Here is a 60,948-nt window from a genome sequence, read left to right on the forward strand (position 1 = left end):
ACATAGACAAATATAAATTTATAAGTAGTAAAACTTGTACTTATATTTTATATAATTTTGTGCGTGTGCGTTGGAAAGGTAACCAGACAAACAAGTAGCTAATGTGCGGCGTAATTCAGAATGTGCGCAACAACATGTGAATTCATTTCTCTTCTTAAATGTTTTTATCTTCATGGCAACGCATGAAGCTCTCCTCACGGTATTCAGAGTCGTTCTTTTCCTGCTTCGTAAGCAGAAGCAGACATTTAAATATCCCCTCCCCTAAATGACTATGAATTGAGTAACCTGCATTGGTGTGGCCAGTTTTTTTAAATATATGTTTTTTCTAAGTCAGAACTGCATAGCACCGCATTTCATGAAATGTACAGCAAACACGTTGTGACTTGTGCATGTAAACACCGCCAGTGTCACCTTGGCACAGCTCCTCCTCCCTTGCTATTTCTTTCGTTTGCAGTCTTTTGGTTCCTGCCTCTTGCCTGGGAGTTATTTTAAATCCTGCTTTGATTTATGAGCACCATTTACATTCTATTACTAAGATTTATTTTTGGCACCTGAGAAATACAGCTACAGTAAGTGGAGGCCTGTGCTGGGTCTGTCCTGTGTTGAGACACACTTTTGTAACCTCTAGGGTTGACTATTGTAATTCCTTGTTTGCTGGTCTCCATGGTACCTCGTTGAATAAGCTGCAGCAACAATAATACTTACACACACCAAGTCCGTTTGCCATATTTCCACAGTTTTAAGGTCACTACATTGGGTCCTCATGAAGCATTGTAATGTTTTTTCAAAGCTTTTTGGGATACTTACTCATGAAGGACAGTATATAAATGAAATTGGTATGGTTTGGTAAAATATATAAATAAATTAGTTTGTTGTAAATTATTATAAAGCTGTATCTTGGTGTCCTTGTTGCTGCTGCCATATTCAAATGTAACTTATAGATACTGTAATCACGCCTCAACGCTTGACAAAGACAAGCGATTGTATGAGAATATAAAACCTTTTTTAATATCACTGTTGCAAAACAGAGCCGTAAGCAGTAAATCTTGTTCTAGATTTTTCTAAATATCATCCCACAACAGCTTGGTTTATTGTTACAAGTTATTGTGCATGCAGAAGCTGTTTGCTTTGCTTGAAAGGTTACAGAGGTTGATCCTATGACTGCTACTCAATTATACGTTGTCAGAGCTACTGGGGTTTTGATCAGAGCCCAAGGCAGTGTTCAGAGAGCAAACAGTGACTACTGCCAGCGTTAATAGAGAGGCTGGTCGAAGCTCATGAATAGCAGGGGATGCATGTCTCCAATTCATGGAAACAGTAACAGATTGAATAACTGTGGCCATATAGCTATAGAACAGAAATGGCCCAGGGTAGAGAAAAGAAAAGAAATCCTTGAACTTAAGTAAATTAAAGTAAAACACATTACAGCTTGCCTCTCTCATTTAAACTAACTGTAGCTATTGCCAAATGAAGACAAAGTTACGTAACAAACAGCACTACATTTTATAGGCTGACATAACACAAGTATGTTTTAAAGTCCAAATCCAGCAGCCCCTGAGTTTTGAAATAACGGCATGTTGTGTGTGCGTGTGTGCGCGCGTGTGCGTGTGTGTGTGCATGTGTGTGCGTGTGTGCGCGCGTGTGTGTGTGCTCTTGCTACATTGTTATAAAAACAGCATGAGCTTCTTCCGAAGCACGTCCGTGTGTTGTATTTATTATTGTAACCCGCATGACATAGATGGCAAGTTTTAAAGTTTGCTTTTTTAAAGATGAGCTCCCATACTTTTTGTTTTAATTAAAATAATTTTGAAATCCTCTCACTTCCAAGGATTCTTGTTACTGTCTTGAATGCTCTGTTCATGATGTCTATGCCATGAATAAAAGTTTGAGAGAAAAAAAAAATTTTACCACCCATTTTTCTTCTCTGACTTTGAGGTGACATATATATACACACACACACATACAGACAGTACACTAAAGTCTATGTGACAAATTGCCATCTAATTGCCATCTAAAGAACATTTGGACAAGAAAGAAGTAAATTGATGTTGACAACAAAGCCAGGCGGCACATTGAAAGATGTAAGGATGTAAACTGTGGCCTATTTCATAAATACTGTTGGAATCAGACATGTACTGTAGGGAGATCTCCCTTAGTGTCTGTGTGCTAGCCAAGAGATCATTTACCATGCTTTCACTATTTATGTGAGCTATGCGGGGGGAAGTGTCATGTTAAAGGGAAGGGTATTTTGGCATACTGCCAAGGGCTGGCTGAAATACCGTGTTGACATAAATGTAAAAATAAGTCTAGAGGATGACCAGCATTCTATAGCTATTATGAAAGGATTTGTGGGGCCAGATGACAATTTAAATGCTAGTAAGGTGCTTTGAGAGACAAGTATTTACAAAACTGTTTTTGGCAGTGTGTCTCTTAAATAAATTGTTTGGTTTTGTTGGGACCAGGCCTACAAAGTGTGGTACATTATTCTCGAGGAAATATGCGTTGCGTGGTTTTGCAGAATTGAAATCCATTTCTTTCTTTTTGCAATCAATATGGCCTGTTTTTGATGTTGTATAATGTTAAAGCATGTACAGTGCCCAATCCGTTCTGCAAAGGCTGTTGTCTGAAAGACATTTTCCATTAAGTTAAGGCTTGGTGCAGTTCTCAGAATTATCGACTTGGAGTTAGATGTCAGATGTCAGAGGTTAACAAGTGTTCCAACCTATGCAAATGTGTTACTGTTACCCTTACCAAAAATTCCCTACACAGCAGCTCACAACATCTACTGTAAACCACCCCTATAAGTTCTTATTTCTACATCACTGTGCTGCTGTAGTTCTCATCTGTTCCTTTCGGTATATGCAATGATAACCTTATCTAAGACCAGATAATACTGTAGTAAAAACATAGAGAATTGTAGTAAATCATTCTTTGCTGTCCTGTCTGTGTCTGATATCAACTTGACAAGCGACAGTTTAAAAACTCACGCAGTTGCTTTAATTAGAGATGTTTGTTTTGTTTTGTTTTTTACAGGAAAAAGGAATGCGAATCCCTCGACCACTGACAAGCGGACCGAGTGCCTTCATACCAGAAAAAGAGGTAATGGAGCTTTTTACATATAACTAATAAATAGTTATCCTCTTTGTCCATGAACGTGTTAGGAAGCATAGTACCAGTAAACTATGTTTCATTTCTACATTAAGGGAACGGTGATTACTGTCTTTCTGTTAGATGCAAGCACCAACACTATAGCACCATCAAGTGAGACAGTGTTTGGATTCAATAATCACAGCAGTTAACTATTTACTGCACGCCATTCTGTACCGCTTACTGTGTGTGACTGCTCAAGCTGCTGAATACGCCTGTTTGCAATTTGCCTGTCCGTGCACACTGCTGTATGCTAATCCCTGGTTCTTGTTCCATCGCTCTTTCTGCTTTAGATCCTGGAGGCGACTCCGGTGGACATGCACACCAACCTGCTGCTGCTCGTGGGGGACTACTCCTCGTCGGGCCAGCTGAACCACCTCACCCAGGTCATGGGGCTCCACCCCCAGTATCTGGAGTCCTTCCTTCGCTGCCAGTTCTACTTGCTGAGGATAGACGGGCCTCTGCCCCAGCACTACCGACACTATATAGCTATCATGGTGAGTGCAACATTACATTGTCCGTTTACTTACTGGCCCTCCAACAGGTATTGGGGCAAATAAATAAATACTAGGGTCTTTACAAATATGTCAACCACCTATTTGTTGGGGTAATCCCTGGATAATCAAGGACGATTACCTAGTGCTGTAGAATGCTTTGTAAAGTATTGTAAATTAAATGTTAAATGACCGTAAGATGTTATATTATGGATATCCCATCCCTTATGTTTGAAATTAGCAGCACTGAAAATGTGTTGTGAATTCAGGACCAGAGATCTTACTTTTGTTTCTAATGACCTGTAAATGTGAAATGGCTTTGGTGGCTTGATGAGTTGTTGTGCTTTTTTTCATTTTTTTTCTTCCAATCCCAGGCTGCAGCCAGGCACCAGTGTTCGTTCCTGGTGAACATGCATGTGCATGAGTTTCTACAGATCGGCATGTGTCTGGAGTGGCTCAACGGGCTGGATTTCGCTCCACAGAGGCTGAGAAACTTGAACGAGATCAACAAAATCCTTGCACATAGACCATGGTTAATCACTAAAGAGCACATACAGGTACGGAGGAATGCTTTGAGAGGCAGCAGATAATAATTGTGGCATAAACAACCTATTGTGAAACACACACACTCCAGAAACTGCTGCAGTCCAGCAGTGTTGATAAAGTACAGGTTTTCACATGTTGGTTAAAGCTGTTCTTCTAAATAAAGATAAGATTCGAAATCTGGAATGGCAGGATTTTTCTGTGTTTCAATCATTGGCTACTATTTAGGTAGTTTACTTCAAGAAAGACAAACACACCAGTCATGTTGCTGTTAGGGACCACTTAGTTGGTCAATGGATTCTTTATTTTTAAAAGTGGTTTCATGCTAGTTTTGTATTTTGTTTTTAAATTTAAATATACAAGGGGGAAAAAAAGTTCAGCACTCAGCAGTAAATATAGGCATAAACATATACCTTTGGTTTGTTTGCTCTGTTTCTTTTTACTATATAAAAATATGAGCAAACGGGGAAGCAATTTATAATACCAAATCAGTTTTTGACCTTGCTTGAATGGCAACTGACCTTTCAACTACTACTTTGCTGCTTCTAAATTATCAACAGGCATTTTGAACTTAGATATGATAGGACAGTTCTTAAGAAGCAGTGCATGTTAAATCCTCAGTTGTCAATTCTCAGTTTTTCAAATAGTGATAATAAAACATTGCTCTGTCTGATCTTCAGGGATGCTTATAGTTGTTGTGATTCACCCACCCTTTAGAAGCTGGTGAAGACTGGTGAAAACAGCTGGTCTCTGGCAGAGCTGGTCCACGCCGTGGTCTTGCTGGCACACTTCCACGCCTTGGCGAGCTTTGTCTTCGGCAGTGGTATCAACCCTGAGGTCGATGCAGACGCCTCCAACCGCTTCCAGGACGTGTCTGTGAACAACTTCTGTGTCTGTGACCTGGCCAATGACAACAACCTGGAGGACAGTCTCCTCCCCGGGGTGAGGGGTGGGATTCAGTCTCCATTGCATCACCAACATACTGCCTTCCACACGGTTTCCACGTCTGCTTGTTTATCTGAAGGAATTTTGTTTTAGGTAGATCCACCGTGAGCAATGTCTTGTTAGGGTTAGTTGGGGAATTTATAACATCTTGGCCAGATGTTTATTGTGAATTTAGCCAGGAATCCAACCCCTGCTTGTTTTCCGTGGGGTTTCGCTGAGCTGGACCTTGTTTTAATGTCCAATCCGAAGCTTAGCACAGTACAAAACTGGTTGGCCTTCGGGTCTGGAGGGCTTGACTGAGACACCAACTTTCTGTCACCTGCAATTGTGTTTTGAGGATTTTTTCTTCTTGAAACTCAAATGCCAGCGCTAATTGACCCTGCAAAACTTCTAGCACAAGGTGTTGCAATTGGACATTTTGTGATTCACTAGTTTTCATTCAGGATGCTTTACCTGACTTTACCTTGGGAATGTATTCTTTTTGTTAACTGCTTTTATAATATCTAAATGTGTATTTGTAGTATTTTTATTCATTTGCAATAATTTAGTCTTTATATATATATATATATATATATATATATATATATATATATATATATATATATATATATATATATATATATATATATATATTATTTTTAATTTTTTTTTTTTTTTTTTTCCAGCCAGACCGAACACAAATACAGATAAAAAGTTGCATGGAACAATACATGTAATGTATTACAATTTGAAAGACCAAATGGTTAGATATGCTTCAAATGAGATGTTTCTCAGATGATTCCCTTATAAAAGTTTAGCATAGTTATTTTGCATAATAATTGTTTGCATGATTATACTATGCAAAAGTTTTTGTTTGTTTGTTTTTACCTTGCTTACCTGTGCTTTTCCATTATTTCACTATGCTTAATTACACTTTAACACAGTATGTTTTTACTAGGTAAGGGCTGACCTGGTGAGCAAGCATATGAGGTATTTCTTCAAGGAGCTGCCTCACTCATGAGGTTAAATTGTGCTGTATTGTGTGTTTCAGATGATGGATTCTGTGAGTGAGCTGGAGGCGTTAATGGATAGGATGAAGAGACTCCAGGAGGAGGAAGAGGAGGCCTCGCAGGAGGAGATGGCCACACGATTCGAGAAGGAGAAGGAGGAGAGCCTCCTTGTCACCTCTGGAGGTACCGTTACATGCAAGACATTCACATAATCCTTTACTAAATATTAGGCCTACATTTGGGCTACAACCTCTGCGGCCTGCATGAATACTCTATTTTTGAATATATTGACAACTTAGTATTACAACTATGCCTTAAAATCAACCACAATCTTGCAGCCATCTGCGATACTGTATTAATAGAAAAAAAGCAAACTTAATACTATTTTGTCAGGTTGGACTTTTCATATGTCAAAAATTCTGTAACGGGTGTACAACAAACATATGATGTGTGATTTTAAATATTTATAATACTTTTCAATTGCATACATTTTTCAGCACCAGCATGGACACCCTTTTAAATCATCTGGTTCAGTCTAATTCTTTCTCTACCACTCGGATGCAGCAGTAGTTCGCATGTTTGTAGCTATAGAAACCTTATGTTTGTTGACAGGCTTCAAGAAACCTTGCATCATCATGTTTGCATACAGATATTACAGCTGTTAGAGTAAATGAAGCAACGCTCTGGTTTTTCTGGGAGCTTCATTTGATTTGTACTTCTCACATCACGACAATCCAGTCAGTAATTTTCAGCAACAGTATAATGGTACTCCCAGATATGGTAATCTTTTCTTATCGTGTGCTTTCCGTACACCAAGGCTTCACAAAGCTTATTGCAAAGTATAGTGAATGGAAATATCAGAACGCGGCATCACAGGCTGAGCAAACATTATAATACATCAACCATGAAAGTGTGTGTGGGTGTCAGTTATGAAGTATATCATAGGCAGTTTTATTTTTTGTGATCTGATTTTTCAGAAGGTTTTTTTTTTTTTTTTGTTGACTGATGGACCTCATGCTGTATAACACCACCATTTTTATAACAGAAAGGGAAAGTACAAATATAAATGAACTCGGATCTCAGGATCGGAAGTATGCCTCAAGTACAGCCTTGTTGCTGTGTAATCAAAGCAATTTGCACATCAATCTCCCAAGAGGCTGGGACTTGTGCTGTTTGAAGTATTCTCAGGATAAAGTACATCATGTACTACACGATGGATAAGGAAACATCCTTTACTGCGTGGCAATCAATTAAACCTAAATGGGAGATGTCTTGATAAAGACTGTACAATAAAACATTCATTTTAGGGAAGAACCTGAAAGTAAATGCTGGCGGTTTTAAAATAAGCTGCAAACAATGTGTATTGCTAAACCAGCCAGGCCTATCACTCTCTTTGGATCAGAAAGGCAGATGGGAGTGATTGTGTAACAGGCTTCAGTAGAAGTAATTTACTGCAGTGCTGGCTTATTCTAACCTTAGTGTCACTTATTGGCCAAATTCCAGGTGAATTACCAGTGTGGCCATATGATATCATAAAGTTTTTTTTTTTTTTTTTTTAAAGCAGATCCAGTACACACAAACACACTTATATACTGTGTGTGTGTGTGTGTGTGTGTGTGTGTGAGTAGTGTCGGTGGCAGACAGAAGTATTTGGGCAGTTAAAATTTCTAATTGTTCTATTGAAAAGTAGAAATTAAGCAGAGATTCAGCTTTTATAATAAAACAACAAATTATTACATAACATGCATAGAATGAAAAATAACACGCAAAAACTAATTTCAGACTTTTGACAAAAGTATTTGAGCACCCTTACATTAGTATTTTGTGTGCCCACCCTTCCTTTACAGCTTGCAGTCTTTATTTTAATTTTGAAACCAGTTCCTGGCATATTTCTGGGGATATTTTTGCCCATTCTCCAACTCATACAGCTTTGAGTTCGACAACTGACTTTGGTTTCCTTTTTGCAACAGCAGCCTTCAAGTCAATCCATAACAAATGAGATTCAAGTCTGGGGACTGAGATTGTCAATCCATAACTAATCTATTGTTCCTTTGTAGACTTGGCAGAATGCTTAGGGCCATTTTCCTGCTGGAATACAAACTTCTGTCCAATAAGCCTTCTAGCACTGGGTAGCAAATGAGAGTGTAAAATGTATTGATATTTTGCAGCATTCATTGATCCTTCTACAATACAAAGGTTGCCAGTGTCTGAGGAAGAAAAACAAGCCCATAACATCACACAACCTTCCTCATGTTTAACACTGGGCATGATGAACTTTTCTTCAAATTCTTCTCTCTTCCTCCAAACATATTGTTGCCTTCTTGGTGAAAAAAGTTATATTTTTTGGATTTGTCTGACCATAAAGTTTGGTTGAAGAAATCGTCAGGCTCAAATCGCTTGTATTGTTTTTAACAAAGGTTTGCATCTTGGTTTTCACCCACGGACATTCATCTTAAGGTAATGTTGAATTGTTCGCTCATGAATTTCTTGTCCATCTTCTCTCAATTCTCGTGTCAAATTTTTTGCAGTAATCCGAGGATTTTGCCGGGCTGCTCGAACGATTCTTCACCAGATTTTGCAGAAATCTTTCTTGGTCTTCCACACCTGGAGCTAGTAGTTCCTGTTCTCCTGTGTTTGTCAATTATAGCCACAGAGTGCTTTTCGGTAAACCGAGTGTTTCTGCTATTTTTCTGGTAGTTTCTCCTTTTTCGTTTAGTTGTATCACTGCCATTTTGAGTGTTGCTTTTTTTAATCACAAATTTCCAATTTATTTTTCAGCACTTGATTATGTATTTACTTATTCTGTAATTATCATCAGGTGTTGATTTGCAGTCATAATTTTCAATAATTAGCAACAAGTGGGTTTTATATGAAATATATTGACTGCCCAAAGTTTTTGCATGTTTTTTTTTTATTTTATGCATGTTATGTAATAATTTGTTGTTTTATTATAAAGCTGAATCTCTATTTTAATTTAGATCTTTCAATAGAACAATTAGAAATCACATTCTTTGTTTTTTTTAACTGCCCAGATACTTTTGTTTGCGACTGTGTGTGTGTTTATGAAAATAAATGCTATCTGCTTTTGTATTACAACCTGTGACTTTGATATGCACTAGTAATGTACTTGTTTTAATTCAGTGCAACTAGACCTCCCTTGGGATCAAAAGTTAAACCCCCCCCCGCCCTCTTTATTGAGTTCTGCCTGTTGTGGCAACACAATAAATATCGTGTGACTCCTCCTCGTTACCTGGAACGTCACTAGTATGGAAACTGTTAGGAGGTGAAATCCTAAGGAACTGGCTGGATTGGTCCTCCATTCTTCTCACCACTCTTGTATTGAACCCCTTGACCCCACAGCTTTTGAAGATGAAATTGTTCCAGTCTCCAACGTCTCCCGCTTTGTCAGTGACCCCGCTTTCGGGTACCAGGACTTTGCCAGACGAGGAGAAGACAACCTGCCGACATTCAGAGCTCAGGTAAATTTTTAAACATGTATTTATTTACTTATTTAACTTAAACATTTCACATTAACAGTATATGGTAATTTATTTTATCTGGAAAGTCTCTGTGACCAACCCCCACACGAATGCTGCGCTTGCACTGTGATTACCGCACTATGATAAACCTGATTTTTAACCCCCAAAATGGTTTCTGTTCCAGTTCCATTCCCTTGTTCCTCAGGTCCCCGCTCCCGTGCTCACCTGTCTGTACGTTCTGGTTTGTACAGGAGTTCTCGTGGAATGACCACGGCTTCTCTCTGGTGAACCGGCTGTATTCTGACATCGGCCACATGCTTGATGAAAAGTTCCGCACTGTCTCCAACCTAACCTACTACAACATGGCCACCCATGAGGACATTGACACCACCATGCTTCGGAGGGCGCTGTTTAATTATGTGCACTGCATGTTCGGAATTAAGTAAGTTCCTAGTTGTTTATATAAACAATAGTATCCTACACACAGTGGGTCTCCTAAATAATTTACTGCAGCGATCATTAAGTAACGGGGAAAAAACAATAGGGGGGACTCTAAAGGGAAAACCTATCTATGTATTTTTATTGTATTCAGTGATAGTAATTAAAAGGACACATGAATACTACAGTATTCTCTGGCTAAGAATACCTCTTTGGAAGCAAGCTAAGTGTTCTCATAGCCCAAGTGTTTTTTTAAGACAGAGTTGACCACTAGACACAATGCGAGTCAATACATAAATATTTATTTCTTGTCATGACGCACGTGCATCAACATATGAAATAATAAGAATAAGTAAGAGAAAAGCAATAGGCAAGTGTATGTTAATAAACTATAAAAATAAAGTAACAGACAAACTAACGTTAATAAACTGACTGTCAAACTAAATGAACACCGCACCCCTACACATGTTAAAAAATGCAGCAGCAGCTCTAGATTAATTATGAATACATGTACAGGAGCAGAATTCAAGACATGCACAAAAGTATTTAACAGAATGGTGAAGCAACTCACCAGAACGGGAAACACAAATTTCTTGGCGACTTCTACTATCTGATTCAGGTTTTTTTCAGGAGCTCGAACAATTTCCAACTTTTTGTAGCAAGAGAAATATCGGCACATTTAGCCATTTATTTACATGCCATTTTGTAGCGATGAGGTGCGCTCGTGGAAATCAGAATACAAAACGAGGCAGTGATATGACGACGGTTCTGGAAAGATTTCATAAACCAATCGGTGTGTATTGTATATTGTGTATTCTAGTACCAACCTCCTCAATAATATTTGTACAAAAAATGTTTTGGTGCCACTGTATTTACATGGTTGACTTTCAGGTATGATGACTATGATTATGGAGAAGTTAATCAACTGCTTGAGCGGAGCCTGAAGGTTTTCATAAAGACGGTCACTTGCTACCCTGAGAGAACGACCCGCCGTATGTACGACAGTTACTGGCGCCAGTTTAGGCACTCTGAGAAGGTGAGTCAGGTGTGCTGGCACAAAGTATGAAGATAAGGAAATAAAACAGATAATGGAACAGCTGTTGATAACCATACTGCTGTCCTTATTGAGCTGAAAAGCACTTGTTTTACAATAGCAGCATTACTGTAAAAACCTTTGTATAAGTCTATTTTCTAGGTATTTTTAGGGGGTCCTAAAAGGGGGGGGACGAATTATACACTGGTGTGACCTATAGGCTTTTTGTTGTCTCAAAAAGGGGGGGGGGCGGCGACGGCGACTTATACACCGGTTTTTACGGTATGTTGTCCTGCTATGTTTTCAATCGCGTTCAAAGATCCAGTACCCACAAATAAAAAACAAAAACTAGGGCTCGCAACTAACAGCATACATTTCACTTGCATGGACAGAAGTCTTTCCACAGGTCTTTTAGCATTGAGCCTTGCCCTATCGAGTATACGACATGAAGGAAAGTCATTGTTTGAATATTGTATCTGTCTTGTGCTTTTGAATTTCTTTTGAGCCTGAGGCCCTTTCAGTAAAGTAATGAGCTGGCACATCACAAACAACAATGTTTATATAGGAACTCCAATCCACAGCATATTACAGGATAGGGAGGAAAAAGGTATTCATATTACTGTGTTTATATTACACACATTCCTGGGATCTCAATAGGGTTTAGCTCCTGAACTCGGCAATACGCAGAGTTCAGGAAGCAGCATTTAATTTTATATTAAAAAGGTCTGGACAAAAACTTAGTAAATATGCCTGGAATTAAGCAGAAACTTAGTAAATATGCCTCTCCTAGCTGCATACATGTTATATTCCACGCTTCTGAACACACATTGGAATTAAGCAGAAACTTTGGTTGCTTTAAAAGTTATATTTTAGCAGATAGAACAGTACAAGGCTGAGCTGTGTATAATTGTGCAGTTTCCGAGTCCCATTGCCTCTGTTTCCTCACTAGGTTCATGTGAATCTGCTGCTGATGGAGGCACGCATGCAGGCGGAGCTCCTCTACGCCCTTCGCGCCATCACTCACTACATGACCTGAGGCAAGGCAGTCTCCTCCCCTCAAACAAATGACTCTTTATCCAACTTTATCGATTGTTAGCGCTGAAGGATCACAAGACAGTCCTGAAACCCCAGTGTCAAAACATTTTGCCATGTATCCCGTGGCAAGTTAAAAGTGCAATGTGTGTGTGTGTGTGTATGTGTGTGTGAGTTTCTTGACTTTTACTAAACAGAGTGCTGAGAGACAAGCACTAAATATGCTAAGAACTTGTATAATATTATTTTCTCATTTTATATATATATATATATATATATATATATATATATATATATATAGAAATATATTATATATGTATATATATATATTCTTTCAAAACCAGCATTTCCTGTTCATTGTATATTTAACACAAAGCAAAACCAGCATTTTTAAGGTAGAGTTTTTTTGTTTTATTTTATTATGTTGCTGTTCGCTCACTCTGAACGCAGTAATTATGTGAAGGCACAATATCATTTGATGGGGTTTTTTTTTGTATTTTTTTTTTTTTGGTAGCTGTTCATATTATAATGTGAAATTAATCAGCAAGTTAAATTTCAACTTAAGTATTATTTCTCAGGTTGTCTAACAGTTGTCTTGTTGACAATTTAACTCATTCTGCTCGGCTAGAATTCTTTCAGCTGTGAACCTCTGTGCCACCAACCTGCTTTGGTATTAAAAAAGTATTTAAGAAACTAGGTAATAAATGTAAATTAGCCTTCTAACATTTTTTAAGAAATCCAAGGCTTTTATAGAAGTATTAACAAAACAAAAAAGCCAACAGAGAAATGTCATGGAACACATGTTGGGTCTGCCAGTCTTTTTCAAAAAAGAGAATAGCAGGAGCCACGTGGTACATGTTGGACGTGGAAGTAGTGGTCTCTCTTACAGTATATGTGGAATGTTCAGGGGGCGGTGGGGGGGTGGGGGGTGGCGTAGTAAAAGTTGCCCTTGACAGATTAAAAAAAAAAAAAAAGAATTCTAATAGTTTCTTAGCCACTGTGGGTTGTATTGGATATCCCAAAACAGATAAAAGGTAGCCTGACAACAGGTTCCTAGCAATGTTGTCAAGGATTATTAAACCACAAGCCAGAACACAAATCAGGCTGCTGAACATACTACCCTGCGAAACAGCTGTGTTTTTTGGAGGGGGTTAAAAAGACAAGCTGTCTGTGTAAGTACGCTGTACATGGACATAGTGTATCCAAAGTTTTTAATGGCTTTGAGGTATTTAACCTGACACTAACGATAGCTTTTAAAACCAAGAATGAGAATGAACAGGTGTTTGGTGGAGCCGGTGCTTTGTACAATACACCGGCTGGAATTGAGTAGAACATAATCTAATAACAAAGTGTAATTGAACAAGATGCCCCTGATGTGAGAAACAGATTTTAGGGAACAGTACGAAGCGAAGCGTTGGGTCGGAAAGGATGTAGTGTGTAATTCAGTAATCAAGTTTCCCTTTCCCTTAATTCATTCTCCAAAATTGAAACTACCTAATATATATATATATATATATATATATATATATATATATATATATATATATATATATATATATATATATATATATATATATATATATATTTATTTATTTATTTATTTATGTTTATAGGGTTTTATTAAATTAATCCAGACAGTGTTGGATACTAATACTGCCATCACTGAAATCCTTCTAAAGATGACTCCTTTATGACAGCTAAGTGCAAGTAGGCTTCTTCAGCTTACAAATGTAGGTTGTGTTTTTTTTTGTTTTGTTTTGTTTTTTAATAGACGTGGGTATTAAGATCTGCCACTCTTCAGATCAATTGGATTGACCCCTTTTGTATTTTTAAAGGCTGGTGGTCACAAACCAATATATAGTTCTGACCTATGGATCATCTTCTCGCAATTTAAGTGTATCCTTTTAAAGATATATGTGCAAGTATATTGGTGCTATTGCTGTTTAAAACACCTGCTCTGTGCCCAGTTATCAATGACTTTTTTAATGTGTTTTTTTTTTTTTTTTTAAATGTATATTTCTGGACCTGGGTTTTACTTTTAAAAGCTGTTGGAATTTAAACTTGAAATGTCTCCTCTAGCTTGCTGGATACTAATGAATGTATGTATTTCTACTGAATCAAAAAGAAAAAAAAAGAAAAAAATTGTAACAATAACTTGTACTTGTTTTTACTTTTTTTTTTATGGTTTTGTAAAGGCCATGTTTGTAGATTTGCAATGGAAGCTTGTCATCATACATACTCTATATCTCTGGTGAATTGTATAGCCCCTTTTTAAATGATTGTGTCATTATTAATACAATAATCATTGACACTCTTTTGTAATTTGTGTATGGCAACGGTATAATCAAACTGTGACGTTATCTTTGTTTTTGTTGCTCTTGTGCTTTGTTACTGCACTAGTTACAGTAGAAAGAGATTGAGTGCTTCAGTTAATCTTGGATAGACAACTGCGTTTGTCTCCTATTTCAAACAGAAGAAACATATCGCAATTAGAATAAGCTATGTACTGATTTCACTTTGAGAAAGATAAGGGGTGTGTAAAGCAACAGCAGACAAATGCATTTGAGCTTTAGTTTTTGCTGTGATTGTCATTGTGTATTTAACTCCATTGTGAGCTACTGATGTTTGCTTCACCCTACATTTGAATTTCATTGAAGAGGATGCTGCTGTATTTACAGTATGATAGTCATGGACTCACCTACTTATATGCTTTTTTTTCTCATTTCTAAGGAAGTGGTGGGACATTAGTGAAAGATTATAGTGTAGACATACAGTGACTTAGCAATGCAATGCATACCACAATTATCTGGTCACTGCATACCACTATGCTATGTGTTGATGTAATTGAGATTGTTTTAATTGGGTGCTTTTGCTATCCAAGTCATGTGTGCTGCAATTTCAAATGAAGTGTTTTAAGCCTTAAGGTTCACTTGAGGTTTCTTCTTAAAATACATACACAAGCAAACCCGGATCCAACCTGTCAGTACATTTTAAACAGATTTCGTGAACCTCATTGCAAAAGTAATAATGTTATCATTATTTGTGGGGACCTTAAAGAGGTTAAAGCTGTCCAGAAAAAAAAGGTGGAATGTATTTTTAATAATAAAGAATGCATTTAAAACAGAAATTTGTGATACACCAGCAGCTTTTCTTTTTGTTATTGTCGTTTTTGTGTTTTTGTTTAAAAAATAAATAAATAAATAAATGATTTCTTAAAGTGAAGTGATATTTTCAAAATGTAAAGAAAAAAATGCTAAGAAAGGCTCATTTTTTTTTTTTTTTTTTTTTTTTTTTTGCTAGTTCTACTAGATATATTCAGCGAGCCTTTGTGTATGCTTGGGGATTTAATACTGGTTTCTAAATGAATGTATTGTCTGTGGGAGCATCACATACCTCTTCTATGAATATAGAACTACAACATATACAGCTATGGACAAAAGTTGCATATCACCTTATAGAAGTAACTAATTTTGCTTCAAAAATTTGAATGAAACTTGCTGAATAATGTTAAGTTAACATACTGACTTACATACAGATTTGTAGATTTCCATATATTTAATGAAAAACTGACAAATTGATAAATGTGACATTTTGAATTCTAACATGAAACACTGTGCTACTATTATGGCTTCCGGTAGACTTTTGCGATATCATTTTGTATGTCTTTACATGATGTTAAATAAAAGATCTAAATTATGTTCGTATAGTGTTGTGTTTTTTAAATAATGTCTCAATCCGAAAATTCTAGGTGATGCTAAACTTTTGCCCACAGCTGTATATAGCTCAGTTTTCATGCAAATTGACATTCTGTACAATTTATAGTTCAGTCATATGGTCTAGATTGAATACAAATTCTATCATTACTAAGGCCATAAAGATATGGCACGGTGTGGTGCTATATATTTAATCTGACTAACGAAAGAGGATAGTATAAAGATACAGGAACAAGAAGTACAAAAGGACAATCGCACTTCAGAGTAACTGCACTTTTCCATAACTGTGTTTTTTTTTCTGTTTAATGGTACAGAACAGTGGGGTTTGCTTGTAAAACTATGGATCACATTTCTGTTAGCAGGATTTTATTTACTGATTCTAGTAGAAACATAAGAAATTTCATTGTTTCAATAAAGCTGTTAAAACAACTCATTGGTGTATTTTTTTTTAATATATTGGCAGCATTTCTCAATAGCAGTTATAATGCCCATAGACCACACATTTAAACTGCTGCTGTAAGGCACCTTTATATATGTTTCTGTTCTCTAGGTCTCGTGTGTACAATTAGACCGTTGAATCTGACTTTACCCATAAAAAGTAATTGCTAACAGGTACTGTAGCAGCAATAATGTTTGCATATGTATTACAATAGAATAAGCAAAAAACCATAACATCTTCAGCACACGCAAACGAGGGGGGGGGGCAGTGGTGATGTTGCGTTAATGGTTATCACTCCTTTAACATGCCATGCATTATCTAAAAGCATAATAATAACACTAAATTAACTTATATGGACCCAATATCCGTGGGTATGTAACATGAGATACGTATTTAATAGAGGCCTGTTGCTGCCTGCTATTCTGGTTCCCAGTGGAGCACAGGGTAGTGGCTGGACTAGGGAATCGTTTTGGTCTCGTTGTCTCAGTGAATACACAGGCAGACTTGGCTACCCAGAGATAACAAGCTATGTGGTCACTGTGAGACGGATGCGCTTTCTCCTACACTGTGATAAATACACCCGAACAAAAGACATATTCTTTTAAAAAAAAAATAAAAAATCATTACTCCTCTCCCACATTTCCAACACATGACGGACCCAGAAAAACTGTCAGTCGTACTGGCTGCCCAGTATGTAACCGCCTGTCCATGATGGGGGATGATAGGAAATGTAGTTCTGAGAGGTCCATGCGGGTACATGTGAAGCCATCTTGAGGCAGGGAATGCAATTTAAAAATTAAGAAGGGGTCAAAATGTAAAAAAAAAAAAGAAAAAATTAAAACAATACACCTTATTTTAAATAGTTGTAGCAACACATGGGAACATGTAACACAATTAAATAAAAAGGTCCTTATATACCCTTTTAATGTTTCAATATTTAGTGTATTTGCCTTGTTTTATTGTATTTACTATTTGTATTTAAATATGTTTATTATTACTTTATAAATGCTTTGGCAATAATGACGATGTTAGTCATGACAATAAAGCACCTTTGAATTTGAATAAGCTAATAGACAAGGTGCCTGCTTAGGGCTTTCAGAGAACAGAGAGGGAAACAAAAATAAGACATGTTGAAGCCAAGTCTGTGCAAAGTGCAAACCAGCAACTCAGTAACACAAAAACATGTTTGTGCTTTCACAACAGAGAAATCGCCCCCTGGCCAGGCTCCAAAACTACTGATTTACTTCTCCTGAAATACCGATCGCTCTGATTTTGTGGGAATATATGTGGCTGTTTTGAATGGGTTACTATTGCTTTTAAGCTACCTTTTAAAAAGCTGAATAGCAATTATTCAGCCAGCAAAATTACTTTCCAAGTCAGAACACAGGGCTGTGACTTTATTGCACTGGAAAGATTAGCTCTCCATGCCCAAACCAAACCAAACTACAAAGCTAGCACTTGCAGACTTATTTATACACTAGGCAAGTCTAGAAAGCTCATGCTCTCGTTCTAACGGGAAAAAAAAAACCCAAACCAGAACTAGCTTTTAGCTGAAGGATAGTGACATTAGTACTGTAACTTGGTCAAATGTCTCTTCTGTTTTAAGCTTTTCATTTTAATTAAGCTTTTCATCTGGTAAATATGAAATGAAAACACTTTTTAATATACATTTCTGTCAAAAGTGCACATTTGAGATCTATCTAGCGAATGGCAGGGAATAACGTACTATTTCAGAATGATTGCAGTTAACACAATAATTCAGTGAATCCTACCTGTTGTGCACTTTCATTTGTTACACACGTCTCAGATGTCCAGGGATTGCAAACCTACATCTTATTTTAAAGCATGATGGCAGCTACTACCATTGCTGATGTGAAATGACCTAGGAAGTGAAAGGATAGCTTATTTCTTGTGAAAATGGCATTTGCAAATTGCAACTTCCTTTAAACATAAGTAAGAACAGATATCATGGTTTAAATGAAAATACCTGTTTCCTATAGCATGTGTTCATTGCAAAACTGAACATTTGAGACCAATGTAGCGAATGGAAGTACAAAATAGGTAAGATTTATGAAATTGTTGTGTTGGCTACAATTACTTTAAGCACCTTTTTAAAATATCCTGTGTAATTTAATACACTGTAGTGAAAGCAAACTAGAGCAGTGAAAAAATCAAGATTGTTGTTGAGAGTGAAAAAGAAGTTCACAAGACAAAGATCTTCACTGCACTTGGGAAGGGGTGGGGTGGGGGCAGGGTTATTACGAGTTATCTCTCAGCACACCACTGGTTTCCAGCAACACAAGCTGGGATTCATGGAAAGTCAAAAGGAAGGAACTCCAATCATCCATACAGTAGGTCGAGGAGAGGAAGGGAAGTTTCCTGGGGGGGGGGGGACGTTGTTTACTGTCTTTCTGCTGTAGCTTTGCAGAACTAGTACATTGCACTATGCTGCGTTAATCAGTTTATGCCAATATAGCTTATAATTCATAATGTGTTTTGACTGCTAGAATGTAAAAACAAAGTGCAACACTGTAAGAAAGCACTGCTATCAAACAGGTTTCTTTAACCAAGCTGTAATGCTTTAAAGTACAAAATACCTGTTTACAGTAACATGCTTGCAAAACTGGACATTTGAGACGTATATAATGAATGACAGGTACGATCTACAGAATTATTCTATGAGCTACAATAACAGGAGTTTAAAGTGCTTGTAGGTAACAACATAAATCTTACCTGGGCATTTTTGTTTCCCTCAGGTGCATGGAGCCTTGATAGCAATCCCATCTATCTATAACTTGTGATTTATAGTGAATAGAGCCCAGTATTTCATATAGAAGTTGGTTTTAAGACCATGCTTTCAAAATCTGAGCAGTTCTGCTTAGTTTTTAATCTTGGGATTTGGATCACACACACACACACACACACATAGGAAACACACATCTGATGAGCAGTAGCAAGGGTGGCAGGATGTTTAAGGAAGCATGTGGAAAACAAAACAATAAACCGCAGCTTCCAGGCACTAGTTTTAAATGAAGGCGCAGAAATAAGCCTCAGGGTTCAGTTTACACATTGGAGGTAGTGGGGGAAATTTCATAAGCAATGTTATTCACATGGAATTTATGGTTAACTTCTATTCTGTAATTGTGAAAAGGGGGATGCTGTACCTATTTGAACATAATGTTAACATTTGAGTTGGTATGACACTAGTTCAGTCATATAAACAGACCCTGTAGACTTCTTAGCTTGTGCTGCTTCACAGTGGTTTAGATGAGTACTGCACCAACTAATGTGTCTGAGAAAGTTGTTTTAAAGAGAGGGGTTTACCATTAAAACATATGGTGTCTGGAATCCTCACAAGTCACATGTTTTACTATGCAATGCAATTCAGACTGTAAAAAAAAAAAAAACAGTAAAATAACACCCAAAACACTAACAAACATGCTATAATGTAAAAAACCCAAACCAAAACAACAACAAAAAACACTGTTTATGTATAATGTCCAACTCCCTCTAATACATCCATGACTTATCTAAACATGATAGAAATAGGACTGCCATGTAACAGGCAAACTGGGGGTGGGATATCAGTGCTGCAATAGTTTTGGACCAGAAGAAATCAGCTTGCAGCTCTGAAAGAGTTGATGAGTGGTTCACAATGTAACCTTTCAGAGGAACACTACAAAATCCAAACTTACAGACCGAAATACAATTAATGGCAGAAACACAAAACAACCGAATTTAGTCCTGAAAAACACTTATTACCAATGAACGGCCTAATTTCGACTGTCGGCAAACACCTAACAAATAGAAAGCACAAAATGCCACTGTATTCGAGATATATGGAACACGTGCAATTGTGACCTTAACAGACAGAAAGCGCTACCCCATATACAACAGGATTTTGCTTCATTTTCTCGAACTGAATTTCCACAAACTCAGCCATCAAAAAAAAAAAAAACATTGAAGAATTTTGACCTGTGTGGCATGCCGTAGATGCTGCGCGCATTGCCGCTTGGGATAGCGTATGGTTCGTGAGGGTGAGTGAAAACAAATTGTTATTACGATCTACCGCAAAATATACATCATTCTTTTAAGCGAAATACTTGTAACATTTAATACAACTTTCTGTATTTTATGATAGGCATAGTGGGAATTGATGGTTTCGCTTTGCTTTCATTTCCCGTGAATATGTCGGCTTTATTGAACGTAAAAAGCCGCAATTCTTATTTATTAAATATTCGTTACGCTTACATGGAAGACACAATAATATGTATTTTAAATAACGCTGCAACATACATGTGTTTAAGTTATTACCATGTGAAGGGATTATTTGGGACAAACAAACCATCGCGTGTGCTTGATTTTGTTGTTGTAACTTAAATTCACCTTAGCGTACGTGTCATGAAAACGACTTCAGAATTAAATAAATATGTATATTTATACAAGTTAAACTATATAGTTCTACAAGTTAAACTGTAAGTTACCCACCCAGTAGCCAACAGTCTGTAGCCTTCGTTGTTATCGTTGTAAACCATCACAGAAGTGTTTCAATGTACCGAAAGCTTTACATTTGAAATTGTAGTGCTTAACCCACTTCCTCTATCTTCTAGTAAATAAAGATGACAACCGCCGCCAGACCCACATTTGAGCCTGCACGGGGAGGGAGAGGGAAAGGAGAGGGAGATTTAAGTGCTCTGTCTAAACAGTATTCAAGCAGAGATCTTCCATCACACACAAAAATCAAATACAGGTAGGTCTGATTACAGGAGGCCATCATACTGGAGTAAACCGAAAAGGCCACTCGCAGAATTCTACGTTAAAAGGTGCTTCATAACGTTTAAAAATACGTTTTACAGAAAGTGGTTATTATGTAATTCTGTTGTAAAACTGTGGGGTTTTGCTTGATAAATATTCCCAATAAACACAAGAAGACAAATAAAAATGCTGTAAAAAAACATTTCTAAATTATGTTGCCTTTATTATTTTATATGTATACAAATGTGTGTGTGTGTGTGTGTGTGTGTATATATATATATATATATATATATATATATATATATATATATATATATATAAAATGTGTTGCTGAAGTTCTAAGAATTAAGTTAATATTTTACAAGAAACAAAGTAGTATACTCATACATTACAGAATACATGTCAGCCATTTAAACAACTCTGATTTAATTTATACATTAAGGGCTGACTTGTTATTGTAATACACAACATTCACATTAATCTAGAAATGTAATCTAAAGCAGCACTGTCCTACTGCAGGGATGGAAATTACTTCTTGTAATAGCAGCTTGAGCCATTCCAGGTTTTACTTTTTAAGCTTGAAAAGTCTAAACATTGACTTGTTGGACCATTACAGAGAACAGGCTGTGCTGTTGATTTTCTCCCCTAGTAAGGAGGAGTAAGGTGGTAATCGCTGAATAATGATCACACACACACACATCTGTGTGTGTTTCTCAATGTTATTCCCATAGACAGCCCACTCAGGATGCCCCAGAGGAGATCCGCACTCGTGACTTCCGCCGTGAGCTGGAGGAGAGAGAGCGAGTTGCTGTGAGAGAGAAGACCAGAGACAGACCAGCCAGGGGTAAATTCAAGCTGCTTCAGCCATTCGTAGCAATACAGGAGTAAATGATCACTGTTCACAGTAGGTGCATTGAGCACGGTGAATGGGTGTAGTACACCATGCCAGTTCTCCTGATCTGAGTGATGCTCTTGTGATATTGCCTTGGTTCATATGCCTACTAGCCTAAATCCTAAGTTGAACCCGTTTTATATCGCCGTGCTTAATATCATACCCCGTTTATTATCACGATTTTTAAAAAACCACTCGCCGTACACCATAGGTTTTTTGAGAGATTACTTCTCTTAATATCATATCACAAACCGGCTTATTGTCACGTTTTGTGCAGCCTGTCAAATGCTGCATGGCCGGGCTTTACTAAGTAACCAGAGAATATAATTAATTTCTAACACAACTAACAACCAATAAGCATCTCGGCTGATAAACTGACATTTTGTGTAGCCTGTCAAATGCTGCGTGGGCGTTCTTAAAGGGATACAGAAACACCAACGTCACCAAATTTTAGTCGGTCATACAAATGCACTCAACAAAATCAGCCCACCAAGTGCAACGCCTTATTGACAGCCCTGATCAGTCGACAGTTCATGCCTTTTTTAGATAATGACACAAATTGTTTAGCTCCAGTTAATGATGCAAAACGTATTTGTCCTGTAGTAAACTATATGCATTTGTTTAAATGTAAAGAGCAACTAATTGTACATTACTAAACCACTGCTCTTTAGTTCACCGTTAGTTTTCTTTATTTTTTTCTCGTACTCGTAATGTGCTGTCATAGGCAAACATGAAACTCGGTTTATATCATGACCAGCTTTATATCACGCATTATGCCTGCATGACAATCGCGATATAAAGCAGGTTCATCTGTATCTCCATTTCTAAAGTGTTGTTTTGTAAAAGATCTCTGTCCTTTTCAATTAGTGTTTTGTTTTGTTTCAGAGCATACAACCTCTTCCTCCTCCTCCTCCTCTTCCAAGAGGCCCCGGTTAGACCAGATTCCAGCAGCCAACCTTGATGCAGACGATCCCCTCACAGATGTATGTCTCATTGGTTCTGATACTATTGACACCTTCAACTTTTTTTATCGAGATAGAGGTTGAAGTTGATACGCCCTGCAGGCGAACAGTATTATTGTTTTTTGCTTTTAGTGAACAATGGCTCTCATTCCTCTCCTCTGACTCAAAAACTCAACCCCCCCCTCTCTCTCTCTCTCTCATATCCCGCTTCTTTCTTTTAAACTGTCATCTCCACACACACACACACACCCACCAACCCAAGTCCCTCCCCCTTCCTCAGTCATTGGTCCAACACTCCCTATCTCTGACTGGTCATGTCAAACCTGCTCCCACCCCCTCAGGGATGCACTCGCACACAGACAGCTGTAAGTCACACAAGCACCAAAACCCACAGAGAACGCTAACAGATCTGAGCAAGAACAACACAGTTTACAAACACACATTATTTACAGAGTACTCCCACCCCCTTCCCCAGTCCATAATAAGGTCCATTCCTATATTGTCCCCAGCCTTTTGAAGCAACATTGCATTGTTTGCTGACTGACAGAGTACCAAGCATGCTTTAGCAACCGCACAGCATCTAAGAGAGACATTTTATTTACACTGAATTTTCGTGCTGATGCTCATCGCTTTTCTCTTTCCAGCCATGCTTGGTTGCTGTTGCAGTCAGTACTGTTTTTTCAAACTGTAAATAAACCCGACACTGCGTACAGGGATTAAATAGCCATGATACAGTACAGTGGTAATCACCCAGTAACGAGGTGCAAACAGCTGATCGATCTGTCAAGCATTTTTAACTACAGTAAAGTGCTGCCTTTTTTTACTGAAATCTATGTGAATGACAAGGTAAGAGGCGAAAACAGCTGATTTGTGGATTAATAAGAGCGATTACTACAGTATAAGCGGTGAGTTTGTTATTTAACTCTATGAATGGCACATAATGAAATCCAGCAGAGTTTGCCCAAAATATACGGATGCTTAACACGATATAAACGATGCCTTCGTTATTGAAATCAATGGGAATTGCAAACGCTATTTGTCCGATATAAACGGCTACCCGAAATAACCCTGTACAGTGTAAGTGGTGGTGACTGTATATTCCTTAAGTTCCTCAGTAATAATATTGTGTCTCTTTTAATACTAATTCATGTCGTTTGATGTGCTGATTTGTTTGGGTTTTGACATTTTTGTAGATTTGCTTGTTTCTCTGCCATGACATGGGTTTAAGATCCTACTTATGTGACATAAGCCATGTTTCTATGCCCTCCATCCCCCATCTTTTTTTCACTGTATGACCTGCTCTTGTGTCGGCATTCACAGGATGACGAGGATGAAAACTCTGATGAGGACAGTGATGACGACACCGCCGCCCTGCTGGCTGAACTCGACAAGATCAAGAAGGAGCGCGCCGAAGAGCATGAGCGCAAGGTAAGTCAGAGCACGTCAATAACTACAGGCTGTAACACTTTGTTATAGAGCTTGAAATATTCACATGCCTTCCTGAAATAGGACTACAGCCACCAGCAATGTCACTTTTGTCAGAGTTTGTGATATTTAACTTTTTGGTTGAGAAAAAGGATCCTGTTTGCATTCACACAGCGCACAGGGGAGTAAAGAATGGAAATGGTTCTGGAGAGTCAACAAGCTCTGGTTACTTGTCTTTATCAGTAAAACATAATAGTGTAAATCCTGGGAGGTAATTTGAAATTCATTTAAATTAATACATACAAAATATCAAATCTGTTTTGAGAGTTTATTGTAGCCCATTGACATGTTACATATGACTATGAAAAATGCCATTCTACTTGAATTCAGTCAATGTACCGATTAGAAAGCAGCAAGTAATCAGACAAACAAAACTAATTTCAGGTCACCAATACAGGCAGAGTAAATGAAACTACAATGCTTAATAAAAATAAACTGACCTCACAGAAACATAGTGTTATTTACTATAAACCACTGTGCGTGGCTACAATGAATACAACTCATATTTAAATTGGATCGACACATAAACTACCAGGCGCAGCAGACTCAACGTTTTTTTTTTTTTTTTTTAATTCAAAACTTGCAAACGTCACATGATTTTTTTATAGGTTAATGTTATCGGCATTACCTGCCAATGTGTTGTACTGTTTTCCACCACCAGGTGGCAGAAAGGGGTGGATCAAGTACTCAGACGCACTGCATGGATTTTAATGCTGGTGTTAGGGGGAAAACTAAAGAAGCTTCCAAATTCATTTTCATAGTTTTGTTTACAGGCCCCTTATCCGTTTATGATGTTTGCAAACCTAATGCAAAATAGCTCATCGCAAGATTACGCTTACTTGTATAAAAACATTTTGGATGATCTAGCCTGCAGTGTGTTAAATGTGTTTATGGCAAACAAATAGAAGGGAAGCTTGCAGCCCCTAATTTGAGTTGATCTGTACTAGTGTTTTCAGTTATAAGTGGTTTTGGCTTCTTGATTTTTCATCTTGAGAACAAATGGGCTGGATCACTTTATTGATGTTGCCAGTAGTTTAAAACTGGAATAATTGTTCCGTACCAGATATATATTTGTTGCATAATCTTGTGTACACCATGTTGAGGGGATTTACTGTACTTTACTGGAAAGAAAATACTGTGTATCCTTCATCCCGTCATTGTGTGCTTATATTTGTGTAGCCTCATTTCAGAAGTCATACTGCCCTGTGAACATGGACAAACACATCTTAATCACTTGCGTTTGCTAGGTCACAATGCAAGGGGTTTTCAGCTCCAGATCCTACTCTCATTAATTACTGGCTTCTGTTTATATGGTAAACTGGCTTGTGTTTAGACTACAGGCTTTTTAAATTATTTTAGTGAGATCAATTGCAGATCATTCATCACACAGCAGCACTGGCCTTGTGCTTCAGTCAAAGCAAGAACTTAACTATGGAATAATTGCATAGCTTAACCCATTTTGCTGCTTGTAATGTATTTATTGTGCTAGATCAGGGTTACAGACTGTACATTACTGTATTTTGTATGTAGATGACTGATGTGTTTAAATGTATGGGTTGTAAGGTTAGAACCTATACAGTAGATGCTGATATTTTATATTTGCTTGTCAAAAACAGTTTGAGTTTAAGGGTTTAATTTGTTTTCTCAACATTAAGCTGAGCAGTTGTACTGGTCCCTTTTTTGATGACATTAGCTGCATGTTTTTTTTAACCAAGGCTCCTACATTTTTTTCTTAATTTATACCAGATTGCTTCAAATTCATACTGTACTGTATTTTGTACAGAGTCTGGTATATCCAATCGTACCAGATGGGGTCTTAGTAGACTGACTAAACTGTTTTCTCTTGGTCTTTATGGACATTTGTGAGTTCGTAATGTTTAGGACGTGTCTTAGTGGCTTAGGCAGATGAGTTTCGGTTTCCTTTCTTAATTTTCGCAGTTTTCTCCTTGTTGAAATGAGACTGCAGAGCATAAGATCACGCCTGTGGTGTTTCTGTCAGAAAAATGAAAACCATTACATTGCTGCTTTTTTAAAAATACTTACTGATCTCAGAGTCATTGTTGTGGTGCTGTGCATTATCTTAGAGGTGAGGGCAATGAGTCTCAAAAGTGGGCTCAGTTTTAAAGCATTTGGAATTGAAAAAAAACGTGGGTCTAGCCGTACTGTGAGAATCAGAAGTTTGTAATGTAGGGTATTCAGCTTGGTGATTCTTGATACTCTGATGTAGCACTTGGACCCTGCAGACTTAGAAAACACCCACCCCAAACAAAACCTTGGTTAAGGGGTCAGAAAGGGTCTATACTGTTGGGATATTTTGATGCACTCTTTTGGCAGGGATATACTTAGTGAAAACTAGATGGTGTTCTTTTCTTCATTGATTTCCATGGGTGAATTGGGATTATACGTCCAGTATGTTCCCCAGAGGAAAAAAAAAAAAAAAAAAAAAAAGCTAGTTTGTGGGAAAAGGACTGGAAGGATTTCAAGCGAGACGTGAAATGAGAAGCTTCCCATGTGAAGTATCCTAGGATGACTTTCCCTGGAGGCCTGGAGCTGCCTTCCTTCTGGTTTCTGTGGATTTGCCTCTAATTGCACCTTGTGGTCAGGATGGGTCAGCTCCCTTGTGACCATTTAAACTGTAAAAGTATTTTTATCTTGTTGGTCAAGTGCTGCAAGAGCAGAATCTTAAGAATAAGTTGTGTAGGGTAAGAGTCTTGTACTGCTAGACAACATTAAAAGAAAAACGGCAAATATTCGTAATCTGTTGATTTTTGTTTTTTAAAGATGTTTTAAAAGCATAAGCTACATACAAACTATTGTGTAAAATAAATAAAGCCTATGTACAGGACGTTAACTGTCATGTATGTGTGTATTTTTTCTTGATGGTGAAATCTCTTTTTACAGAGCATACAAAATCTGGTCACATTTTTTCCTGCCATTAGCAGGCATTTTTCTTTTCTGTGTTTTAATTTACAACCCATGATAATACATGTGTCTGCATTTTAATATAACAATAATCAACAATAGCCTACAAAATGTATAGTCTGTTTTTTCTGGTGTGCTTGTACTTTCTGCTATTCACAGCATTCCTATTTGCTAGTGTCCTTTTAAGGAATGCATTGTATAATGAAAACCCCTGCATTTCTGCATACCCTGGCATGAAGTTTCCATGACAGTGAAGATCTATTTTAGTGAGCTGCGACATGACACAGTGGAGTTAGGAAAGCACTCAGAATTATCAGTGTTTATAGTAAACTCCAGCGTGTCTGGAATGTAACTGTTAATGCCGGCACACTCAAGTTTATTGTACGGCAAAGATCTTGTAAACCCCTGTTTTTAGAGAAGGCATTTCCGGATCTGGGATATGCAGCCAATTTATTTTGTAGCTTGTTAATTACAGGAGGAATTTGTCTTTACTCTTTGTAGAAATAAAAAAAAAGGTCTGACTTTATGAAGTCTTCCAAATTAGCTCCTGTCCTTTGGGAGAATATCCCCTTTCTTTGGAGTTTTTAAAGGCCAATAATGGCAATAAAAGACCTGGAGTATCCATTGCTGTTACTTATGAACATGCCCTAAAACTTGCCTTGCACTCCCTAGGCGTTTTAGTAATTGCTTTTTTGATTTCCATTTCCTGTAATTGTAGTGGTTCAGATGCATCCCATAATTGAATATGTGCTTTTATAGCTTTGCAACAAGGATAAGCCACTTGAACACAAGAATTCTGTAACAGGGATGAGTATGGCTGTGTCGAATCCATTTAACAGCAGCTGTGTTCTGTGTCCTGTGTCTCTACAGGAGCGTGAGCAGAAGGCAGAGGAGGAGCGGATCCGCATGGAGAACATTCTGAGTGGAAACCCTCTGCTCAACCTGGCAGGGCAGCAGCAACCAGCACAGCAACAGCTGGTGCCGGCACAGACAGCCTTCAGTGTCAAAAGAAGGTAGAGCACCTCCAACCAGAATGAGCAGCACACCAAGCTGCAGTGTTTGCCCGCTGTTATTCTACTGTAATATTGTAACTGTCAACAGTGCAGAAGTCAAGGCAATAGTGTTAAAATACAGGGGGAACGTTTCTGACGAATGGCCTTTCCACGACCTCCGTTTCACCTTTTGTTGATAGTGACACGTCCATAGTAGTAGTATTAAGAGCTAAAATAGTTTCCACTGTGGTTTTGTAGCTGCTCATGAATAAGTAAAACTGAACTGGTTCTATGTATTCTGTTAAATATGTAGAATACCACTCAACAGATTGCTGAATATCAATACAGAAGTAAAAAGTCCCTCAATTTCTTTTCCCCATTTATTTCAGTAATGAAATATAGTTAGTCAATGCAAACATTATGATGTTCGTATGCAAACAAGAAGATCAAATAACGTAATCATTATTTATTTTAGGTGGGATGACGATGTTGTATTTAAGAACTGCGCCAAGGGCATTGATGAGGCGAAGAGGGAGAAAAGATTTGTGAATGACACCCTGCGATCTGAATTTCACAAGAAGTTCATGGAAAAGTACATCAAATAGCCAATGGGTTGCTTCTCTCGCGGACATTTGCTGAAAAAACAAACCTCGTTCTTACCGCTTCTACGGTGAAGTTTTGTGTTTTGGTTTATCTACGTCAATCTCATTGGTTTTTTGAAGGGATTCTTACTTTATTCAGACTGACTCATATTGAATTGGATGTACAGTACATTGTCAAGTTTTTGTTGTTTTTTGCCCCCCGCGATTTTTAGAAACAACTCTTTTATCAAATAGTCAGTAAGTTAATTTTAAAAAGCAGTTCTACAACTAGATGTTTCATTTATTTGAATTTTTGTGTCCATAGATTCAGTTTTGAGCCACTATAATACAAGTCATAAACAAATAATAAACTTTTTTTTTTATATAAGTATAAAAATGTCACCTGTCTTTATTTGTGGTATACAAATTATGTATAGCTTATAATGGTAAGGATAACAAAGTCCGGCCTCATTAGCATCACAGCTTTATTTCTTCATTATTATTTTTCTGCATTGTGTTTACTGATCACTTTGAATTGGCAAGTCTAATTGAGCCTGTTCCTCGCTTGTCTGTGTTGTCAGTGCTTTTCAGTATAACTGTAGTTGTGGAGATTCATGTAATCGTGTGGGTGCTGCAGTCCTACTCTTGTGTGTGTGTGTGTGTAGTAACACAGCTAGTTGCCTAATCGGTTCGAAAAATGAAGCTACAAATTTCCAGTTTTCATGATTAAAAAAATACCAACATATCTTCAAGACTTGTTAATTACCCATAACATTTGACAGAATTCTTAGTTTGTGATGTTTGCTTAGTAAAAATATAAATATTAACCCAAGAAATCATCTCTTGACTTTGTTCAGTATAGTTTTTGCCATTGTTCACACGTTTTGAGTTTAAATGTAACCAATGCACAGACTCATTAGAAGCATGTGTCATGTTTTAGATTTTTGGTTCATTACTCTTTTAAAATGTCTGTAACCGCATGCTTCAAGCTGCTTTCCATGGCTGCCTCCCCCGACTGATCAGATTTCCACAGTTTTCTTGGAATGCAAAGAACCTGTCAGCAGCCACTGTTTGCTGAACACTGCTTAAAGCACGGAGACATATGGCGAGCAGGTGGTGATAAAGCCTGCCTAGGTAAAACTTTAAAAAAAAAAAAAAAAAAAAAAAGCATGTTATTTGCTGTTTTCAGCAGAGGTTGCAAGGTTTTGGCAATGACACTCCCAATTTATAATTTTCAGCAGATCTCTAAAGACAATGCTGTGCAATTAGGCATGGGCCTCGTCAGTATCAAGCTACTTCATTTCAAGCACCCTTGACTGGAGGCACCTATACTTGTCACACTTATATCACCTACATTTGATATAAATGCATGGACATTGATTGAAAGACATTTTGACACATGCTATGAATGTATCTTGGTTATCCTGTACAACATTAACTGTAAAATCCCCAACTTATATATCCGTTTGTTATTTGTTGAAAGAACAGATTTAATTTGGCAGCGAGAAAACAATTTAGCTGAAAACAGTTCCAATGTGACTTAAGTATTTTTATCCCTGTGGTACTGAAGAAACATTTCAGCATGGAGGTCAGTTATCTGAATACCAGATGGCAATGATGTAACCGCTGTTTCGTGAACATCATTTGCACCCTTAAACCTACATGAAATTACTTGTCTGATAGTAATTAAATCTGAGCATTGCCATAACTACAAAAACATTTGAAAAATACTTTTGTAAGGAGGTTTACTAGTGAATGAGCCATAGTGTTTGTGCGTGATGTGAGAAGAAAGCCTTAACAGATTTAAATTCATTCTGCTTCTAAAAACAGATGAAGTGAGTAGGTGTTACTTTAGAATGACTTTCACTGGAATGTATGACTTCCTTCCCAGAAATCTAATTTGCAGGTGTTGAAATATTTGCGTGTTGGAACTTATTTGAGTCTGCATATTAAAAAAAAAAGGCCATGTTCTCTCTCCAAATCCCCCTTATAATAAGGCTAACTTTGTAAAAATGTACAACATAAAAAGTGTAATTTTCCATGTTTTTCTAACTGCATGCTTTTTAGAGTTAGTGTACAGTACTGTATGGGTTAAATAAATACTGTTGTAGATAAATAGATCATTTTAACCACCGACACTTAGATGAAAATTAAAACTTGAAAAACAAAATAAGTAGGACTGTATTTTATAATATTAGAATGCAAATTAAAGCACAGCGTTACTTATCAACATGATGCATTTTGGATATTAAAAAAAAAAGACAGCAGTCAGATTTGTATTTTATTGTTTTCTTATTGGAATAGTTATACAAGAATGTGCATATACTGTAATAGGTGAAATATCGAGAGCTGGGTGGTTGAGGCAGTACTAAGAGTATGTTCTGAACATGCATTTGGTGTGCCGTCCGATTGTCGTGGTTCAGATTTTTTCTTTGTACGTAGGTGAGCTCGGACAGCATCTGCAGTTCAGGGTGATTAGCAGGGATGGCATGCCTGGACTGGTTAATTCCAGCATGTAGGTAACATATGATTCAACGAGTTTTACATCTTCCATTACCAATAGCAGGAGACTATTAATTGCTATAGCATTGATATGTGTGTACATGCTACTGTTATGTAGTTCTCTGTGGTTTACCATGCAAGAAAGAAAGCAGAGACAACTCGAGAGCTGCATATCTTAATTCATCATTTCTAGTTTTATTGAATAAATATGTGTTTCTCCCCTTACTACTGGTGGCCCAAAGCATATTCAATAGGGATCATCATCCGGCACACAGTTCCACCAGGTGGTCCAATGTTGTAACTACAGAACGGATCATAAAGCAACAAATGGGATTTTTTTTTTTAATGGATACCTCAATAAAAAGTATCAGATCTCTATTCTGTAATTTGTTTACTGCATTAAAAATACCAAATGTTGCTCAATTTGGAGCCAGGCGTAGCTTCAAATGACTACAATACAGTAAACATGATGCCGATAATATCCTGCACTTGTCTACTATGCACTAGTCCCCGTTTCACTCTAGCCAGCCAGTTCAAGCAACCTGCCAGGGGGTAAGGTGTCACTGGTGCAGAATGTAGCCGAAACGTACTCTGGAAACTATGAGCTGAGACATTTGATTCATCTGGAAGCTGAAGTAGCTGGTATGAGGGACAAAATACCTCTGGGTGTTTCAGATCTGGTGTCATGCTATTCCTCAGCCTTTTATAGTCACAGCACCTTTCATTCTTCACTTTCCAGTCCAGCCCTGACCCTCAGAATGTGCTGTATCGCTGTAGCCCAGGGAATGGTAACCAATAGACTGGCAACTATACTACATGATTCAAGCCTGCTGGATACCTTGCTGTGACCTACAAGAAGTCATCTGATAGATCCAACCCACCAGATTTGTTTTTCATTAGGGTCTTTCCGATCGCTGACTCTGGGATCACAGAAATTCTTAGTGGTGTTCCTCGATTTACTTAACCTGTATTGCGTAACTATGAGATTTGTCCCATTGGTCAAACATTGCAATCATGCCAATATTTGAAAATTGACTTTCAACTAGTAATTTTGTGGTTTGAGGCAATGCCAAATTTAGAAAGCGATGCTTTATATTTCCTGAAGCTTGTCATGTTTAACCATGTTGCAGAAGGAGTTACTTGGAGTGACCCAAACTAAGCTTCTGAGTGTACACATTGCATAGGAAAAAGAGACTTCAAATTGGGAAGCTGAAAGAGCATTTACTGGGTCGATTCACATCTGGATACAAAGCTTCTGGCTAAGGAAAAAAAAAAAGGCACTTGCAGAAAAAAATAGACCAAAGTGGACAGAGAAGTAATAGATGGTGGCATTGTGCACCGTTTCTCTTTCACATTCATCTTGGGCACTGGGTTCATTTCAGTGGCATCTTCGACATCTGCATTGCTCTGCTGACACATGTTCATTCCTGTTTCTGTGCAAACAGGTGCGGGGGGGAAGAGAGGCCTAGTGTGGACTGTGAAGCACACTGGTGGTATTCATACCAGGCATAGGCGGAAAGCTTTCGGAGCTACGGGACTCGATTCAGGAATTTCCTAATAGAATTATTCAGGCATGTGAGGGCCTGCTGTATTAATAGGCCCTTTGCAATGAGCTCCTGTCCTTATTTACCATGTTCCTGCCCTTTTTTCTGCCCCATGAGTCCCCACTTCTCATCTCCTGCGGCGTATTTCACAACCATACGCAACTCACTAGAACTTCATACTGGAGGAATGTTAAAAAATGCTGCACAAGATACCTGCATTAGCCAGTTATTCTGTTTTGATGGTTTAAGCACCATCCTGCATGACCTACCAGTATGTGCAGTGCTTACAAATCGAGTGTTCCCGTGCAATACACAATAAAATCTGAAAAAGAAAATATAATGTACAACAAGGGAATTTTAATTGGAAATAACCATTTGCAAACAGAATGAAAGGCTAAAGGAGCTTAGCTGGTGAGTTTCATTCCCATTTGCAGGCCCCTATTAAAATGAGTATAGAGATAAGTATGAGGAACCTCTTTTGGTTAAACAGTAAAACACACACAGAAAGGAAGGGTGTTATGTGCAATTTATTCTGTACAATACTATTTTAAGGCACAGGTTTAAGCAGCAAAACAAACAAACAAACAAAAAAAAACAAATAGTACAGTAGGAAATTCTTTGGTTGAAAAGATCAATATCTGCTGTGATAGACAATAGTTCCTTTGACCTATATGTACAAACATCCCTCCTGTACAAACTCTCTGTACAAACGCAGCATCACCTCCAATACAGAGATTATTTTACAACTTTTAACCACTTTCATCTGGAATGAACTCGGCGTAACACCACACAACATAAAAAGGAAAGAAGCGTTTTTAAAACACAAGACCACAGTAACAAATATTTGATCAATAGTTGAAAGAGCAAGGCGGGGCGGGGCGGGGCCGGGCCGGGCCGGGCCGGACGACCCACATGGTTTATATAGCATTCTCACCCATTTAGAGTTTTTACCAGTCAGGGTGCATTTCGCTTTTGTTTTACTTTGTAAATGTGCTACTTTTTTCAGACCTTATAGCAATGTTATCCACTTTCCAGCCCCGCCATTTTAAGTTTCTTGGTGTAAGGAAGGAGTCATGATGGCAGGGTTAGCAATGTCTGGACAGCATGTAAAAATTTTTTTAAAAAGTAACAAGACAACAAAAAAAATGTTTAAAACCATTAAAAATGCCATGCTCTTTAATGCACTGTAGGGACACTAACCGGATCATACAATATGCATGGACACTGCTAGTCTAAAACAAGTCGAATAATATTTTAAATAGAAACATTTAGCACAAAACAAAGTAACTGTACTGATTTACAAATGACAAGCAGTTTTCACGCTGCCTTTTGTTTTGTACAAAAAAAGATTGTTTTCTACTGAACTAATACCAGCCCCTGCCTCCCCTCCCCCACATCTATTGTGTTTGATGAACCAAAAGAGATTTTATGCCGTATCACAATGAAGAAAAAAAATACTGCTTTAAGCTCAACGTGAAGCAGCATTTTGTTATCCGGAAGATAGGTAACATTTAGAGAGATGGGCACGCGTTAAAAATGAGTGATGCATTTGGGTAACTCACTTCCTCTGTCTCTGATCTGCGAGTCTGGAAACAATCTACTACAATAACAGAAAACTCCTAATACATAACATGTTACAGATGCCTGGAAGCCACCTTCTGACATGAACTACCAGAAAATGAGGGGCATTGATTATTAGATTATAAGGAAGTTTGTCCATCTTGAGTTAAATACATCAAGCAAGCCAACAAACAATAAAAATAAATATTTACAACAGTAGAAATAAGTGCCTTGATACATCTATTTTGTGAGAAGAAACTATTACTTTTCAGACTAATTTACTGCAATATTTTTAGAGTGGGCTTACAGTTTGGAGTTGGTAATCAGTACGGCTGGTTTCTATGGATACCAAAGCGTCCCTAAAGAGATGACAGTTGGCATGTAGGGTCTGTTCATTGTCAATACCCAGTGGCTGTGCTGTTTGGAGCAGATTAATCGCTACTTCAAACACATTTTGTGTGTGACTTAAAGAGGTATGGATATCAAACACTTTTACTTTTTTGTCATGTTTGCAAAATGGGTTGGTTTTGCTGCCAACTGTGATTGTTCAAACAGGAAAAGTAGTGATCATCTTCTTGTTTGGAAGGTAAGCACATACAACGTAAAATTGAACAGACACAATAAATGGGAAAGCCTCCAATTTCCACTCAGGACTGAACATGAAAAAAATTACTGTTATGAAACCATTTGCACTTTAGAAGTTAGTACAGCGTCGTCAACAGACCTGGGGAACACAAGCTTCCCAAAGATAGCCCCTTCACCTCAATTACACTTCTCATATTTGAAGTAGGGCACACCTATAAAGACTGACAGTCATACGATTAGCCTTTGCTTCATTACTCATTAAAGATGAACTCCCTTATAAATGATATGTTCTACTATGAAATGTTTTTAATCATTTAAAAACATTCAGTGAAATATGTAAAATAAATGACGGTCAAACCCTCTTGCTACCTTTTCATTGCTCTTTGGTAAATCCTGTACTGTGACTGAAGTTTGAGGAACTTTTTTTTTCACTGTATAGAAATTACACAATTAAAAAGTAAACAGTGGCAGAACAACCACCACTTATTTTATTTTTTTGATTTGAAATCATTAATACCAAAGTTTACGAGAAATGGCCCATTTTATCTAGGGAATTCAACTTTAAACTGGGTTTTTGAACAATAATAAAGTCAGGCAGCAAAGTGGAACCCACAATTTGGTATTTACAGCAGACGATTCCTGTTTAGACCAAAAAAAAAACATTTACAGAAATGTATATGTACACCACACCAAGAAACTTCTAGAACTAATCCACTAATGTCACTGATCCCGCTCTGCCTATGATTGTCGAGGTGTCATTCTAGTGTTGCGTTAAAGCAGGGGAGCACAGTTCCGGTCCTCGAGATCTGAGGTCTTCTGGTCTTTGTCCTTTACCCTAAACTACTTCACTGAGTAAATCCTAATGTGTTTCTTAAGTGCCTTAGTCTGAGGGATAGAATTGGTTTTCCAAATCCATACCATTAGTGACAACAATAATGCAATTCATTCAGCGTTAAGTTCAAATTGTTTTTTCTTTTGCATGACATAAATCACATGAAGTTATAAATTCTGTGGGGGCTCATAGTGATTTAAAACACTCAGTACCTCTCTTAACATTTTCTTTTAATGTTGACATATTCTATATCCTTTAAATGTTTTTTTTTTTTTTCCTGATAAAAACATAAACGTGTTTAATGGCAAAAGTTTCCATTCACATTCACGCAATCATACCATGAACTGTAACGAATCACCAGTATTATTCCATGTATCATGTCTGCTTTCTGATCCTTGAACAAATTACAGCTCACATAGCAGCAACTGAGAAAAAGTAAAAAATAAAACACTTGGGATTTAAGACTTTTTTTGAACGTAACAAAAAACAAAATGAACCAACCTATTCTCCTGATTGTCAAAAACGTCCGCCCTAAGGCTGCTACACTCCAGATGCAACGTGACAAGCGGAACTGTGCAGCGATGCGACAAAATGAATCGAACCTGTACTTCTGATAAATATCTTTCACACCACAGGCAACGTAGGGGTGACACTACAGCGATGCGAAATAAAAAGGACTGAATCCTATTTTTTGTGATTTATTGTGCGACAACTATGGAATTGACCAATCAGAGAACAGCCTCAATGCACGTGGTCCAGCAGGGAGAAGCAGTATCCATGATGACAAATATAATCTCAATTATAAAGATACAGATTTGAAAGGTAATATATGGGAGTCCATTTCAAATGCACTGGATAAGCCTGGTAAGTAGGATGTATTGTCATATATGTTGAAAGGCTGTCAGAGAAGACACTCGTAATTACTGCATCATGTTGACAAATATGTCTTGATCATAGTTTTGTCAACAGCAATTTACTACAGTTTTCCAATCTGTCGCATTGCCTCTGTGTGGCTTCTGGTGTGTGGTGTCCTTTATTCATCTGGTACAGTCCACAGTCCCTTTCAAATGAACCCAGCTTTTACCTGGTTTCTCAAACCCCCATCTCAACTTAAAAGACTACTTCTGTCACGGGTCCTTCTGTCAACTTTACACAAACTCTCAATCCCATCTTCTGATCATTAATTTTCCTCTACTCATCTTTTCATCCTGCTATTCATCATCATGCTATTCCAAAATCCTTCCTCATCTTCTAGAAAACCTTGAAAGTTCTTCAGCCCAAACGTTCCCCTCCAGTCTTCTCAATCAAAGGTTACTGCCGCTTCCTAGATTAGTATTTCCACCACGTCTGTATCAGGAAGCTCCTGCTTGTGTCCCAAGCTGCTGCCCACAGATCTGCTGTCTGACAATTTCACATAAGCTGGAAGGGTCTCTGTTTCAAACAACAATCACAACAATTATAAATCACATATGAAAAATCAACTAATCACTGCTGTCAAAATTCAGGTACATGTGCCAGTGTATAGATGTGTCATCCCATTCATGGAACACACAGTTTGAGCAGCTCAGCTTTGCGGTCCTCTCACCCCAAATAAAACAGTTACCAAGGAAACAATAAGCAAGACACATCATAACAGTGTAATACTCTGCTCTCCCTGATAAACTACCTAGTGGAAAGTTGAGTTAAACAGGGGGCCTAGCAAACAGCAAGGATAGAAACAGATAGCACTGACACTTATGGTTTTCAGTTGCTGGTCTCAGATTTGTATTTGTGTGTGTCTGCTTTCCTTTCCACATTTTACAGCAGCGTCTGGACGTCCAAACATTTGCCACCTTGAGTTTTATATCCCCAGAACGTGACCGGCATCCAACAAACCGTGTCTTTTTTTTCCTCATAAAAGTCCTTGTGTTATTTAAACTGTCAATTGCAAATTGTTCTCTTTTGTAAATGCTATTTATTTGTATTATTTTCTTTTTTCCCCATTTGCTTATTTATTTTCTTCCTTTCTACACACCTACCCAGGGACTGCCAATGAAAATTAGCTCATAGCTAAATCTGGGTGCAACACATCTTATGACATGTCATAAATGTTACAAATTCTACGTTGTCCCTGTCAAATAAATTAAATAAAAAGCAAGGTATTCACCTTGTTTGTCTGTGCCTGTCTTGGTCAGGGGGTGCCGGAGGGTGGGACTGCTGCTGGGTGGGGTGCTGAGTCTGGCCCTGGCTGCGCTGGTCGAGGTCCTCAGCAGCTCGGGGCTCTTGTCCGTCTGAGTGCTGTTATCCTTGCTACCTGTCTTCACGTGGCCGAAGAATACCGGGGTGGGGGAAGGAGAGGAAGGGGCTGTGGCAGAGGGCAGCAGATGTTCCAGATTCTCTTTACCCAGGAGCACACCTAACACCCACCAAGGCAAAATGTATTGACAGCCAGGTTAGTGCTACAAATGAATGAGTTTTGAGTTAATCTTCACTGGCTCTACATGGGGCTGCACTGTGTATTTGAAAATCCTGAAATATCACAATAGGTACGTTACATGGTCCACTGGAATATGGGGTTGGTCGCTTGTGCTTGTGCTGGTGGAATAACTGAGACTACAAAAGGTGGCACACATTTAATATGGTAGCACAGGTTTAATTGGCAACCCATGACTTTGCCCAGACTACAGGACACTCCAACAGGAGACATTTTTGCTTTCTGGAGCATTTTTGCTGTTTTGGATCCAATAACAAGCATTTAAAATACAAGGAAAATTTGGGGATGCTTCCTTTGCAGAACCTGGTTCGCCAAACACTCACCAAGGCTCCCTTTCCAGGTTCGGTCTTCCCTCTTCACCTCAGAGACCTGGTTGTTTGTCTGGGAGGTCTGGCGCAAGTGCAGCCCACTGGCCGCAGAGATGGAGGGCACAGACCTGGCAGGGCGAAGAGGGAGCGTGTCGCTCTTTCCCGGCTCCTTCCTGGAGCGCTGCTGCAGCACCTTGATCATGGCGTCCTTCTCGATGATCTGGGCATGCAGGTTTTTTATTCTGGTGGAACACAACACAAGTAAACGGTAACGCTTTTGTTTAAGGAAAGTGAACAATCTGAACTGAATTTTGCATTAAAGCAAGGGTCAGTTTCTTAAGTCTCCTACAACCAAACGCTTCAGCAGTTGACAGAAAGCACTGTCAAAAAAAGTTCAAAAATATATGTGCGTACGGTAAAGGAAAAGTAATTTTAAAAGGGGGATCAATGGAGTAAAAGGTTAGAGAATAATCCCACTGCTGTAGACCTTTGGCTTTGGGTGGCAGATACTGCAATGTGTTTCTCAAAATGAATCTTTAGTAGCCGTGCTGCGGAGGTACCTGTGCTCCATTTCCTGGCACTGGCGGTTGGCCTGGGTGATCTCCTCCTCCTCCTGCCAGATTCGTGCCTCCAGAGAGTTGTCACTGTAGCTGCCATTGCGGGAGTGGTTGATTATAGTTGTGTCCCTGCAGAATGACACAGACCCATTTAATGTCCTCAGCATTGCTCAGGCAAGTATCTTAAGACATGGCTTTACAGCACAAAGCTAAAACCAACAGAATATTGAGTAAACCCTGGGGAAACAGAATCTTTAGAAATACAGAGTCCAGTGCAGTTAGAGTGATGTGTTTTAAGTGATATATAGAAATACCATTTGGTTCTAAAGTACCACATCTTGAAAGGAGAGTGGAAGTTCATCTTCTTAGATTGATTCTTACATTAGGTTTACTTTTAGCATTTTTTTTTTTTCCTTACTTGATTTTACAACATTTTGACATTTAGGAGGCATTTGGGATGGCAGACAGGAAACTACACCTGACAGTCTGACACGAATATTTTCAAAACAACAGCTGCCATGCTGACAGTTTCAAGGTATTTGTCGGCTCGCAGGATTCCCGCATCAGCACGCAAACGACAATATATAAAATGTAGAATTACAGATTGAATTAGTTTAGGGAGATTGGTTTAGGATATCTCGCCTCATATCGCCCTCCACTGCTCCAGCACGCAGCGAGTCCGGGTGGACACTTCCCAGACTAAGCCCTTGCCTCCAGGGTTCAGTTCCTTGGTAACATCTGTTCCGTTGGTTTAAAAGAGCAAATGGCTTGAACTAAGGTCACACCATTGATAGCTAGTCCTCCTAAACCATAAGTCGGTGGCAATTTGAACTGAGAATTTAGCATTATTTTTATTATTTATTCATATGGTAAACTGTTACCCACACAATGCCGTACCTCTGTGCTGCCGCAGTGGCGGCTGCATCCATGGCGAAGTGCCTCATGGCGCTCTCCTCCAGGTACTTCTGCTCCCACTTGGTCATGTCGGCCTCAAGAGCCAGGATGCGTTCCTCCTTCTCCCGGAGCAGCTCCATCAGAGTTGGGCTGTTGTACTCCGAGAGGGCGGGGGCCTGAGACCCACCCTGCCGCTGCAGGAATTAAACAGAGTTATAAACATGCTACTGGAGGTATTCCCTAGTTAGCTGGTTCTTTCCCTCTTACACACACACATTCATTTACCATATCACCATTTTATCCACCCCCCTACTGGTTAAAGTAATTTTCCCTTGCCCAATTAGATTATATCTAACTTATTTAACACACCCTAAGAATATATATTTTGGAAAAATTTGGGTTGTATAAAAGAGAAAGGAGCTTCCAGGCAGCAGTGGTGCTTATCCACGAGACCGCAATAATCACATGATTATCAATAATAATTATTAGTAAATAATTGACAGAAAATATTATTCATAATCAATATCTGATGATTACTCCAACCCTGCTGCACTGGTCAAGAATAAAAAAAACACAACAAACAAAACAAACTTTTGCATTTTGAAATGAAGCAATCCAGCGCACGTTTTCTTTCATTCTTCCTCTTTGCTGAGGCTTTAGAGAAACTAATCATTGAAAAGAGAAGCAACTTAATTACAAAGCTGAGAAGTCCTATTGGGAGACTCCCTTCTTTGAAAAAAAAAAAATACAGAGACATGCTCGAGACATTTCCTTAACATTTGTAACAGCGTTGTCAGCTAACTGAACAACAAACACAGTGGGCTTATTCACCAGCCTTCAATGTCTGGATTAAAACGGTTTCTGGTTATACGAATCTTTCAACGGTTGTATCTGCCTGACTTTCATAGTAAAGCACATAATTCAGCCTTTTATAGACAGCTAAGAGAAAAAATGAATAAAAGCTGACTTTGGATTAACAGAATCCCCCGGAATGACACATTAAAACATCAATGTTAAAATGCACAAGCGTCCCCCGGATTTCCTGGCGTTAATGGATACCCTGGTGCTTCGCCAGACCAAAGTGCTGGGGAGTACCTGCTGCACACGGAGAGACTCCAGCTCTCTCTCCAGTCGGGTGCGCAGCCTCTTCTCAAGCTGCTCGCGCTTCTCACAGGCGGCCTGGAGCTGAGACAAGGCCTGTTGCAGCTTCTCCACCTTCTCCACGTACACCTGCTTTTTCCGGAGCTGAAAGTACATTGCATAATAATGTAGTCATTTATGTTTTTTCCATTTACCAGATTTGCCAGCCATTACAATGAAAATATAAACCATGAAGAGAGATCTACAACAACACAGAAATAAAAAAGCCCCGAGGAGCATTACTGGGGGTGATAGCCTGAATAGACCACATGAACATGGGTGAATATAGTCAACCAATCCCTGCATGCTAGAGACTCCTAAGAAACTCTCCCACGCTGCAGTGAGTTCTTAGTGTTACTCTGTGTTCTCATTTTAGAGTGAGAGTGAACCAAATGCAATATAAGTTTTTATTTTATTTTTTTGTGTAAATCTACAGCTATGGCCAAAAGTTTTGCATCACCTTCAACTTTAGGATTGAGACATAATAATACTTTAAATAAAAAAAAAACTATATGAACATAATTTAGATCTTTTATTTAACACCATCAAAGAAACTACAAAATGATACAGCAAAAGTCTACCGGAACAGTAGTACAGTATTTCATGTTAGATTTCAGAATGTCCGATTTTTCGTTAAGTATATGGAAAACTACAAAGCTGTATGTAATTCAATGTGTTAACGTAACATTATTCATCAGGTTTTATGAAACAAAATGTGTTAATTCTATAAGGTGATGCAAAACTTTTGGCCATAGCTGTATTATACCATATGCCCTTTTGCACCTACTAGTAAAAAACAGTGTTAAGATTGTGAAGACAAGCAGCATCCAGATTAGACAACTATAACCCCACATGGAGTGCACTTTAAATGAGATAGAGGGCATGCCATTCCCCTCACTGTCCTGCCTTGTGTAAAGAACTCTGAAAACACTGCCTTACTCAACAGTGCTGTCAGGGACTGTTACAATTAATACACATCTGATGCAATGGGATAGGAATGGCAGCTTCAGCCCACACCAGGAGACACCCACTCAGCTAGACACCTAATTTAAAATCATTTTAGGAAGGCTTTTCGGGTAGAGGACTTTTTCCAAATTCTAATTATATATCGATTGATAATTTATGTTTTTAGTTTGGCATGCATTGAGTTTTAATAGACTTGGCTCTTGCACAGGCCGGACTACCTAGACAAATAAATAGTATGATATAGAACAACTATTTATTTATTTATTTATTTATTTATTTATTTTAATTATTCAGCATTAGCCTCAGCTGTGTTAAGGGTCAATCGTGCCACAGACCAAACAACTATGTTAAAGAAAAGTTGTGCCAGGTGTGATGAATGAGTGATAGACCATAACGAAACTGTAAACTTAGCTGGTAGTCGGAGAGCAGTGTCCAACTGTTGTGGTATGCATTGCATTATATTCAATTGTACTGGGTTGTGTTTACCTCCTCCTCCAGCTTGACCACCTTGGCCTGGGCATTGTTCAGGGCCTGGTCCAGGATTTGGATGTGTCGGCGCTGGTCGTCATTGGCTGAGTGCAGGGCGGCCACTTCGATCTCTAGCTTCTCTTTCTCCTTCACGCTCTCTCTGCCTGACAGAGAAAGAAACAGAGAAAGGCCTCAGTCACTGTAATAGTTCACAGATGGCAGGGCAGAGGGCCAGATTACCTCAGGCAGTAAAAACGCCAAACGAGCGAAGGCACTGTGGGTCGCTTTTTTTTTATTGTTACACTGAAGAACTGCGTTTGGGAGTAAACTTCCTGAATTAAAAAAAACACTGTAACAGAGTCCCAAAAAGAAGGCATGTAGTGTTCAGCGGCCGGATTTTCGAAGTTTGGATACTTCAATAATTCTCTAACCTGGCGTAGCACATTTGCAAACCCATTTACCAGTTTTGAGAAACAAACTTTCGAAGTTTGGATACTTCAATAATTCTCTAACCTGGCGTAGCACATTTGCAAACCCATTTACCAGTTTTAAGAAACAAACTTTTGCTCCAACATGTTTTTACTATATGCTCAGCAGGCAAACCTTGCACTCTGATTTACAAAGGAGCACCACACTGGCCACTGCTGTGACCAGAATACAGTGGCAGGGGTGGCAGGAACACAGGATGTCACTCACACTGACATGGATGGCTATGTGTTCCCCTTATCTTTGAATAGGTAAGAATCTCTGCAGGTTGTTTTGTGCAGCTTTCCTCTAGATCCACGAGTGCGGGTTTCCCAATTCTGTGTATTTCATTTCGACAGGGGCAGCTCACAGGCGTTGCACCTCTCCGATTCCTGCCCGGATTCCCAAGCACATAGACGGGAGGCCTCACTTCCAAAAGAAGAAACTGCTGACATTTTCATGCCCGCATGCCGCTTTGTTCTATAAACTCAGAATCGGGTTCAAAGAGGGGCCAGCAGACAGCACCGGCCTTGGCAGGTCAACAAAATATGGGCTCCTCTCATAGGCATGACTGGCATGCACTGTAACCTAATCCAGACTGGTACAGAGCGGCTGGGTATATATTAACATTCTGACATCATGGGTTGTTTTCCATGCAGATTACCAGGGTATGCCAAATGGTGACAAATCTCACCCATTAATGGGGTTTGGGATTGTTCAACCAGCACCAGGAGGACAAAGAATTTCACTGTTGCCATTCCAGGGAAACTTCTCTTGAAGATCTTCAAGTGCTCTTCACCCAAACTTGAACATACTTCATAACTTCAGAGAATCCCCCTCCTTGGTCAATTTGTGAGTGTGATCCCTAAAAACATACTAATTTAGTCACGTCCTTAGTTATACTGTGTTAAAGTTCTGGATCCTTCCCAATCAGATGGATGGATATTCTTCTAAAACAAACACGCCATACTGTATTAAGCATTTCTCTGTATTTAAAGTATTATGGACTTTCTTGTTGTTACTGCATCTGGTAAAGCGCTTTGTGATGGTGGTCCACTACAAAAGGTTCTATACAAAATAAAGACTAATTGTAGCTCTTCAACTAGTTAGGCCTAATTTGCAAACCACTTTTAATATTAAATGTTGTCATATAATTCAATATATCAATTCTACATTTATTTAAATAAATTACTCTATTTAAAAACCTTAATGCTAAAATCATTATGTGAGGACTATTTATAAAAAATCTGATCTATTTTTGAAGTCTGTTTACCACTTGGCTTCTGTATTAAAAAGAAGATTAGTTCACTTGAAATTTCTCCTCAGCCTGGGGTGTCCTAACATAAATGTTCAGTGCATGGATATCTGTGCAATGTAATGGGTAGGTGCTGCCTCTGCTTGTGGAGTCCAGACAGCCAGGGCACCAGCTGCTGCTGGCCTCCCTGGCAGGCAGTGCCTGATTCATGGAAATGTGCTGGAAGGGAACAAGCCTGCTGCTATTTCAACTTATCCAATATATACAGGGGAGAAATTAACCGAGAGCAGCCAAATTGCTATTAATAATATAAGGCTCTTCCGGGGCATTCAGTGCAAAGATCAGTTGCATATTCAGCATAGGCAGATGTATTATTATTATTAATGCTATTAAATTTCATTAACACGATTAAAGCTATTTTAACAGGACGGGTTCCACTTCATAGAGGCAGTGCTGTGAAACTGAGCATTTGTTTGAGATTTAGCCAGGATACAGGGAGATAACATACTGCCATTATTCCCCATTGGACTGTCTGCAATCTGATTTGGAAATGTCATACTTTGCTAGAGCAGATATCATGGTCATTTATTACACGCTTAGCCTGTTACACCACACAAGCATGCATTACGTCTGATATATACTGTAAAAAAAACATTGCATTTCATAACATTTTATATTAAATGTTCCTCGAGCTTTGGATGGCATCCTACAGTTTCCAGGGTTTATATGAGACTGTAGCACAGCTCTGTCCACATGCCCAAGGAAATTCCCCTACAGCCAGTCAGCAATCCGTGAAGAACTTGTAAAATACCAAAGAGCTTGGAGATACATGCCAGGATTGCTCTGAGCTGCTTTCAGCATGGGTTTGCTGCACTACTTATCAGTTTAGAGCAACTAAGACCTTCTTTACCATATGTTATTGTTATAAATCTCAAAATCTAAATGATCTGAAACCGTTCCTGCAACCTCATCTCTGCTGCAGAAGCAAGTCCCTGCCCAGGGGTGTTTTCATGGCCTCTTCACATTTCTTTTCATGGGCTTTTTTTTCTAACTGAATGCGGTTCAGTTTCTTTCAAAAACAAATAAACTCTGGAGTCCCTCCTTTCAGGGATACTGTAACCAAACCAAACAGAGTTCAACCACGCATCGTGGATCTCAAAAAATGTGGTGTGAATTTCTCTCAAAACCAAACAGCCATTGGTTATGCTATTAATATTAGTTCTTTTTATTCACGACTGAAGGAAATCAACCAGTAATCTACCAGTAGACTCCACAAGGTACATACGGAATGGGATTCTTTCCACTGCAAATGGAGTTATGCTGTATACAGTACTCCCACATACAGAGTCACTACAACTGTCTTTATCAACCCCTTGAAACCAGGCGGCTACACTGTGCCCCGCAAGCTTACAAACACACGGAATGGCCATGATAATCCAGAGCCAAAGAGATACGTGTTATTTACAAGGACTCAAGGGCCACTGTGGGAACATCCATATTCCCATACGGATCCCAGGGGAACGTAATTCATTTGGACTTAATCTGTTTTCTGTGTTTTTAAGTACGTCCTTGAACCAGAGTAAAAGCAAAAACTGGCCAGCTGAAGTTAAGCAGTAATGCCAAACATGTGCTACAGCTGCTCCTGGTAATTGCAAAAGAGTTACGCAATTTATGACCATTTATACACACACATCTCCACATGCTGTGGAACTGCATTAAGCAGTGACTCAGCGTTCTAGTCACTCACACCAGGTAAGGACATCGATCACTTCTGATGAAGGTCTTTCCTCATTATTATCACCCATATCGCTAATAGAGAGCATACATAGGAATAGCAGCAGGGTGAGGACACTGCTGACCTGTGCTGGCTCATCTACCTGAGCTGCTGCTAGCTTGCTTTAGAAATGTGAAAACGTGAACAGTCTCTGCTGTACTGCGAAACATAATAGCGTCTGTAAATGTGCAATGCATTTAGGCAACTGTAAATATAAGAATGTCATATATTTATCTCAAATATTTATTAAGGAATTATTTTAACTTTTTTTATAAAAATATGTCATGTTCATTAGCGGTAATAGACAGCCAACATAATATTCAGGAAAGGCTTGTCTGACCTACACACTAATAGAGTTTTCACACTCATGAACACGGATGTAATTTAGCCAAGTAAGTGCGTCAAAGTCAAAGGCTTTTTAACTTAAGTAATCTTATCATGTATTTTCACTAATCCTGCCTAAGTAAAAGTAATGATTTCATGCTATTTGATATAGTCTGACAATCTTTTTTTCAGTCTGCCGGTAAACTCATGGTACTAAAAATTCAAATCAACAGAGAATGCGGGTACCGTAATATAACCTGCAAGAGCCTAATAAATTAATATATGGTTCTTTGTCCCAAGACCTGGATCTTGAGGAGCTGAATACTCACTCTGTGACAGATAATGCCCCTCTGTTGCCTGATCTTCATTCCCATCAAACTCTCTGCTGGCCAGCTGCCTGTTGGCAGTCTCCAGTCGATCTGCACACAAACAGGAAACACATTAAAGCCAATGATTCCCAAATAAGATACATGCACTCGAAGTGTTGGAATCAGAACTGCGCTGTTAAAGGCGTTCTTTCAGTCATTTTAAAATAAACGTTCTCAATATAGTACCAGCATCATTGTGCAGGCGAACTTAGGTTTTTTTTGTCAATGCCTCTGTTCTTATCACAGCCTCTAGACTTAAACCAAGTAATATGGAAGTAAAATGTCATTGTAAGCTACTTGTGCTTTAACCATAAAGGTCTCCACAAACAGGATGCAATGATATTTGTCGCAGGCTGTGTGAATGCCTCGTATCAACATTACGTTTCATTTTCTGTTGTGGTGTGGAGTGTCATACGAAACGTTCGCTTGTCGCGTCGAGTCTGGTGTGTAGAGGCCTCAATTCACGTCACAGACCTTGTCCCAAATATTCACCATCCTATTTTGTTATTGGTCTGTGTAATTACTGTATTTTATATTGAATATTTCCAGTGCATACTGGTGAGAGATGTTTCCTGCTCAACCTGTTAATCTTGTATTATCTTATCAACCCTACAGGTTACCGCGGTTGATAGACTCAATACACAATTATAGTTATGGTGTTTTTGTTTTGTGTTCTGGAGGCGTGTACAAAAAACTTTTTATATTTTATTTTCGTTCCGCCACGGCATTGTTGAGTGCATGTTTAGAAGAACCTCGCAGGTCCCGGTTGAAGTCGTGCAGCCTGCGGATCTCTCCCTCCAGCTTGTTCCTCATGGCTTTGTCCAGGGCCTCTCTCTTGGAGGTGCTCTTCTCCAGGCTCTCGTAAGCCTCTGAGATCTTGTGGATCTCACACTCAAACTGCAAAAGAAGAAACAAGGCGATGAGAGCCTCTCAATGGGCCTGGTTGCATCCACAGCACTGCCACGACTTGGGGGCGTGTACCTGCATGCGTGTGATATTCTAACGTTACACTGCCAAAGTGCAAGTGCTGTCGATGGCAAAACATCCAGAACTTCAAGCACTCAATCTAAAAATCTGAATTAAAACTAAAAGAACAAAAAAGTATTTTACAGTCAGTACGTAAGAATAATTTCTATTTTCTACGCATTGTGAATGAGTGGATTTGTAGCAAAAGCACCATTGACCTACACTTTTAAACTACTTAGCACTTATGTTTTTGAAATATCAATCATTTTGATTATGATTATGTTTTTATACTAGCAAATAAATAAATAAATAAATAAAGGGAGTGTACACTACTAACATTACCTTCATGCATAATCGGATTAATGTCAAATGTTCCTGTATAAAATGTCAAATGCCAACTCAACATTTCAAAATCCCTAACCCAACCTTTTTGACATTATGGGCAATTTTGTAAAGCAGAAAAAAAAAATAAATTATGTTACATTTAAGAAACAAACAAGTGCTTGTACTACTCTAGTTTTGCAAAATGAACAGGCATTTTCCTTTTCTTTTTAATAAAAACAGAATTCAAATAAGAATTTTCAAAGAATCTTTCCTTCCGCTGCGCAGAAGTAATAATTCTAACCTAATAACCCACCTAAAAAAAACTTCCTTATCTTTTTTTTTTTTTTTTTAAGAACAAGTTTTGACAAACACAAGTTCAAGTTTCTGACTGCCTCAATATGGTGCTGTTGCCAGGCTGACAGAGAGCAGGCCCACACACTCTTTATCAAAACCTCTTTTGTTTCAGCAGTAAAATGGGGGAGGGCGGGGGGACGGGTGATGAATCAAGCTCAGGTTTCTGCTCAGACACCAGCAAGCCGCCCGCTTCCTGTCAGGACCCCCTCGACACCACTGACTGCTGCTGGTGCCAGTGCGTACACACACACACACACACACACACAGACACCCACACACAAACTGCACAGGAAACCCACTGGACTGCAGCAGTATTGGGTATCTACTGATCTACTGTAACAACCTCAAAGAGCACATGTTGTTTAACAGTACAGCCTTATAGTGAATCAGCTCTAGGACTACAACACGTCTTACCACACTGTGGGTCTGACGAAGATCTTTTACTGAATAACTCGGTAGCAGTAAATCTAATGTCTTGTGAAAAGGACTTAAAGAAAAAATTTAAATTGTATTATTGATATGCAATACGGATCAATTTAAATACAAACCCTTCTCGTCCACATGTTTGTTTGTCCAAATGGACCAATGGATTGATGCACACTGAATGAACACTCTCGTAAGTGCAGAGAAAGGTCTGATGTATATTTGTATTCCTTTAAATGCGATACATTATTTTAGACATTTATTTTCCAAATGTGGTAGTCATTTAAGAAAATAATAATATTAGTAAGCAAAAAAGTTAGAAACACACACTATATATTAATATCTCTTACTAGCCCAGTGTGCCTCCTTGCTACCCGACTGCACATGATTTTACCTTGTGCAGCTTGGCGGCTTTCTCGCAGTAGCCCTCCAGCTCCTGCCGTAGCCCTCGGTTCTCTTCCGATAGGATCTCAACCATCTGCTGAGCGCGAGCCACGATGGCAAAGGCATCTCCAGGCAGTTGCTGATTGGCCGGGCTGGCTGGCTGTGGCAGAGGGGCCGGCGGTGAGGGGAGGGGCATTGAGTGGAAGGGCCCAGAAACGGAGGAACCCTGCGATGACATGGGGCTGTGCTGCTGGAAAGACCCGGACGGATACAGGGGCTGGCATTGCCTAGAGGTCAGCAAAACAGCAAGGGCTCGTGTTATAGCACAATACAATATACATTTACACAACTCTTTTCAAGTGGAGCATCCCATGCCACTGTATAGCAGCGTTAAGATAAAACAGGATGTTAAAAACCAGAATAAAATATTTCCACTGCAACTACAGCTACCTGACTTTACTGTGATTTCAAAGTGCAAAACCATCTTTGGGCAACAAGTTTTTCTTTTTTTCTTTAATGCTAATTTAACTTGTTGATAACAGTGGTGCCTCTACAAAGGCCTCTTATTATTGTGCTGTTTATAGACATTAAGGTTCTGTTGATTATCAGCTGTCCCATTAGTATTCTGTATACACTACGCAGGGACTGGTTTCTCTATGAATAGGAAACAACAATATTGCAATCATTATTTTCATATGTGTTCATGTTCCTAAAATGGCACTTCACTGTGCTTAGTTTGTGCTATCAAAAGCTATCTGAGTTTCAATGATACAGCTATCACTTTTTGTTTTATGGTCCAAGCAAGTCAAAGTGGAACCGTTGATTTTGAAGTATAAAATACAGGGTACGTGTAAAGCAGATTCAGTACTGTTATTGAAACAGAGCAATAAGTCAACTCTCAATAGAAAAACTCAAGCAACTGCCAGAACAAATACACTCCAGGTCAATTCCATGAAAATGTAGAACTTATTACATGGAATAAGTCATCAATATCAGATTACTGCCATTTGAAATGATTACACAGGATATCATCACTATCCCACTATCACACAATATAACATGTATCTATCGTCAATATCTGCTACTCATTACATTAAACGTGTTAGAAGTGATGAACTTCAAGTTGAAAAGTAAACTCTGTGACCCACATGGTTCATTTCATATATTTTTTATTTCAACATATGACTGAAAAACAAACCCAAAACAAAATAAGCCAGTGAGTCAAAAGTTTAAAACACTCCTACCTTGTTGCACAGTACTCTGGAGGGGACTGGTACCTTAGAACAGTTACTTCTGTTCTTGCCGGCTGAAGCATAGGGTAAGATTTTGGTAGGTCGAGTACGAACCCAGAGTGCTGATCACTGTACAAGTGTCCATGTTCCTGAGGCTTGTTCACAGCGGACATCATATGCTTGGCTTTGAACGGATAGTCGGGTGGAGGCCCTCTGGGGTCCCCTCCCTTCCCCATAGCCTGCGGAGCGGGTGGTAACAGTGGAGGACCTCCCCCATTTTTAAACCCCTTTCCAGATGCAGTCGGGGAAGGCAAGCTGCTGCTCCCGTTAGGGTGGTGCTTGGCCCCGTTCCTCTCCAGGGACATCTGCATGATCCTCTCGCTGAGGGAACGAACATGACCCTGTTTGAGTTCCTTTAGGGCTTCATCTTTGTGGGGCTGCCCCATGCTGGCTCGGTTGACTGTTGACCTCCCTTCAGTCCTTGCCTTCTGGGTGGAGGTGGTGGTGTTGATGGTGGTGGTGGTGTTGATGGTCGCCCCAGGAACGTAGTATCCTGATCCAATGGATCCTTGCTGTTGCCCCCTGAAGAACTGGGACTGCGCTTTGGCTTCTTCATAGGTGGGCAGATCCTCATTGTTCTGCTGTGGCTGAGAGACCCGGGTCCCCTGCTTTTCCATGGATGTGTTGTCCACCTGATGCTCCTGGCCCTGGGGTTCTTGGCGGGCCGATTGATGGACCATTTGTGGGTCTTCTTGGAGGAGGTTCTCGGTGGAAGAAAGGGCACTGGTAGCAGCGCTGGTGGATGGTCCAGTGCTCCCTGTGGCTGGATGCTGCTGTTGTTGTTGCGATGGTGATGGAGATAGCTGCTGCTGATGCATTGCAAGCAGGCTCATGTTGTCACCCTGGTGGCCCCCATACCTCAGGTGTTCTTGCATCAAGCGCTGCAGAACTGTTCCAGAGGCTAGGTCCTCAGAACCTCTCATCTCAGTCTCGGGGTGCCTGAGGAGGTTCGGAGGAGGATGAAGGCTAAAGTGGGGCTCCTCACCTGAGAAGGACAAAATAACCTTTCTACTTTAGAGTGTGGTAATGTTTACAAATTCTCACAAATCTTTTTCCGAACTTTTATCATGGACTGCTAGCCTCCGATAGACTTTTTTTGATCGCATGAGGAAATAATCTGATAAACTGTTGATTTTATATGTATTGTGTGTATTCACCCTACACTTCTTTACATGAAACCTTTAATTTAGTCAGAGATTGTGAGGACCTTTGTGAGCGTACTGCATTTGTGAGTGTACTGGTAAACTCAGACCTCACTGTTGTAGGCACTACTCATTATTAGGTTCAGCTCCTGAAAGTTCTCAATAATGTTACCACACAGGAAATTCAATAAAGCACATTTAATGTAATTCAAACACTGACTCAGCTCAACAGTCAAGACATTTCTTACAGCAAAATTCATAAACTTCCTTGGTCATTTTAAGTACGGCTAAGTTTAAAGTCTGGTTGTCACTTCAGTCTGTAGTATTATCACGCCCCTGTAAAATTGTTGAGAATAGCTGTAGGTGCATTCTGAGTTTACCAGATTCTCTTTCTGCTGGGCCGAGGGCCTCTGCTGCTAGTGGGTGCTCATGATTGGTGTAGTCATAGGGGTTGTGTTCGTGGTAATGGTATGCAAACTCATCCAGCACCCTCAGGGGGTTATTGGGCAGGATTTGATAGATCTCTGGAGAACCTGGAGTGATGAAGAACATCAAATATCAGATGATCAATTCTCGTACCTGAAACCTTATCTCACAATACAGATTCTCTACATAACCAAATTGCTGATGAAAACATGCAATTTATAGTTGGTATAAATCCACAATAATCGTTTAAGTGTTGCTTTAAACAAGGCAATTGATCAGGAATTAATTGTATTATACATCATAACAAAGTAGCACAGGTTCTGCACATGTATTGTGACAAGTATTGTGGCTTTCGTATAATGATACTGTAGGTATCACACTGTGATCTCTGTTCATTGTTACTACCAGAAAGCTTGTGTTTTGTTGGTCCAATAAATAAAAAAGCAGGCCGGGTCCTATTTTCTTGTCAACCACTTGCTGTAAGAGTCAACCTAGCAACAATTATGAGAACACTTGTATCTTCCAACAATGGGATCCTCTTACAACAATCAGCTTAGATGCCATTAGATCAGTGATATACCTAGGCACATGCGATTGCATATCATATCAAATTGTACAGTGCCACACTGCTACAGGATGCTATAAATGGGGGAGTCGGTTGTTCATCTATGGTATTCTGTGTCATGTGTGGTAAAACTGGGTGTCCATTCATAACATTGTTTCTTTCCAATGGTTCGTCAACAAAATGTATATGCCTTTAACAAATACAATTTTCTTTTAAACATCAGTTTTAGAAATGCTTTAGGTTTTGCATTTCAGTAGTTTTGGACAAACCCCTATGTAATTTGAAATGAATAGAATTTATTTGATGATTATGGAGTATGGTAAGGGTTTAAACATTTGTCCTCAAACTCACTTGGCTAGTGTCCGTTTTGACGAGCTCATGGACCTCCTGTGGTTAACCATGGGGTAAGTGAAGAAAGGTGAACTGAAGTTTAAAACTTAGGCTGCATAAAAATGCACCAGTCTCCTAAATCTGCTCCATGAAAACATAATGTATCTCCTGCCTACATCCTGCCAAATAGGTTTGACATTAAAAAAAAAAGATTTTTAAATTGTACTGAACACCAAAGTAGGCTCATTTCACATTTCCAATTCCTAATCACCAAGTTAATTAACTGTTTCTTAACAATTATCACCAGACTCTTAACTCCACCCATACAAAAATGACAGGAAATGACCTATCCAATTGTCACTTTGCCCTCCACTTCCCACCTCCACCCTGCGTCAGGGTGGTGAGTTGTCATGGCTGGTCTGAATCGACCAGCCCTTTAACAGGAGTTGTTTTCTGCCTTATCACTGCATACTGTGTGTGCCCAACATTCGAACAGACACAAAGGATACCCTTATAAATGATTGGTGTGGTATACGATGGGAAAAGCATAGCACAGCGTAGTAAAGCACAGTTAAATCAAAGTAAGTAAAAAGTGATTGACATACAGTAATAAAGTCCAGGAAAAGCCATGTTTAACTAACGTGTACACAGCTACCCTCTGTATAAATATTTTGAAACATTGTCATACTAAGTTGACATAAATGTTGCTTGGAAAATGAAAGCAGGCCCAGAAGGTTCTAGTCTGCTCTCTAGCTTGAGTGATTATTTCAGATTGTCCGGGGGCAGCTGTCAAGTCAACAGATCTCTTCCTCAGAATAACTCCAGCAGCATTCTCCAGGATCTGTTCACTTGCGTTACTGCCCCGCAGAAGACAGCTTTCACACAAAACATTCCACCATTCACACTCTTATCTGGAGAGGCAGGAAATGTGGTTCTTTTGACCGATAACTAAAAGGTCATTGGATTATTTGGAATATTATTATTGTTATTAATTATACAGCTGTTATTTATCTTAGCAAAAAGCTGCTAGTCAACGGTATTCTCTGATATTCTAGATGCAGATGGAAAATAATTTTTACAGTACATACCTAGTGTCATACAGTATGTGCAGGCCCCAAAACAGTTTTGCACAAAAATTAATAAAGAAGCCTAACGTCTAACTTTAGTAGGGCATCTGCAACCCCTTCTTTGTTCCTAGATGCTGCACTGCGTGAAATTGCCACCATGTGATTTATTCAGAACCGTATAGGATGCAGTTCTCCTGACTGGATGCTGGCTGATGCCAAACATGTGCACTAAGGTATTTTGTTGTGTTAGAAACTGAAGAGGACATATTGTGATCACCTCAGGCAAAAAAAAAAGAGTGCTACATAGTCCTTTTAAAAATAACAAACATTAATAAAAGAGGCTGAAACTTGAAGACAGCTGCTTGCGCATTTAGTTACACAACTTATATTTATTATATTAGTCTTATATTTTGCCCTATTTTATATAGCCTGAGAAGCCACTATCATTCAGAATTTGATTTGTGAACAGCGTTCTGTTTTATCAAATGCAAAATACAAAACTGCGGTATTTAACCAGCAGGAGCTATTTGAGATATACTGCATATCTAATTTTCAAGAGAGTGCTTGTTTAAAACAAACTCAGTTACACCGTATCAGTAAACCCCACAATACTCATTGGCATTAATAACACAACAATGCAATGTTAAACTGCTGGTTTCTGCTATTTTGTTCTGCGCTTGAGCAGTACTGCAAAGGGGGAGGAGGGGCATAAACTCCAGCTGGCCTACATTCAAAACATTTCAGGGGGCTTAACAAATTGGCAAAGTGATGCTTTTCACCCCCTGGGTCACTGGTTCAATTTCACCAAAGTCAGTTGAGAGAAAGTTATTTCCCTCTCCCTGGTGGCTGTAAAAAGTGTTCAGTGAAATGGGTTTTTGTGAGCTGGGCCTGAACGGTTGCATTTTGACTACCCTCTTGATTCACAGATCTGACTGTTTAGGGGGGGGGGGTCTGTGCCCCCTGTGGTCTGTATTATTTTTGACTAACACCTCAGGCAGCAAATCCTTATGAGCTTCAATACAGTGTCTGTTACCTATGAAATTCTATTATAATTCAATATATATTTTTAATGTATTTTTAAGTTTGTAGTGCATTGACATGTTTAATGTTAAATCTGTGACCACTATTATAATTCCCATTTATACTTTATTATTAATGTGTTCCTGTGTTTTAAAGTTGTTGTTTTTTTTAGTCTATGTGTAAGCAATGTGTGTCTAAACATAATCAAAGCCTCAATGTTCAATAGGTTAAAAATAGGTCAGTTAACAGTACTGGGGTAACTTGTTGAGACTGGCTTTCTGAATGATATTTGAACCAGAAGTGTTTCTTGGTGGTGGGGCGTGATTACAATGACTTAATCTACATCAAAGGTAACCACTATGTCGATATTGTCTGTGCCATGTATTTCATCGGTATGTAAGATGTGTTAATAGTTTTACTCAGGTATACATTTTAGGGTAAATCACACTCTACATATCTATTGATTTACTGTTTTTGTGTTGGTATATGGTACTATACTGCCTAACACATAGAAGAGTCCTGCACAACCAATAATAAATGTTGCACTGTAAAAGTACAGGTAAGCACGGTAAAGCACAGAGAAGCAAAACTATTGTAAAGACAACAGTGAAGTATGGTAAAAGCTACATGAATGTGGATCGTTACTGTGGGAATATGAACTTGAAAATACAGCCGACATGCATGACTTAGCTTCACATTGAAACAGCTGTCTAATAGTAGCGCATTTCTTTTACCACATGCACAGGTTTAATCGGATGCAGCAGAATCAGAACAAAATACATCACAAAGCTGGATAAAACTTAAAATTGACATTTGACATAGAGGTCCAGTAGCTGCGAATCCAAACAGGATAGCAAATACTGGCGCTCTGCTGCATTCCACCAGTCCGCACTTTGTAATTCGTACAAGCCTGCTAAAACAAAAAGGTTCCTTGGAAAATGTAGGCGATAGAGTCATTATTACACACAAAGCTACAAAATCAACCATATAATACAGCAGCAACACAGTTCAAGGATGCATACTGTCAACTTATCAAACAGCGCAAGGACTAAGCAGCAGTAGCCAATACAACTTAAAAAAGAAAACAAAAACATGATCTTACTTTAAAAATCTTGGTGCGAAATGTACAAGTGTTCAAATAATTACAACATACACTGAAAGCAGCAAATTTACTACCAAACACAACAATAAATAATTACTACACGGTTTAATTAGCTTGTTTTGTTTTGCATATCCGCACTGAAATACACAATTGTACTAAAGTTAACGGTCAGCATAAATTGAAACATGTAAAAAAAAAAAAAAAAAATCTGTTTACCTTGTTTAGTATTTGATGCAGAAGATTTGTTGCACAAAAAATTAATAGAAAGTCCACGCTTATTTGCCCGCTATCTATCAGAAAATAAATTAGTAAAGGGCAGCCCCAGAAAACGTGCTTGACAACATAACGTTTTTAAAAACAGTGGTAGACAGAGCGCAGAGGACTGATCCGAGTCACAACAATCGACCCCATTCATAGTGGAATGAGTGGAATGCCAGAGCTTTACCTAGTGCTGGAACCGCTAGCGGGCTGAAGTTGCAGGGTCCTAGAGAAGGGCGAGTTCAGGACTGCAGTAACCCAAAACTGCTCTTCAAGGTCATAGTGCGTGCCCAGTCAAAATGCGTAAGAATATATAATGCAATATAAATAACAGTGGTTTAAATGATCGTCGCCCTAAAAATGTATTTAGGGTTTGGGATTAATATAGAGTAAACAGTTACACAGGTCGATAATAACACCCTAAACAAGAAATGAGTTGATACAGAAAATAGATACTTATAATAAGATGTAACTTTGTTTTCAGCTCCAAGTAATTCATGATTCTCATTTAAAGCAATACGACTGTAATGTGCCCGTTTATTCATAAGAAACGTGACCTGCAATTTATTTAGTCTGAAATTAAATGTAAAAATAAATATAATACCATAGCTATGGTCTAATTTTGATTTAATCAAAAATTTTGACATGTTTTTCTGTTTTTAACTAATTGTGGATATGAAAAAACAGAGCTAAACAAGCCGGGTAATGTATGATATAATCCAAGCTCCATGACCAAGATTAATATTGATACAGTAATGCTAGTAAAACAAAACAGGATTGACCCTTCTTTTTGACCCATACATTGATTTTTACAACAAGGTCTAAATGCTTGAGCTATAACCTATAAGACTTGTATTACTTCCATTGCCTATGCATGCTGGACTTATGTTGGCTAAAATGCTGTATAATAGCAAGCAATACAGGAGATTTGTTTGCACAACATTTCTCAGTCATTAAAATGCCAGTATGTTTCCACGTCATTGTAGTATCTGTTCTTGACACCCTAATAAAGAAACAAGCATTTGCAATGCACATTTTACACATTGCTGTTGGGTTTCACATCTGTAGTAATTGTATCTGTTGATTCCTGGAGTAACTCTCTTCTCACATTGGGCAAACACCTATACTAACATTATCAACGAAAGTATCTTACCTAGCTGATCCACATTGAACTGGTTAGTCAAATGGTCAGGAACACCATTATCTGTAATATGATTAGAAGTAAAAACATTTCCTCAGAATACTCTTTGCGGGAGTCGGGTTGTCTAAGGAGATACTGCTATACAGCTTTGAATGCTTTTTTTTTTTACATTCATTAATTCATGTCCATTTAATTAGCCCTTGATTGCACCCACCTCTCAGAGTGTTAGAGAAATGATTTATTCCAATGTGAGTTAACCACATTGCAACGTCATCTGGGATCCAGTTTTCACCAGGATCCATGGCTGTCCTTCTGGAATGGGTGTAATTCAGTGCAGACAGCAGGAGACCAGGTTCCCAAGATGATTAACAGAGATATGATTAGATGGTTGGCCTGGTCCTAAAACAACAATAGCCAATGTTAGACAACAACAGTGTTTGAGTCATTCAATATGAAATGATTCCCTGGAGGTTGTCCTTTCAACTAGGATTTGCTTTGATAAATCACAGTAGCTAGGATCAAGAAACATTGGAATAGATCCCTTCATGGTCTTGCTGATGGCAGTCTGCATGCATGTATCATAATCCTTCTTGGCAAACAAGAAAAAGAGTGAATAAATCTCTTATGAAAGTTCACCATTATAAATGCATAGCAGTGTTATTTAGGCAAAGCTATGTAAAGCATAGGAAAGCACAATTAAACATATACTGCATGCTGAACCATGGGTCAAATGTAAATCTATGTGCCATTGACCAATAAACTTGCAATACACCTGGTGTTGGCTTTGTCTATTAATAATAAGCCCCAATGACTATGGATACAAGAATCAAAAATGCGCCAAATTGTCACAACAAATAACTATTAATACAAAGCAGAAAATGTGGCAGTATAAGGTGATATGGTTTAGTGACAAACAGATGTACAAGTGACAATATATACTGTGAAACAGGGAGCAGAGAAAGTGTAGTCCTCGGGAGCACAGGACTACAGCTCCCTCAAGCTTATAGAAAGAAAAAGGTTCTGTGTGTAGCATTTTTGTGTTTTGTTTAGAAAACTGTGTTTTTTGTTTTGGTTGATTTTGTTTTAACAGGTAAACAACTTAGCTGTCCTGTTTGACTTAGGTTCCTGTTTATGTTTAGTTAGGTCTCAAAAAGGAGTTAGGTGTTTATTTTGTTTTTGTTTTGCTTTTGTAAATAAAAGCGCGCAACCGCGGTAAAACGGCAAGTTCCTGTGTCGGGGCAGTGGTTTTTAAAGGGTCAACGAAACCGAGAATTGCAGCTCAGTTTACTATATATATATATATATATATATATATATATAGACACACAAAAAAAAAACTTGATCAAAAACGTTTTCATACATTCCATCTTTTTAAATCAGTAGTGGGAGTGTTTGAGTGTCTGGCCCCTAATGTCCCAATCTGGTACTGTTGGGTGGTCAGTATTAGTTTTCTTGTTTATTGTAATGAATGGAATGTCTTCAAAGACATGTCAAGTCATTTCATGTTGATTGAAAGCCTTGAGGAAATATTCCTTTGTCAACTAATGTCTGTAACACAGGGCCGCATGTAGAGAAACTTTTTTTTTTTTTATTTTTTGTGCTGTTGCTCCAGTGCGCCATTTCCTTCTAACTAGAACCAAAACAAAAAAAAAAGTTCAACTAGTTGGTTACAATATTTCTGTATTTCCAGATGTGTTTCTGCTAATGGTTCAGTTGTCTATGTGTGATGATGTTACTGTTTCAAACCAACAACTGGAGTAAAAGATTAAGGGGTTATTACTGACAAGTTTGGATGAACCCCAGGGCTGCAACCTAGATACCAGCTCCTTGTTTTTTCTTTAGTTTCTAGTTGTTATCTGTAGCGCACAGTTGGTCCAAAAAGTTAAAGTGGACTGTTCGTGTAGTGTAGACCATATAGGTAAAATGTTCATATATTTTCATGAAGAAATTTGAGTTACCAACTAGTTTTCTACTTTCTTTAACAGTTCATAGAATTGTTTATTTAATATACACATTTTAAGTGTTGGTGCTTGAAATAACAACGTAACTGCTTATTAGTAAAAAGCTTTATCTAGCAACTTTTTGCCCTTAAGTCTGTGTGACTTATTAAGTAACAGCCTTAAACCCCAAGTCTCTCACTGAGAGAAATGCCTGCTTATAACTGCTTGTGCCTGCCTTGGCAGATGAACAAATCTCACAAAAGTGGATTTAAAAAACAAATCAACAAACAACCCCTCTGTCCCTTCTCAGTACCTTACCTGAACCTTTCCCTGACGAGCGATCCTGCTGATAAGCTGAGCTCCTTCCTGGGCGCCCTGGGATTGCAAACAAAGTGCTTTTTAGTTGTTGGAGTGTTTGTGATCCAGGCAGGGTGACGCCGGTATCAAAGGTATGCAGTTGTTGCCCAGACTTGCATGGTTTTGCACATGAAGGCCTTGAAGGGATCTCTCTATACTGCCAGCTGCAAGCTCCTCATGCAATCTTCAATTAGTTTTCAGACAAACGTACTGTACTGTGATGGTAACAATGACTGTTATTTATCACATGTTTTCACTCCAGCAAATAAACAAAACAAGTGAGGACAAACTCAGAAGCTTAACTTCTTAACATTGTGTGTGTTTTCCCTTTACAGAAAAGTAGCAAACTTCACCTTTCAACATGGAGCACAAGGGCCCATACCTATCTCTCTCTCTCTCTCTCTCTCTCTCTCTCTCTCTCTCTCTCTCCTCTCTCTCTCTCTCTCTCTCTCTCTCGTTTTTTTTTTTTTTTTTTTTTTTTTTTTTACCTAAATTGGTCATTAGCATATAACCCTTACTCATGCTGGATTTACTTGATATTTATAATCCCTTAGTGGTGAATCAACTCTTGAATGCAATTTCCAAAGTTTTGCAGGTGGGGAGGAGAGACGGAATGGGGTGGAATAATGACACTCCATCACCAGGCTCTTACACAGTTTAATTGGCTAAACAAAGACACTGATGAGAGCACAGCTGGGAATTAGAGGGCTATGCAAGTGCGATAAACCAAAGGGCTTACCATGGATCTCTCTGACTGGACCATGCAAAAAAGATATTGATTCCCCATTGAACTGTTCTTACTACTGGAATCCTTACAAGTTGCTGCTGCTTTGGACTGTTGTCCTTTAAAGATTGACTCCTAGCAGGCTAAGGGAAAGGAATTATATCCCATAGATTTCCCATGCTGCTCCTATGCTCATATTTTGAATTTAATGTGCTTTCACCTGCTTAACCATAGTTCTGCAAAACTATATTCTGCATCTCCTAGAATTTTTGGATTG

At 38.7% G+C, this 60,948-nt stretch overlaps 3 protein-coding genes across 5 annotated transcripts in view; 2 read left to right on the plus strand and 1 right to left on the minus strand.

The window, feature by feature from the left end:
- sesn3 (sestrin 3) overlaps window positions 1–12,409 on the plus strand; it is a 31,402-nt gene extending 18,993 nt beyond the window's left edge. The window contains exons 2-10 of the mRNA XM_041233169.1: window positions 3,034–3,099; window positions 3,441–3,644; window positions 4,016–4,198; window positions 4,902–5,126; window positions 6,160–6,301; window positions 9,479–9,597; window positions 9,849–10,039; window positions 10,927–11,071; window positions 12,018–12,409. Of these exons, the coding sequence (XP_041089103.1) occupies window positions 3,034–3,099; window positions 3,441–3,644; window positions 4,016–4,198; window positions 4,902–5,126; window positions 6,160–6,301; window positions 9,479–9,597; window positions 9,849–10,039; window positions 10,927–11,071; window positions 12,018–12,104 (1,362 nt within the window). The 3' untranslated portion in view covers window positions 12,105–12,409. The remainder of the gene's footprint in view (window positions 1–3,033; window positions 3,100–3,440; window positions 3,645–4,015; window positions 4,199–4,901; window positions 5,127–6,159; window positions 6,302–9,478; window positions 9,598–9,848; window positions 10,040–10,926; window positions 11,072–12,017) is intronic.
- Window positions 12,410–20,195: 7,786 nt separating this feature from the next.
- On the plus strand, window positions 20,196–29,586 carry cwc15 (CWC15 spliceosome associated protein homolog). The gene is made up of 7 exons (XM_041233209.1): window positions 20,196–20,289; window positions 20,863–21,002; window positions 21,739–21,851; window positions 22,785–22,882; window positions 24,182–24,289; window positions 28,139–28,281; window positions 28,736–29,586. Exons 2-7 carry the CDS (start codon window positions 20,872–20,874, stop codon window positions 28,863–28,865), a joined length of 723 nt encoding a protein of 240 aa, XP_041089143.1. The 5' UTR covers window positions 20,196–20,289; window positions 20,863–20,871; the 3' UTR covers window positions 28,866–29,586.
- Window positions 29,587–33,398: 3,812 nt separating this feature from the next.
- Window positions 33,399–60,011, minus strand: amotl1 (angiomotin like 1). 3 transcript variants are annotated; one of them, XM_041233206.1, is made up of 15 exons: window positions 59,909–60,011; window positions 57,865–58,049; window positions 57,663–57,713; window positions 52,122–52,274; window positions 50,552–51,584; window positions 49,318–49,594; window positions 47,609–47,753; window positions 46,818–46,907; window positions 42,689–42,834; window positions 41,192–41,341; window positions 40,100–40,290; window positions 39,206–39,331; window positions 38,661–38,887; window positions 38,011–38,259; window positions 33,399–37,295 (listed from the first exon to the last, which is right to left on the minus strand). In XM_041233206.1, exons 2-15 carry the CDS (start codon window positions 57,950–57,952, stop codon window positions 37,189–37,191), a joined length of 3,033 nt encoding a protein of 1,010 aa, XP_041089140.1. In that variant the 5' UTR covers window positions 57,953–58,049; window positions 59,909–60,011; the 3' UTR covers window positions 33,399–37,188. The 3 variants fall into 3 exon arrangements, with proteins under 3 accessions (XP_041089140.1, XP_041089141.1, XP_041089142.1); XM_041233207.1 differs by lacking the exon at window positions 57,663–57,713 and having other exon boundaries at window positions 59,909–60,010; XM_041233208.1 differs by lacking the exons at window positions 52,122–52,274; window positions 57,663–57,713 and having other exon boundaries at window positions 59,909–60,010.
- Window positions 60,012–60,948: the final 937 nt, after the last annotated feature.

Source organism: Polyodon spathula, chromosome 30 (assembly GCF_017654505.1).
Source record: "Polyodon spathula isolate WHYD16114869_AA chromosome 30, ASM1765450v1, whole genome shotgun sequence".
Classification (NCBI taxonomy): Eukaryota; Metazoa; Chordata; class Actinopteri; order Acipenseriformes; family Polyodontidae; genus Polyodon; species Polyodon spathula.

Excerpts from the sequence above, each read along its gene's own strand:
- cwc15 (XM_041233209.1), top strand. The coding sequence starts at position 20,872 with ATGACAACCGCCGCCAGACCCACATTTGAGCCTGCACGGGGAGGGAGA. Across the intron at positions 22,883-24,181 it reads CAGACGATCCCCTCACAGAT|GATGACGAGGATGAAAACTC; the intron begins GTATGTCTCATT and ends CGGCATTCACAG. Across the intron at positions 28,282-28,735 it reads GCCTTCAGTGTCAAAAGAAG|GTGGGATGACGATGTTGTAT; the intron begins GTAGAGCACCTC and ends TATTTATTTTAG.
- amotl1 (XM_041233206.1), bottom strand. The coding sequence starts at position 57,952 with ATGGATCCTGGTGAAAACTGGATCCCAGATGACGTTGCAATGTGGTTA. Across the intron at positions 52,275-57,662 it reads GTTCAATGTGGATCAGCTAG|GTTCTCCAGAGATCTATCAA; the intron begins GTAAGATACTTT and ends TCATCACTCCAG. Across the intron at positions 37,296-38,010 it reads GACAGGCACAGACAAACAAG|AGACCCTTCCAGCTTATGTG; the intron begins GTGAATACCTTG and ends TGTTTGAAACAG.